Consider the following 60,948-nt stretch of genomic DNA (forward strand, 5'->3'; position numbering starts at 1 on the left):
ATCCTGATCGTTTAGATTTTTGTTAGACCATAATATGCATATATTTTGTTTAAAAGGCATGAAGTGTTTAGAATAGAATAGTTCAATTGGAACACACCTACAATGGTCATCTAGTCTAACTGCCTGACCACATGTTAAAGCATGTTATTAAGAGCATTCTCCAAATGCCTCTTAAACACCGACAGGCTTGAGCATTGGCTGCTTCACTAAGAAGGCTGACACAGTGTTTGACCACCCTCTTGGCAAGGAAATGCTTCCTCATGTCAAGTCTAAACCATCCCATTTTAACATAGGATTTCATAACTGCATTAATTTCTTCCCTGGCTCCTGTTTGGGGTTGTTCTATTTGCTTTGTAAGCATAAGCGATAATTGCTAGAGACAAAGCTCCCGTTCAACCTTAGTTTTAACTTTAGGAAGGAACTCTGCATTGGGAGAATGGTTTTGGAAGGTTCAGCTTGATTCAGAGAAAACTCCAGGAACAGACTGGACAAGCAGGTATTCTTTATTGCTGCACCAGGAGACACGGGGGATAGCTCCTCCTAACATGTATCACCGGACACAAGCCGTCCTCTAGTCACTGGGCATACATACGTAGGCATGAGGCTACATATGAATTACATCATTTTCCAGGCAGTTTCCCACATGGGCACACAAATGTGGTGGTCTCTGAGGGTCGTTTACTTCTTCCAACAATCTTCATCACTTCTGGCAGCCTTGGAAGCACCGGCTTAATTAACATTAACAAACAGCAATCATCCTGTCCTGCTTGTCAGTTTAACTGCTCCCATCCTGGACATGTGCTAGTCCCAGATACTCCCCATCCTCAGGTCCTGTTTTTCTATCCTGGTTTTCTTACACTTTTTGTGCTAAGGTCCTAAGGACCTAAAACTATGTCAACTACAACGGTTTATCTTCAGGCACCGCAGTTATTTTCCATTACAAAGCCGTCAAACTTAAGATTACTTAGAACCGATTATATTTTGTGCCTCCTTGTTTCAAGCTAAATGGTTCAATGTTTTAGAAATATTTAGGGGAGAATGCATTGTGGATGTGCTAAAAAAGAACCTACAAAACCCAAACTCAAATCACTCAGCCTTATGTGATGAGGATGCTAAGACTAAATAGTGGAAGCAATCACCTCCTATAGTGCAGATTACTGTAAATTAACCTAATGCAAATTAAGACCCTTCAGGCCACCTTATGAATAGTGAATTTGTTCAGCTTCCCAATTTGTTGATGTTGAATGACAGTAATACACAAGGACTGAACAGGTTCAAAATACTGTTGCTCATCCCTTCTCTCTGCTACACTGCTGCTTTTAAAACCAAAATCTCAATAGCAACCTAAAACGGAAGCCCTAAACAAACAAGCAAGACCCAAACCCTGCAGCCAGAGAAGTGGGAAAGGTGTTTTACCTCGAATGGAAGAGGAGTTCTGAGGTGACATCAAGTGATCAAGCAGTTCATAGTTCAACCACACAAAAAGACAGCAGTGTAACCCATCATATTTCTGGGGCATGCATTGCTTCCCTGCCCCTTTTCTTCACTGTCCTGGCAGAAGAACCAGAAAAGGGAATCAGCTCAGCCATACACCCCAGGTAAACCTAACAGGATGCAAGAGTCCATCTGAACTGCACTTTTTAAACCCACAAGGACTCTACCATGCTCAGAGAATGAATGCTCCTCCAGTCATGTTAATAAACAGGATATTACTGTACATCCTTCTAGTAATGCTGGCTCAGAGGAACTATCAAGTTTATGGTAAGATGTGGTTTTATAATTTAACTTGTCTGCAGCTATTAACCATCGCAGGGGGAGGACAGAAACCAAAGCAGTGTTTAGTGTATCTTGGAGATAATCTGTCTTATTTAATTACTATATCAGAGACTCTTAATTTGATTGAGGAGGATAATAATGATAGTTATTGAGAAACATTAAGTAACCATCTGGACCAGAACTCTAGCACTTGGAGACCAAACACATCTCGCTTTGTGGCCAAAGGCTTTGCCTTCAAAGGGTTTGGAAGCATTCAAGCCCCTGGTTGAGATCTGAGAATCCTACTGGCTCTGAACTAAATGCAGCTTGCAGTCACATTACCCTTATCACATAAGTGTACCTTCAATTACTTAGCTTAACTCCGTGTGGTTTTGATCTTACTTTCAACTTTCAAGCACCACGGTTTTAAATAGAGAGGTTCTCCTCATTCGAACTGTCATGAGGAGTACACTGCATCCAGTATACTCCTAGTATTATTTTTACCTCACTTTGCTTAATGAGATTGTTTTGTTTCAGATTCTTCCCTACTAGGATCATACAGGAGACACAAGTGTTAGCATTGAAATGAGGACAGTCATACGGAAAGCATAGCTGCTGTTGATACGTTTCAGGTACATCAAGTGATAAATTGATCAAAATAGCATTTTTTTCATAAGAAACTGCTAAAAAATACACAAATGAATTGATTGTGTGAAGTTTAGTTGACATACCTGACTAACTGCAAATCTATAGCATCTTTCAATGCTCATTGGTTTTATGCACATTATTAACAAGCAAGGTTAAACCAGCATTCAGAGCATCTACCCCGGAACGGAAACCTTTAGCTTAGGAGACAAGGATTACCACATCAGTTAGATGCAGCTGTTTCTTAATGAGGGTGTGATCTGAGCCTGAGAAAGCTACTGAACTGCTTTACACCTGAATTGCAAATGAATAAACTAACACTCTTCTTGAAGAGGCATTTCTAGAGCTGATAACCTCCCTCATGCCCTAAACAGATGTATGTTCTTCAGAGAGTAAGGTACCATTTCTGTTCATCAAGTTTGCCTGTGTTATTAGTCCCTTTCACAATCACCTCTTTGCATCATCCAATATAGTTCATTAATACAGGAACAAACCCTGCATACCCATCTGACAGGCTCCTAGATACTGGCTTTAGAAGAGAATTTAATCTCTGTTATGCTGCTTATCGCATAAATCTTGTTCACACAGAATTTATTGTGCTAGATTTTATTCTTTGACCTACATCAAAACTACTTGGGGTCCTCTGAGAACCCTACAATTTCCTCCTACACACCTATAGAACTGCAGATATCAGAATCATCTTTAGATGAGCTTTACAGAGTTTTGCAAGCCAGTCCCTACAGAACCATCATGTAAATACCATTTTAAAACCATTTACGTTTTAGGCGTAAGTTTTCCAGGCTTGTTTGGGTTTTATTTTGGTTAGAAATAAGCTGAAAATTGAAACCGGCTTTCAGCTTTGTACGTTGCAAATCTACCCAAGGTTTTCCTTACTCCTAACAGGTACAAACCTGACCACTCAGATTTCTTACACAAGGTCAATAACCAGCAAATCTTGGCTAAATTATGGAAGGAGAAGTAAGCTTGTTGCCGAAACTTAGAAGCAAAAGGGCCTTCTGCCCCATAAGCCCAGTAATTTTAGTCCAGTTAGACCCTGCCTCCTTTGTAACACCAAAGGACAAGTTGTTTCCATCCAGTGTCACTGGACAGCATACACAAATAAAGGAAGCATTTCATCCCAACACAAATCAACCCCAGCAAACCTCCCTTCGCTCCAAGCACCCGCAGCTAGCAACTTAGTACATGCACCCATGCCCGCTAACAGAGGACGGGGGCACAGTTCTTGGCTCAAGTAACACTGGGAGGTTAGACCTTCTGGTGGGATAGTATGTCTTGCACATGCTAACATTCAGCTAAACAGAAATGTTCCATCTTCAAGTCTGAGTTGTCAAAATAAAGGCCAGTTTTCTGCCCCTACACAGCTTTCATCAAGGAATGCTTAAAAACTGATGCAAGTCCTCATCAGGGACCTCAGCAAGCAGGTCAGCTTTACAAATACTACCATTGCCAGCAAAAGAACCAAACAAAACCAAAGAGAAAGGACAAGAAACACACAATTCTTCATTGTACACCAAATAAAGGGACAAAGTACATTACTGTATCTTTAGGATCACATGGGAAAAATGAGGTGAATAGGACCAAAATTCCAATAACAAAATGACTTTCCATGAAAAACCCAAATTGTGGTATAAATATGTAAAATAACTAAAACAAGATTTTACTTCATTCCTTGGAAAGCCTTCCTTGAAGCTGGGAGAAGTCTGCAAAAGACCTAACCAGGTATTGCCTTAGCATGCCTTCTGAAGCACTTCCCTTTGTAAATGCACCTTACCTAAAGCCAAGAGAGGAGCCTATTTTTCCATGAGTTCTCCTCACAGCCCCTTTCCCTTTTGGGTGCTAAATGTAGCAAAGTCATGAAGATCTCAGTGCTAAATGTGACCACTCACGCCCAAAATCAGTGTGCTTCCTGGTGTAGTTTTTGTGCTATGGCCCTAACCACAAACTTCCCAGAACATAGGGCCTGGATTAAATCGTTATTAGTGGTTTGATGTGCTCACTGACAGACCCAAATGTAGGATTCTAAACTAACAGACATTCATTTTTCATGAATAAGTGGAGTTTTACACCTCAGCCATAAACTGTCTGAGGGAATGATGCATACGACTTGTATTCTATCCTATCTCTCTTGCCTTTGCTTTTTAGAATCATAGAATAGTCAGGGTTGGAAAGGACCTTAAGATCATCCAGTTCCAACCTCCCTGGCATGGGTAGGGACACCTCACACTAAACCATCTCACCCAAGGCCTCGTCCAACCTGGCCTTGGACACTGCCAGGGATGGAGCATTCACAACCTCCCTGGGCAACCCATTGCAGTGCCTCACCACCCTCACAGGAAAGAATTTCCTCCTTATATCCAATCTAAACTTCCCCTGTTTAAGTTTTAACCCATCACCCCTTGTCCTATCACTACAGTCCCTAATGAAGAGTCCCTCCCCAGCATCCCTACAGGCCCCCTTCAGATACTGGAAGCTGCTATGAGGTCTCCACGCAGCCTTCTCTTCTCCAGCCTGAACAGCCCCAACTTTCTCAGCCTGTCTTCATACAGGAAAGGGGACAAGTGCAAAACAAAGTAGAGAGAAACAAACATCTCAGACATTCCACTGAATAGTCCGAGTTCACTGGAGCTGTTCCCAGTTTTTAGATGATCAGGTGTGTGACAGCATTTACAATTCAAAGATAAGAAGGCTTAATTTTTAGCTATGATTTTTTCTATTAATGGGTTAAGTTAGATAAATGGGAAGCCATATCCATTAAACTTAAAACTTTGCTTGCTTCATGAGTCATATCACGACTGTTTTCTAGAACATAAGAGCAAGAAAAAGATTAAAATTGGTTTTATTTAAGTACTATTAGGGGTATTTCCCTGTTGCACAAGTTATGGAATACATGCTTTGAGTTGAAAATCTTATCCTGGCAGTATGCTGTACAAAAGACATTGCTTACCTGTGCAGATTAATTCTTGGTGCAGTAGAGGCTGGCTCACCACAGCGTGTTCAGGAACACACTTAACTGATCTAGAAGAAAATGTGCTTTTAGTCAATCCGAATTTCACCCAGGAATCTAAGTTTGAAGCTGGTACACGAAGCTTACTCACATTACAGATGCTTTCACCCTCTTGAAAAACTACACACTTGGATACCAAACATGACCATGTATGTGCTAATATCTATGAGGAAAAAAAACCCAAACCAAACCTAGAGGAAATGGAAAGAAACCCAGGGGCCTCAACCCTCACTTATTCTAAGGGAAAAGAGGAAGAGGATTTGTATGCTAGATTAATTGACAGCAGGTTGCCAAACACTTTCACCTGCATTAGCTGCCAGGAATGAAGGCTAAGAGCCAACAGCTGTGTGTAGACCGCTGTCATACAAACTTCAACCTGAAAGTGCCTCTGAGGGTCAGTGGGACAAGAAGGCAGTTGTGGGTACTGGGCTGGGTACCAACTGCAGTACAGGTTTTCCAACACGCTCTTCCCAAAGCTCAGCGGCGTGTTCCATAGGGAATCTTTTGGAGAACGTAAAGGATGTTGGAGTCAGGCCCACTCGACAGCAGGAGATTTTGCTCTGGAAAATAACTGAACCAGACCTGATTATGTCGGAATTGCACCGGTAAATGAATGATCACCACCAGAAGATGAAGGAGCAGCACTGTGGCACACTTTGGCATAGGCATTTGGTGAAAAAAGGAGAAGCACTATTCAAGCTCACCTTCCTAAGAGATGTAGTAGCACATTTTATTTGAACTCTTAAAAATACAGAAGCAAAAGTAATGCAAGAAACAGCAATGCTAGTGGAACTTCTTAAAAAACCTCCAAACTGTAATCAAGTAAATCCTTTGTTAGCAGTGGAATAGCTCCTCATGACTTCATTGGCAAGAGTGCAGGGAGTTGTATGAAGGGAAGTTTCTTGCTGTCATATCAGTGCATGCATTTAACACTTGAGCTGCTTATACCTTTCACCTGCGGAGCAAGGGCTGCACAAAGACTACTCTAGAAGTATATCCAGACCTTTGCAAGGCTTCTGCTAGGGAAATCTCTATATTCCCACTCCAGATGTGGCTGGAGGGTAAATCTGTGCACCCAGGATCACCCCTGTTCCCTGTTCCCTCTCTCTGGGAGGTTCTGAGTGGTACATTCCGCTACATGACCAGTGCAAGGCCGTGATTGCTTTAAAGCAGTATTTGTCAGTGGTTGCTTTAAAGCAATATTTAAGAGTGAGAAGACATTTTCCTTTCCACCTACACAACTAATGCTCATCTGAATTCATAAGGATAGTAACCCTGTGCCAAGTGAATGATGTTGGAGGTACAAAACTTGCTCAGTGCTGATCAAGTGATTGTTCCAAAAGTGACAGTGTGCAGTGATGCAAACTTTGTTGTAGAAGCATCTCTGGATTTCTTCTGGAAATACCTCTTACATAGGATTATATCAGAACGAAGGTTGCTATCAGGGAACAATCCAAACTCTGTAGGTACTCCCTGAAGCATTATTTCCCATGGCAATCACTACAAACATAACTGAAACCTCTGCTTTCTAATTTGAGCTTTTAGTTTCCATTTTCAGACTACTGATAACCATGTGCTGCTACTGGGGCATCACCAAAGTAGATCTGACCTACTTGCCTGAAACCAAATCACAGGAAGGCTTTCAAACTATGTAATCAACATTTCTTACTTCACTTTTAGCTGGTTATTTCTCCCCACACCTAACAGAAACATGAAAACCTAGATTATTTCATTCTTCTTTTATGTCTTCACATGATTTTACTGTGTCCTTTCCTCTCATTGATTTCTTTAAGTGAAACAACCCCAAGATTTTCAAGCTTTCCTTTATGGCCTTCTTGTGAGAAGCAGAACACAGGAAAACTTGCTATGTATATTTCATGTATTTTCTTTCTAATATATTATCTCTCTAACTTGATTGAGACGTAGAAAAAGGGGGAAAGGGCATTTTAACAGTCATCATACAAAGGAAAGAACCAGTAGTCCTGGTGTTATCTGCTGTCACTGTCCCATATGGAGATGAGACGCACTGCAAGTAGACATGGGAAGTCTTGAGTAATGAGAGAGAAAAGAAGCTGTGATTATCATTACCAGGGGTATATAGCAGATCCCCACCATCACAATTTTATTACATTTTTCTTCTATTCCAGGATTTGATGGCTCAGATTCTTCAGCTGAAATTCAAGGTAAAAGTGATCTCACATTTGCCTATTATAATCCTATGGGTTTTCTCGGTTGGTGTTTGGGGGGGTTTGTGTGTGTGGTGTGGGTTTTTTTTTTTAATTTTGATTTTTATTTTTTATTTTCTTATTTTTTATTTTTGGAAAATGAAATTATTTAATCTTAAAAAAAAAGGGGGGGGGAAAGTAACATGTTTGCTCATAGAATTGCTTTAGGATTTTCTGTGCTTTTTTTCTCCCTACCAAGTTTAGTGAACACAGAGAAAACTGGCCACAGGCACACTGGGAATTTCTCTGCTCCCACTCTGAGAAGCTCTGTGGAACTAATTCTGTAAATGTATCAATCTCTGTTGGTTAGCTTTTGTCAGAATAGTTATCCCCAAATCCAGTTTGGAAATAGATTTGTATTTCATGAAGCCCAGCCAAGAAGGCAAAGACTTCTATAGCAATTAATGCTCCCTCCATAAGCAGAAAGGCACCTTTTCACAATGATTTACTGAAACTTCTTCATTTCCTCTTTTTCCCAGCAAAACAAAAGAGAACTCCATTAACCCAATAGAAACAGGAGAGCCTGGTGTGTTTAAATCTTTTCTTTCATCAAAACCTGACAGGGTCACGCATAACCATGTACTGAGAACAAATCATTGTGTAGCACAAAACATGACAGAAGATCAGAGACAGATTTAGAGACCTTCTTGGTACCTGGACATCATGGCTTGCCTGATGTGAAATATCACCATCGTTGAGCTTAGGGAAGGAACTAAGGGTCTTAATCACAAGGTACTTTAGGCATCTGAAGTCCTATTAAAACATATTAATTTGTAGGTACTGTTCCAGTAGGAGTTTAGGTCCCTAAAGCACCTCTGTTGATTTGGCTCAGGCTGTCTGCCTAAGACAAAGAATGACCTACAGAGTGAGGAAGATGATTGAAAAGAAAGACTTTCACATGTGGCTAGCATGAGTTCATACAGGTCTTGCAATCAGTGCCAGAGAAACTACATGGACAGAAGGTAGAATACAAAAGATGGAGCTGGCAGCTATTAATCACAGGGGTAGGGTGGCCAGGATCACAGGGCACCAGATAAGCTGCAGAGCTCCCAAAGGGCAAGCTGGAGGAAAGAAAAGTACAAGCAGCATGTTCTAAGTGTCTAGAAAAATGTTGTCAAAAGAGGGCTTCATTAGAGAGACATAAACGTATAGAGGAAGTTACAGGTTCTGGAGGAGAAAGGCTTATTCCTAAAACTATGAGATAAACAGGATAAGAAGAGATTGGCAAATGGGAGAACAAGGGCAAAGGTGGGAAAATGTAGTCCGAAACAATTTAATAAAAAGACAAGATTTAATAAGAAACATTTAATCAGCTGAGAAGGGAAAGCCTTGAATGAGTAACATAAAAGAGCTCTTACAAAAGGATAAATCAGTTTTTCCTCAAGTTGGCATCTTGCATGATAAGACATGAGAGTTTGGGAAGGGAAATGGAGAAAGGCAGGGGTTACAAGGCTGATTTCTAACTTTATCTCAAAGATCAATATAAAATCCAGAAGTACTGCACCATTAAGAGATGAGAAGAACAGTGACATCTGAATGTGACTTGCTTCACCCATACGCAAGGCTGAACTTTGACTTGATGAGGTCCCCAGAGAGCAGAGTTTGATTTGGGAGATAATATTTGTAGATAAACAGGATGTGGATACCTCCTTACCATCAAACATGCTAGCACTGAAAAATGAAACACAGGAGCCTGCAAAAGGTTCATTTTTGTAAGCAAAAAAGCTGCAAGACTCTGCCTTTTGAAGGAGGGAAACAAAAGGCACTGAAACCATCTGCTTCTAAAGGTGTATGTAATCCATTCAGATAAAGTACAGCATCATGTGCTACGTATCTATCTCAATCATCTATTGCACCTCTCAATAACATGGTGTCACGTTTTAGACGTCACCCCAAGTGATGGTTGTGTTAAGGTTCAGTGGATGGCCTCCAGATTTCACAGTTGCATCCTCCTCCAAGGCAGGACACCAGTGGGAGCAGAGCAGTCTCAAGATTCACCCCCCGTGCTCAGCACCTGACTGGAAGGAGGCAGCACTGGGTTAAACTGTGCAGGGAAACCACACAACCACAACGGTGCTCTAAAGGAAACAGGCTTGGGACCCATTCTGTGGGAGATGTACGGCTCCTGGGCAGCTTCCCTAAGACATGGTCCAAGGGATGTAATTCTCTGCTTCCTGTGTTTGCTATTTTTGCACCGAATATGCTGCACAGGTATAGTCACACAGGAAGTGCACAAAACAGGAACGAAGCTGTACTGCTCTCAATTACACCCACAAACCCACATGGAAGCAAAACAGCAGAGTCTGTGGAGCTGGAGGTCTGTTAGTGTCAGCAAAGCAGGTTATTGCTCTTCCCTGCAACTCTTCTTGCAAGGGAAGAACATGCAGCTGGCTCCTCCCTCCCAAGCAACCCGCACTGCACACAAGCCTCTTACGAGATTAGATGGGATGAGTGGACTCTAAAACACACCAGCCATCCTAGTTTCACTTTATTCAGCCATTCCCCCCTCAAACTGTGCTTCTTTATAAAGTCATTAAAGATTCAGAACAGTGGTGAGGTCTATTCATTTCCTAGCCCTCGGGTCGCAAATGTCAGATCAGACAGGGGACTGCTTTTGGCAAACCATGAACTTTTTCCTATTGCTACTTCACCTCCCACCTGATGGTACGTAGGCATTCGGTATGCAGGGCTCCAGGTAATCCATAAAGTCACTATTCACAGGCTGCAATCTCAGAGGCTATGTTTATTTTCTCCTGTGTAACCTGTGCTAAAACAATGCCCGGCTCGGTAAAGGAGGGTGGGATTGTTGTCTTCCAGGGTGCACTAAGAAACTTGCCTGCTTTCTAGCGCTTCTGGGTTATGGGGAAGGTGGTGAAGCAGGGGTGGCTTCCGCTGGGTTTCCCTCATCCTTTTTTAACCTGTTAATACCCAGAGGTTTGCTGCCTAAGCTTTACAGCAGGGATTTAGCCTCCGAGCCCCACAGCCTCTGGGAAAGGCCATTTCAATTGCGTTTAATTAAAAAAAAATAAATAATTGATAATATTAAAATATAAATAATAGATATGAATAAACAATAATAAAAATAATAATAAGGCAGCTTGCAGCTCCCTTTGTCCGTGCCTTAAGTCATTAGCAGCCGTGGTTTGCTGGAAGAAGTGGTAGCTTCAGTCGAACCTCCGTTTTCTCTAGAAATTCATATGTAAAAGGTTAACTACAGCTAACTTTGAACCTTAACTACAGGCAACCTGTGCCATGGGAGGAAAGCAGGACCCAAACCCTCACCTTACCTAATTTGTGGTTATACTGTCACTACCAGCTCCCCCAGCTGGGGCCCTCACAGACACACATGATGGCCCACTACCTTCCCCAGAGGCTAAAACCTCCTGTGATCTACCAGCTTGCTCTTCTCTGCAGCCTGGGAGTAGACGGTGCTAAAGCAGTGGTCTCACATGATAAGCAAATGATGGGAAGTGATAAGCGTGCTTTGAGTTTGGACACCAACATGTGATAACGAAACAAAGGCTGAGTGGAAGTGGCCTTCAATATGCATGCAAGGCACTTGTCTTCCGCTGTGGTTTCTTTTCTTTCTTGAAGGGGCTTCAGAGTTCTAAGCCTGCAAAAGAGAAACAAAAGACAAACCAGAAGTGTTCAAGTACTTTGGCTGACCTCAAGTTACTGGAGTGGGTACCAGGAAGCAAGCTCAGAGTATAACTGAACAACTTCTGGCTATCAGGTCCAATAATGAAATGAAACTGCCTTCCTGAAAACCATATGCATGCATTTTTAGCTCAGTCTGATACATCTGCTCTTGCTAAAGCCATCTAGGTCTATGCTGCTGTTCTCTCTGCTCTCTCAAATTGGTTGTCGTCTTTACTGAAGCACAATGTCTAAAAAGAAATCAGACTTGCCATCTTCTAAGACCCTATTGCTCTGAATCAGCAAATTCAGTTCTCAAATAGTTCCTTAGTTGCTTCACAAGAAGAAAATCAAGCTCTGTCCTGTACTAGATAAAAGATTGTGAAGGTCTGGAAGCACCATTCTCATTCCAGAAAACAGAGCGGTACTGTGTAATAAGCTTTCTCCCTAATATAATAAGAACAGTCTTAAGGCCGTGATTCCAAGGGAAGCATGGACAGTGAAAACTCTTTATACAACTAAAAATCAATTCTCAAATTATATGCATTTATTTTGCCAGAAGTTGTGACAATCCTGAGCCTGAACACATCTGCCAACACCTACTGCAAGGACTGTGGAAAGAGGAGCTAGCAACATAACTTAGCTCCTGCAGAGATGACAATAATATTCTTTTGCCTTAGAAAATAGAGATCTGCACAGTGATGTGGCCCAATATATGACCGAGTTTTTCAGTGGTGAGTTTGCATGCAAATTTGTTGCTCTGTGGTTGGGGACCACAAGAATTGCTTGCAAACACAGCCCTGACAAAAGGTGATCGAATCACAGGCTTTGACATCTCATTTATGGGGAATGTGACATGGAATTTATATAGAGTCTGTCTGAAAACAGATCAGAAAGAGAAGTTAGCTCAGATCTTCTGAAAATTTAGTTAATATAGAATCATAGAATAGTTAGGGTTGGAAAGGACCTTAAGATCATCCAGTTCCAACCCCCTGCCATGGGCAGGGACACCTCACACTAAACCATCTCACCCAAGGCCTCGTCCAACCTGGCCTTGAACACCGCCAGGGATGAAGCATTCACAACCTCTCTGGGCAACCCATTCCAGTGCCTCACCACCCTCACAGTAAAGAACTTCTTCCTTATATCCAATCTAAACTTCCCCTGTTTAAGTTTGAACTCGTTACCCCTTGTTCTGTCACTACAGTCCCGGATGAAGAGTCCCTCCCCAGCATCCCTATAGCCCCCCTTCAGATACTGGAAGCTGCTATGAGGTCTCCACGCAGCTTCTCTTCTCCAGGCTGAACAGCCCCAACTTTATCAGCCTGTCTTTATACAGGAGGTGCTCCAGTGCCCTGATCATCCTTGTGGCTGAAGAAGCATAGTTTGGAGAGAGTCATGCATGCTTGGAGGGCTGCACTGCCACTGGGTAGGTGAGAGGGAAATGGATCTTGTCCCCTTGGTCCAAAACAATCACTGTCAGCAGAAAGAGCGCCTACTCTGCAAAAAGAGGGTAAGGAAGATAACATCTAACCCACTGAGACTACCTGCTGCTGCGACCACAGCCAAGGGAGCCCTCATTCTGACCACAGTGATGCACTGTGTCCTGGAGGGTGCATCAACCACCTGCGGCTTGAACAGCCAGGTAGCAGAACCCTCTTGAGGGCTGATATCCTAACCCTGTCCCCATGCAGGTGCCCAATGCCCAGGGCTGGGGCTGCCCTGATCCTAAATGGGGGTGCGACAGGTATTGGCTGCTGCACCCCGACACATGCAGGGAAATTGCCTGTCACCCTGCTGCACTGCTGTCAGATACACTCAGATTTCTCTCGGGTGGGTGATGGGGAAGGATATAAGTACAAAAAGACAAAGCAATCTCCTGTTTTCACTTGGTCTCATTACTGTGAAGGGTGAGGTGGAAAGTACCAAACTTTCATAAAGCACACTTATTGTCTTTCACTTTCTATATGAGTGGAAATTTGGATGCATGTGTCAAAGCACCCTATTTTTACCAAAGCTCTTGAGAATCTGAATCTGTTTGCAAAAAAAAAAAGTATCCTGAAAATTAGATCGAGTTGAGATTACTTTCTGTATTGGAAAAGTGTCTCCTGAGTCACAAACGTAGGGCCACTGCCTGCATAAAAAAGCTGAATGCAACTCAAATTTCTCCCAGGGAAAAAATAATACTCTCAAAATCTATTCAACAGACCAAGAATGTACACAGAGAACTACTTCTGTAGCTCCTGTGAGTACGGAGATTGGAGTGATCGAACTGTCAGACCAACCCACTCACCTGCATTTTCAAGTCATAGCTCCTCTTCTAGTAGACACCAGCTTCTGAGTTCACCATCCTAATCTTATACTTGTTTCCAAATAGTTAAGTAAGGGTAAAGTCTGACAAAGTGAGTGGATGCTGCTGAGGGCATACATGTCAAGTATCAAGGGAGTACACCCGTGGCCAGGCTGACCACATCAGGGTGTCCAAGCCTGGAGGATGCTGTATCATCCAGCTCAGTGACACCGAGGACTGTGCTACCACTATCCTGCACTGCAGCACTGGCAAAACCCCAGCCTGGTTCTTCACCAAGCACCGAAGGTAAAACTTTGAAGCCTTTTCCAGCCTAGACAAGGTTACGAGTGACCCAAACGGCTGCCACCCGACCATCCGAAGAGAAGAACGCAGAAAAAGCAGAGGAGAGTGGGTGATGGAGGATGCGGGAGCGCTACGGTCGCTTGCCTGTGCTGACCTCCTCTCGCTGTTCCCTCCCCTGAGCACACAGCATCCTCCCTCTCCTTCTATGGTGTTTTTAGGTTGAATACTACTGATTTGCTAGACCACTAGATGGCAGGAAACGGCAGGGATTGAGCTCCCGTGCGCCTTGCTCCTCAGAAAGCATCACCCCTTATTGCCTCGCCAGCACCCCAGCTTGCGAGCCAAGGCTGCAGGGCAGCCCCTTAGGTGCAATGGATGCATTAGAGCACAGGCACAGCTCTTCTACACCCAACAAACTTCAAATTCCTTGGTTTTGCTTGGTCTTTTCACAGGGCTGGAAGAAGACGTGGCACCCGTCTTGAGATGCCACTGAACCGTGGCTCAGTGGTGGTGTGTGAGCAAAGCCTGTTTGGTTGAGGAAAGAGCAGGTGTTTTTCTGCAGTTCTTAGGAAGACAGACTGACATGCCACCAGCTGAAAGTGGTTTTCATTGATTAAGAACAAATCCAGCCCCTTACACTTTAAATTAGATCCCTAATTGCGCACCTCTTTGCTCCTTCTCCGGAATTGTCAGGTGTCCAGATTGAAAACCCCACAAAACTGATGAAAACAAGTTTACTCTGAGTTGTTTTCACCGCTACCAGCTGGGGTATCGCTGTTGTTTGTGGTTTTGGCCATGATAACTCTTATTTGCTTAACAAAAGAACACCAAACCTATTTCACAAGGTTTATTCGGTTTCAAGTCTTTTCTCTAAGTCTGTGTTTTTAAGTACTCTGTTATCAGTCAATGATCGTATCATCCACAGTTATACTCCAAATAGAAACAGAGCAAGATTCTTCTTAACAAGATCTCTGCCACCTCCTATCTTTGCTGATCCAAAGGAAACCCCTACAAGGATGAGAGTTGCTTTCTCCTTCAGGAAGTAACTAATCCAAATGTAAAATAAAAGCTGATTTACCACATGGAATATAATCTAGCATCCCAGAACTGATTTTATCATAATCCCCCCCCGGCCCTGACTCTGTTGTGGGATTCATCCCACACACTGCAAACAGCTACAGCGGAATGTTATATCTGAGCTAAGCATCACCAGGATCCCTTAAGAGTCATGGAAGAAAAATGAACCAATCATATCTCATAATTTGTGCATATTATGGTTAATTTGGCATTGGATGAACACCATAAAAAGGCTAATTCACTCCTTGATTGTGAAGAAATCCTTTCCATCCACAGGGTAGGGACCCAGTAACTTGAACAGAACATGATTTCCTTTGCTCTGCTGCCATACACTTCCATCATGAGCAAGCTTCCTTTCCAACTGCAGTAGAGTACATCTACTTGGATCAACTAAGGCAAGTCTAAGAATGAGATCTACTCACCTGATCTGCACACTGGGTCTAACTGACCCATTAGGTCTAGACCTGGGACTGAAGATCCTCGATCCATGTTAATTTGTGAGCATCCTGCTACAACAATGGATAAAAACCGAGCTGTAATCAAAGGTACCACAAACCACGGCAGAAAGCACCTGTCTCGGCCCTTCAGACACAAAGGAGTGGAAGCAATTGAAGCTATATATTGTTTCCAGGAGCTCAGAGCAGTCAGCATAATGGACAATGTGAGGAAGGCCCCAATGCTAGAGCTGGAGTGCAGCCCTTTGCAATGCAGGAGAAGAGAGTTGCCTTCTGCCCCCCTAACATGAAGGTGGCAGCAAAGGGAAGTCAAAGATCTACAGGAGTAAAAACCTTCACACCAGCCCATAGGTTTCCTTTGATCCCTGTAGCATTTTAAGGGAGATTACAGATTTTTAGCTAAACAAGGAAAAGCAGGGTGGGTCTAACATTACAAACTTGGCATTAGATCAAGCGAGCACAAAGGTGGTGAGACATTGCTGTACACGAAACCAATCTGGTTGCAACATGACCAGTCCATATTCTGGGATAAACACTTTCTGAGGGCACTTGGCAGATAAACCAGAAGGCAGAAAATTAATAATGAAAGAAAGGAGTATTCTCATAGTTTCATGTTTGTCTAACCCGAGATCATTGGTGGGAGCAGACATACAAAAGCTGTTGCAGCTACATTTAACCTCTTTCCATCATGGAAGAGAACAACTCCTTTACAATATGCAGGGGCAGGGATGTTAAATTCCCTGGAATGATTTACTATTACAGCAGCTCTATTAAAATAATTGCAACACAACTGTTAGAAACACTCTTCAAGCATACTGTAGAGAGTAAAGGAAAACCAAAGACTAAATCCTGAACTACTGCTTCTCCCCTTTGTCCTTAGCCAAAGATGGGACTCCTGGAAGAACCACTAGAGAGTGATATCCACAAAGTCAGGAGAATTCCAGCTCATTCACTTGGCATAACCCCTCTTGCATGAATTCCAGACATGGAGAAGGGGTTGGGAGAAATAAAGGGGATTTACCCAAGGTCTACCCAGCACATCAGTGCAAGCACAAGGGAAGAGCAGCCAAGTCTGTGGTCGACGGTGCGCACTTGGGACCAGTATCGGAGCTGAGGACTGCAGTGTGAAAACTTCCTCCCTGCATTTATTATTCTGATCCTTGTAAAATGCCTTACCCAAAGCACTGCCCCAGCGAGGCACACTAAGTATGTCTTTCCTTAGCCAGGAAACACAACTATTGCACTTAACTATCACTTATCTCCCAAAGAACAGAAAACAAACATGGCCTTTTACATGGCCCCCTGAGAGCTGCAATTTCCCCAAATATGGGTAAGGGAGTCTTCAAAGTTTTAACAAGATGTCTAAAATTAAATCTCCCTAGCATTTGCAGGGTTTTTTTTCCATAAATAAATATCCTTTGCTAGCTTACTATTTTTCCAGTATAGGTCTATATTACCAGTACCTTTGATTACTAGTTGTACAGATTCAGATTATCTTTAGGTTTTAATCATTCTTGCTTTGCTTTGACATTCTCAAGTGCTACACGCACCCTCTAGTAGGCGAATCTGTTGCTTAAATGAAGATAGACTTGGTTTAAATATTGTGTCTTATCACAGGCAATATCACACTGGAAATAGCTCCTACTTTGAAGGAGAATCATAGAATAGTTCTAGAAGCACACAGCATGTAAATTGCTACCGGTAAGCCCACCATCACTTCAACACCACTGCCACAGGAACGCTTCTATTATAGGAGCCATTTGATGTCATGGAGCAAATTGCATACACTGAGAGGATACTGTGAGCTTTGAATGTTTTTCTTTCTTATAGAGCTTTAGTCATTGGTGACTGCAATGGAGACATCTGGATCCCCGAAGAAAAGGGTGGCAGGCAGAAAATAGCACAGATGACTTTTGCAATAAGCCAAGCTAAACATATCCATCCTCTGTCCATACACGCAAGACATGGGCTCCACGAGCTGTGGCTTGCTGGCTGTCAGAAAGCAAAGGCTGTAGTGTTTTATGCTGCTGCCTCATGCAGTGCTTCTGGGTCTAATGACAGGTAAAGCTCACAGGAAGACTCAAGACTCTCATTAGGTTATCTGATCCAGCACACAGCTCTGTTGCATCCTCCAAACTCACCCAGGGGTCATGAAACCCATAGGAGCAAGTGGAGCTGCCTACATTGACAATACACAGAGGGCAATGTCAGAGCAGACCAGAGACGATGGGAGCAATGGGGCCCTGGCAGTTCTTCAAGGCAAACAGATCTGAATGACGAAGTTCTGCTTTTCCTCTTACAAATGATGACTGCACTGTGGCCCTCCCCAGAGCAGAAAGGCTATGATAAAGAGAAATAAACATCATTAGCTTCTTCTGAGAAAGTCCAGAGCTTCTAAAGGTCTTTGGAATAAGCACAGCACAGCTTTTCAGGTGCCAAATAGAGGTTTTAATGCACTTCCTTCCAAAACAGTATTTTTCTCCTTCCACCTCACCTTTGTTTTCCCTGAATTTATTGCAAATGCAGTTTTGTTCCCAGAGGAACGTTATATGTGTAGCAAATAAAGGACCATATTCAGGGTGCAGTGTACACAGAGCGATACCCTATCTTTTTCATAGACATATGTCATGTCTTTGTCACCTTGTAATTGCTCCCCTCTGTCCAAACCACAGGCTTGATCTCTATCAGCAGCCACAGAAAGAGGAAGGGGATGGCAGCTCTGCCCAGAAAATCACGTCCTCTGGGATAGCCTGGAGGAGGGCAATGCGTGCAGTGGTACGTACCTGTAACATTTAATGCAGTCGTCATCAAAGGTCCCTTGACTTTTTTCCACAGGAAAGCTGTACAGGGTTTGTCTCCTCATAAATTCTCCTAAAAAGCTGAGAGAAATGCTCAGGAAAAAATATTTTCTAATGAAAAATACTAATTTTTTTCAGATAGGTTGTTTTTATTTAAAAAAGAATAATAAAAAAAACCCAACATTTCTGCAAGACTCCAAGGTTTCCTTTCCTTAGGAATAGAAACAGGTTATTTACTATTTCATTTGAAAATGTTGCTTGATCACATGTGTGGCTTACGTCCATAACTACTAGAAATCAGCTAGCCTGTTACAGTATTAGCTGCTATTTTAGAAGCGGTTGTCTTGGTAAAGAACTGAATGAGACCTCAAAAGGACAGAGCAAATAGTGATTTTATGGTAGGCAAATGAATCTTCTGCCGTCTTTATGTGCGTGTCACACTAAAATGATTCTTACTCCATGACTATGCGTGTTACTTAAAGAAAGAGAAGACAAAGATAGGAAGCCCTTACAACCTGATTGGGTGTTACTCATTTCCTCAGCCCTCATCACCAAACCAAGGCGCAACACCCATTGCCAAAGGCACCCCTGTAGTTCCCAAGGGCTGTGCACGCCCATGCCCTCCTCTCACTCAGGAGCGAGGAGGAAGAGGGAACAGGAAGCTGTGGGCCTCTGAAGCACTGACACAGGGTGCTCAGAGCAACGATTATCACTGAAAACCACATCTTGAACAATAAAAATAGATGAGTGCTCTCTGTCCTAGTCACTGAATGAGAGAGAGCCCTGTGTGTGTTGACACTATGCTCATTCACACATCCCAGGAGGCCAAGTTAAGATTATGTACATAAGCTTTTCATTCCATCATTTCATAACTTCCATTTACATAAGGGTATAATGCTGTTTTTCCTAGTATTCATCTGGGCAAGATACTTAAGATCTCTTTTTGGCATTTTAATTGCAAGGGCGGATGGTGCTGTCTCAGGCCATGCCTTGGCCTTTTCTGTCCTTCGTGCGATTAGCTTTAAACACTCAAAGCAGAAGATGAATTCACACTCTTTTCCTGCTCATTACTTACTGCCCATTCATAGGTGGGATCCTTGTTGCCCAATCCTATGAGTCTTCGCCAATAAAGTAACCACAATCATGGTTTGTTCATTTAGGATAAACGCTGTCGTTCTTGTTGCCCAATGCATGCTGCTCTGTAACAACACCCTGAGGGCAGTGGGCTTCGCCTCTGCTCCCAGAACCGTATTTTGGGCCTCAATGAATATTCTGGTCCAAGTCCAGGAATGTAAGTAAGTTGCAGTGAAAAGTAAATGCGGTTACGTGCTACCTAGCACTTGGGCTTGGACAATCTGAGCACACTTTAGAAAGCCCCTCCTTCTCACATAATCTATCTACTTACACGTATTTAAGAACACAGAGGAAGGCTGCCTTTAAAACACAACTCCTTTAAATAGGGTATGGAAAAGGGATCTCCTTGCTGATTTCACTCATTTTCAGATTAGGTTGGCCAGGAAATGCTACCCATATAATGGCATGGGTTTTGGCCTTAAAAGCTTGCAGGGCAGTTCAGAAAGTGTCGATACGTGTTCCATTTAGTTCTGGTGAGGCTTTTCTGTCTTCATTAATAGCATTGCAGGTCAGTTCTCACACACTCATCGGTCATCTTTACTAGGGACGTATAGGATTGGAAGACCTCTTCGCATGTGTCGGGGTAGCGGGTTTGTGCTTTAAGACAGAACATATCACCAATCTCATCTGAGCATCACACAAACAATATCTTAATACCATAAATGTTTCTGACTAACAGGCATGACAATTCTTCACCTGGGTAGCTGACTTGAAACAAAGATGAAGAAATAGCCCTTTCTGTAAATTGGAATGACACTGGCTTTCAGTCACCAGGGACCTCCTCAGACTGCCAAGACCTTTGGCAGATGATTGAGAGGGATCCTGCCATAACATCTGCTAGCTCCTTCAGTACTCGGGAATGAATCCCATCAGGTCCCATGGACTTATGTGCATTCAGCTGATGCAATTGGTTCCTCACAATTTCAGTGTCCACATATGGAAAGCCACTGTTCCCACACCCGTGGTCCTCTGACTTAGAGACTTGGGCAACCCAAGATCTGATAGTATTATTAAGGACTGAGGAAAACACCCAACACTGAATACCTCCACTTTTTCTTCATCCCTATGTGCCACATGACTATCTTCAACAAGTAGAGATCCAGCGTTTTGCTCTGAAAAGTCCTAGAAAGAGCCCTCCTCTTTCTATTAACATACTCAAAAAGTCTTTCTTGTTGTCTGATGCAAAACTGGACAGTTTCAACTCTAGTCCAGTTTTGGTCTAAGAGTACCTCATCTCGCCTCTGTGCAGGAGCTTTGCATGAGGATCGGGAAGGGACTGATGCTGATCAGATTCATAATCCCAGGAAAGAGGGATTTGCCATTGGTTTCTATTATACAGTCACTGTTCAGAGGCATACCAGGACATACATAAAATCACATGCAGAGTACGCAGTGCATCACTGCTGCTCCAGGACTTCAGCATAGCCGCATTTACACAAGCAAAAGCAGAATTATGACACTATACTAGAGCTCTGAAAATACTTCCATTATCCTTCTGAAAATTGTTTTTCTATAATTATTTCCCAGAACAAACCTCAGTGAGCACTGGCACAAAATGTTTCCTTTTTCTCTCCACAGCTCTTCAACTATTCTCACTTAAAAGAGAAAATGACAAAACACATGTAACCAAAAAAAAAATATAATTAAAAAAAAATAAAACCACTGGAAAAAATAACAAGGAAAGTTATGACATTTAATCAGAGCTTCTCAGATCTGGAAGTGGAATACTTGAAGATACTAACAGTGGAAAGAATAAGCGGTGCCATGGTTGTTTCTCTGATGGGGACTGAGTCACTGAGATAAAAGTCACCTGTGAAATACCAGGATGTAAAGTCTACACTGATTTCCTTTATAATTATCTTCCCGTCGTTTTTACGGTAACAGATTCCAGGAACAAGGTGACGCTCTCACACCGTGGGGCCTTTTACTGGAAAAACAAATTGTACTATTTCATATTGCAAAAATATTTTTCAACTCTTTTTTTTAAAAACAAATCTCTATCTGAAGATAAGGAATGAAGCTTCCCTTAGACCCACGCCTCTACATTCTCTTCATCCTGAAGCAAACCTTTCCATTCACAACCACACGAGTGGTTGTGCTCATGAAACATAGGGGCATCCCAGCAGTACTCCCAAAATGCAGGCAAGCAACTGGGAGCCAAAAGATGCATCATTCAGTTGTTCCCACTGCACTATACATAACCTTTGGGTATGAGAGGATACAAAGGCAATCATACAAACTAGGCATAGTTCAGTTGCTCCCACTGCACTATATATAACCTTTGGGCATGACAGGTTACAAAGGAGATGGCAAGGAAACAACAAAACAGGCAGATAAAATAAGATTTGAAACAGAAAAAAAAAAAAATCACAAAAGAAGAGCTGTGGGTAGTGATTAAAGTTAAGACACAAGGACAGAGGAGATACAAATGAGAAAGACAGAGAAAACCTGCCTGTGCGCCATTAAGGTCACTGTACGTATTGCTTTGTACCTATACTAAAAATGTACTGTGTCGCTCACCCCCCTTCCCCTCCCAGCACTTCTTGTGAGCTAAAAACTCACTGCTGCACATTCTGTTCCTCCCTGGCAATTTTCAGCCACATTCCCTGGATTCAAGTGGTGAAATAAGACTATAACTCAGCAACCAACCCACCTCCACACATTCATCCCTCATCCTCCCTTCCGCAGTGCCCTACTTGTAGGAAATCAGTGGTCTCCACCAGAAAACCTTATAAAAAACAAAGGATGGGAGGTAACCATTTAGACAGTTCTGCTACAAGGGGGTCAGCCTTCACCCTCCCCACTGGGTCATTGTATCAACAGCATTGCTCACAGGCAGCAAGGCTGGGTCTCACCTCTTCCTGCGCAACTGCTTGGGAAGGGAAAAAGGCATGCTGTGAAGAAAGTAGTCTGAACTTTCTCAGGATGTGGGAAAACCAAGCGGTTGCTGGAGGCCCAGTCCCTGGAGGCTGTGGAGCAGAAAGAAAACACACTCAAGATCAGGATTCAGTGAAAATCCTGGGCAACCTGGACTCATCACACACACCCAGGGATGCTGTGGGCACAGGGATAGCTGTACTCCAGTAGTTACTTACTAGGGGTCCTTTAACACTGTCCCAGGCCGTGCTGATGTGTCTTCCACTGGGTTTAAACACTTGGCTTCTTAAAGAAGTGAAGTTTCTGATGTGCCTTTGGGGGTTTGGGCCCTTTCTTTTTTCCAATTGGGGCAGCATGTGTCTTTAGAAAGAGAGTGATTGGTTCAAGTCAGTGCAGATTCAGAACCTCTGCTCTGCCTGGGACACTCTCTTCAGGGCTCTGGAGACAAGGATGCAGAGTAGTGCGGGGTTGTTCTCAGCTCTTCAAGACAACTCCTCATTACGTAAGGTAAGAGAAACTGCAGTAACTCCATTTCCAAATACTTACAGGTTTGGAAATGAAAGGACATTCCTAAAAACACCCAACCGCTACCTAAAGTCTCAGCAGAGCTTATTCAGTTTGTTGTATATCCTAGTCATTGCTCTTTCCCCCCCCTCTACTGTAGTCTCTTACCTTCAAATAGAGCACTAAATCAGAGTCAGTAGCTGTAGAATTTTACATCACTTACTGTTGTTTGCAAGTGACCTATTCCTTAACATAAAACATTTTCATAGTAGTTTATAAAGGTAAAGCATTGTGGAACACCTTAACTTAATGACTTGAAATACTTCTCTCACAAAATAGTCACTTATTCACTGAAAGTACCTTCCCCTATTTCAGTGGGAAAGGCAAAAAAAGCGATGGTTTGTATTTACCCTATTTTTGGAAGCAAAATGTCTGGCAGTGGAGTAATATTTTCTTTTTGGCCTTCCCATTATTTACACTGTCACAAGCCAAATACAAATTCTTTATCTTTAAAATAGAAGACAGCATACATGTGTATGCCAGCAGAAAAGAATGATTTGGAAGCATTTCAACTGTACAATATCTGAACTAAGGCAGTGTCTTGGGACAAGGCTGTATCAACAGCCCTGCTTCTCCTAAATACCCATACAGGGGCATTTCCCCTTTGAGAATCAGCCCTAAGCTGATTGTATTCCCCCAAAGATATAAATGCCTGTAAATTCTAAACATAGCTCAAACCTCTTTCTAAAGTATTTCATTGGGAAAGGTTAACAGATGCATACCAATGCAATCACACATATGAAACACGTAACTCTGGAAGCTGCACATGCCCATGTACTGGAATGGGTTATACAGACACCATCAAAACAGCCATTCTGTACACAGCAAACAAGGCTATTAAGTCTGCTTGTGCTATCTCAGGAGTGTTGTAAAACCACTGAGCAGAGGATTTACAACTTGTCCTGAATGATGTGTTGTACTTTCCACATAATATGAATTAGACTGATGGCAAATAAATTACCCCCTCAGATTTTCAGCCATCAGATTAGTTTCGTACCCAAATCTGGCCTGCACAACACTAAATGTGCCTGAAGACTCCGAGCCCAGATCTCATGTGAACCTGAACAGCTAAGGCCAGAGAAGCACTGAAAGAATGAACCCTTCAGAGTCCCAAAAAGCACTTAATAGGAAACACAAGCGGGAGACCACAGCAAAAACCTCGACCTCGAAGGTTAAGCAAGGCCATGCTGAGTAACTCCTGCAATCTGATGCTGTAGGTCAGTTACAGTACTTCGCACTGCCTTTATTTCCTTACTGGTTTGGAGGGGACAACACCAGACCAGACTGGAGGGGCTTCCCTTCAGCATTTCTCACTCTTGGTAGACATCAAACATCTCCTACGTGTACCCGATGAACTCGTGTTGTCACTCCTCTCCAACACTGGGATTTCTCTTCAGTGAAAACACAACTTTTGCTTAGGAGCAGCCAGCCTGCTAAAGATGCCAGATTTCTCCAAATCCCATTTTCCAGTTTCTCAAGCGGCTGGTCTGCCCTTTCCCAACCATTGCAGCTCTGCCATGCAGCCAAGCCAAAAGCTCAGCATGGCCACTGGAACAATTTCTCTTTCCAGTGAAACAGATGGGAAAAGCAACTCAGTTCGTGGTTACTAATGAAAGATTCAGCCCCTCTGGTGCTCAGATCAGTTCAAAAGGAAGGATGCAAATCAGGAAGAGCTTCACTGAGGTGGGAGTGATGGCACAGAGGGAGAGAGGAGCTGGTCACTACTGAAGAACCCTGGCCAACAGCACTCCTACCTAACAATGACAATGCTGCAACAAACCCCCTAAAAATCCTAGAACTAAAACATTGATCTCAGATCCAACACTACACAGCTCAGTGCAAAGACAACCCTGAAGAGTTCATCTGAGATCCTATCATCACCCCAGATCAAGCAGGATGAATTTATCTTAGTTCAACTCTGAATTCCAGCCCCGTTCTTCCACGTAGACTGGAAAACATTTCATACCTCTTCTCACATCTCCTTCTCTATAGGGAAACACAGTGGATTAAAGAAGAGTTAGGGACACAAAGAGAGGGCACAGGGCTTGCCTGGAGGTTGCTGCAGCAGCACAGTGGCCAACAGGCAGTCCTATGGGCTGGTGCCCAGCACAAGCAGGTTTGCACCCAGAGGAAAGCACAGGCAGCTGCTTGTGCTTGCTCTGCAGACTCCAGGCACAGGATTTGGAAGCAGAGCAGGACCCCTCTCACTCATCTCTCCCAGTGCAACCACTCTCATGCAGGCTCTCGCCAGGACCTCAGGACTGGCAGGGAAAGAAGCCAGGTTTCCTTCACCCCAAGACTTCCCATCCTTCATTCCCATCACTATGTTTTCCATGCTGTCCAAGAAAACATTCTCCAGAGTTTCCACTAAAGCCTCATGTGTTTTCCTAGTGCTGCTCTCATTGCCACAAGTGCTTACACCCAGACCTGTCGGTCCTTCAAGAAAAGAAGCCTCACACCAAATGCATTTCATAGCTACCTTTTGATTTCTTATCCTAGATTGTGCTGTGATAGAAGAGGCAGAGCAAAGCCAACATTTATCACCCTCACATAAACACCGGTTAGCTGAAATCCCCTGCTGCTTACTATAAATTCAACTTAACACTAGTCAGCAGTGGTGGGGGTACACTTCCCTTTTTCTCCATGGCAAAACACCAATGGTGTTGCTCAGGCAGACCCACAAGTTGCACATTCTCTTTTTCTGGGCATCTTCACAGGACAATCATGCAGCCCAGCAACGGAGAAGACATGTCAGTGGGCTCCACACCAGCACCAGGCAGTGCATACCCAGGATCTAGGCTCTGTGGGGCTCCTGTGAACAGACAGTCACCTCCATTTCCCCACGTCTGCCTACCAGCATCCAGGTTATTTTCCTTTCCTAGAGAGACTGCCTTCTGGTTTGGAAACTGGGATGAGCTTTCACCGGAGCTACTTTCACAGTGTGGTTATTGTGACCCAGGAGGATGCTAACACCTTCACGCTGTGTATTCTCAGGTATTGGAGAAGGGAGCAGTCAGATGGAGAGCATCCAGATAAGCAAGAAAACATCACTCTTCAGCCAAAATCCTTTGCAAAGAAGGAAGGGACTTGTCCAGGATTTAGAGGAACCAGAGGTCAGGGAAACCTGAATAGGGAAGGACATGATCAGGAAGAAAGAAGTTGAAATCAGAAGCACTTTCAGAGTGGGTGAAATCAGATATAAATCATTCTCTTGCAACGTTTCCTTACCAAAATACATTAACTAATAGCTTGTTAACTGTTGCCAGACGGGCAATCTGATCTATGCTTCATCTGCCGAGCAGTGACCTGTTTAAACCCAGGTTCAAGTCAGCAGTGGGAAACACCCCACTTCCTTTTGTCAGCCTACTACACTTGGCTACATTGTTTTCCAGAAGTGTTTTTACTAAGCTGCAATTAGTAAGGAATCCATTTCCTCTGTGTCCTTAAGGAAACCCAGATTAGCAAGGCTTGGGCTGCAGTCTTACACTTTGCAGCCCAGGTCTCTGTCCAGAGAGCCACATTTCCCTCACAAGGCAGGCTTACTTCTGTTTCCATTTCCTTTGAGCCATCCCTATGTATCCTGTGGCAGAAAGACCCTCGGTCTCCAGGGGAGATACCGATCCTTTTGGCACATGGAAGCTGCGCGTTGGCTTTCTTCTTCAACATGAGGCTTCAGGCGTTGAGAGGCTAAGAAGCTCGCTATCCATAGGCTTTCCTACCAAGGCAGGGCACACAGCCTGCCTCAGACTCCATCCAGGCAGGCGTTTGGAAGACAACCCATGAAAGCTGCTGAATGTCAGACGCTTGCCATCCCAGCACTAGCGCTGATGAGCTTTTGGATGCGCTGGAAACGCCATGAAGTGAGCTTCTTCTAGGACACAAAATGATCAGCACACCATTAGGCAGCTGACTGTACGGAAACAAGCTGGCCAAGGCTTTGGGCGTTTCCAGATGGATGTCGTGAGGGCAGGGCCACAGAAATAGAAACAAGAAACACCCTATTCATGAATGAAAACTCACATGAGGTCCCAGAGAGAAAGCAGCAGGTGATATCTGTATAAAGTGAATGTTGTTCATTGCATGTGGTCTCAGAAAAACGCATTTAAGTGCTCTCAGCTTGAAGCTGAAAGCTCTTTAAAGCCTTTCCAGGTGATAAATACCGACCATCAACATGCAAATTCTCGTTAGTGTTGATTCTGCCAATGATTCTGCCTGTCTTAAGGAAAAAGAAAATCCAGACACCCCCCACACCCCATACATCCTCTTAGCTTCTAAAATTGTCCTGCACTTCCTTCCTTGACATCTCGCTATGCAGCAGACTTTGACAACAGATGCTGCCATGCTTTGAAAGCAAACAGCGTTTTAGTCAGCAGGGCAGCAGCCAGGTGATGCTGGAGCAGAGCAGGCAGGCACATGGGATGCCACGACAGAGACAAAGTCATCCAGAAGCATCCAAATCTCAGACTTCAAACTGGAAATACACTGCGCAGAAGCAAAATTCATGGATGGTTAAAGGATGAGGATACAAGAGGAAACCCAAGCATGCATTCACCACTTATTCGGAGGCAGCTGGAGCAGCTGTCCCAGCCTCAGGCTGGGTGATCAGTATAGCAAGACAATGACAAAACCCCCGAGGCAAAAAGCAAAGATCACCCTCACCCTGCCATCAGAAGCGATGATGTTCTTGCCAACTGCCTCTTTCCTAGAAGCCCATTCCTGCATTCTGGGGTTTTGACGACCCTCTTTTCCATCACCATTGCCATGCATGGAAGCTCAGATCTCTAGCAGCTCAGATCTCTAGCAGACGTTTTGCTTTCCTGTGTTGCATGTCAGCACAATTTGAGACTAACGACAATGGCATCCTTGAGCGTGCTGGAGACAAAAGCACACAAAGAGAGGACGCAGCTGCAGGAACTAAACAATTCATCGTGACCAGGGAACAAAAGCAAGTATCTTGACAGGTTCTAAGAAGCAGGCTGTCAGCCAGAAAAAGCAACCTTTTACAGCAACCTTGAGTTTTCCCTGAGGAAACCTGCTATTCTGCGTTTACCTTTTGTGAGGTTAAGGGGGGGTGGTGTGTGTGTGTCAATCTGCTTTCTCTGAGGTCATCTGGCCCTGCTACCATACCTCAGCCCCAGCCCTCACTGCTTGGCTCTTGCCCTACTCAGCCAGCACAACTCACCGTGCGAGCGGTGCCAAGCAAGGCAGCAAGCAGCCTTTCTGCTCTTCTGCCTGGGGACACCACAGCTGCCCCACACCGCGCTCAGGGCAGCGGTGCTGCTGGCTCACTGCCTTCCCTTTGTGCGTGGAGACGTGACCTGGCTGATCCCAGAGGGCCAGATTCCCCGAAGAAACCACCAATGTGCACTCCTGACCAGCATCCCGTAGGAAGCTCTTCAGAAACCATCAGTAGTGGCCATCTCTTTCCCTGAAAAGTCAAGAGTTGGGAGTTCATGTTGCAATCTGAAGGCCTCTGGAAATCACTGCCTATTCTACCAAGCAGCAGAGATCAGACAAGCAATAAACTGCTGCCTTTCACTGGTGTTGGAAGGCAGGGCATAATCCCACAATGCCCAGCTCCTTGAGGGAGATGGCAGCATTGCCATGTCCTTTTAACTAGATCCAAGTTTCTCACTATCACACCTTTCAAGAAGAAAACCACCACTTGATGCCATGACAAACAAAAATGATTGTGGTTTTACAATTCAGCTCAAAATGCCTTGAAGAATACACCAGGTCACTGCTGCCTTTCCCAAAGGAATTCTTTAAGCACTTAAGAGCTCCTTTGTGATGCCTCTCTCCCCGGTTTAAAAAAGCTCACAAGCAGTGTGCTATGGAATGAAAGGAATCAAGCAGCCTTATGTTCAAAGCTGGTTTATTTGATTTCTGTCTCAGCAAAGGCAAATACAGAAAACAGCTCAGCCCGTTCATCACTAAGCATGTAACTGGAGTTAAAGAACAACGAAGGCGCTAACACGGTATACAGAGAATGCCTCTAAAAATACAAAATGCAATTTCTTGATTGTCTGAAGTCATCTTCAAATCTGAAGGGATCAAAAATACTTCTGTAAATGTAGCTCAAAAGTTAGTTTGATTCATTTTTTCTTAAGCCCGACTTGCAGTGAAGCATTATTAGCATTCTAAATAAGCATAAAAATACCCCCCCCCCCAAAAAAAAAAAAATGATCACTTGGTGTTAGTCTGGATCAGATTTGTTAGTTTAGGTTTTTTTTTTTAATTAGAAAACGTAGAATATACAAACAAATAAATCATATTGCACCTGCAATAGCAATAGCAAACGTCACCTCTCACATCCTCAGTAACGCACGCAGGCATACACACACACACAGAGCTTTTTGCCAGGCTCTAGCGATGCTGCTCCTCGGGAGCCAACAGAACATTGGTTCTGAGAGCTCACTCGTAAGTCTTGCACCCTGTGGATTGTTTAGATTAACAGTTTGTACCCTCAAGTAAACACAGGACATAAAAAGCACAACCCAAACCACCGTGCACTTAGTAAGAGGGAATAGTTCAGATGCACAAACAGACGTTAATCAAACCCAAACGACAAGGGAATACTGTAGTGTTCCCAACACGATGACAAACATTCAGACAGAAGGAAGGCTGAGAAACACCTTAAACATTAGCACTCAGCACCAGAGAACCCCTGCAGGCCTCTCATCTGTCTATGGTGGCAGTAAAATGGGCCACAGTTGTACGGCCAGAGGTAGGCATGGTTTTAGCAACGTTTGCTGGTGAAGGGGGCACAGAGCCCTGCCAAGGCACTGGGAGGCTGTCGTGGTTTAACACCAGCCAGCAGCTAAGCACCACACAGCAGCTGCTCACTCCCCTGTGGGACGGGGAAGAGTTCAAGGAGTAGCCTCATACTAGAGCCTATAAAGAAAATTAACTCCATCGCAGCCAAAACCAGCACAGTGGAAGAGTTGAGGCTCTGCCCCTCACAAATACGATATGCAGTGCCCAGGAGCAGGCTGCTCTCACAAGCACAGCAAGCAAGAGTTAGGTCCCAGTTCATAAGAGTGGTGCAGTGTCTTTATCTGCTGCCAAAACCAGGGCAAAGCAGTAAATTCAGCTTCTGCAAGACTCTCACTGATACCATTACATTCACAGAAGTGACATGCAATAGTTCAGGGTGTAACATGCCCCACAGAAAAGGTCCAAGTCTGGAATAATGGCTTTTGGCCAGCAGAATAATCTGTCTGTGTTTAAAAAGACACCACAGAAAAGGATGAAGACTGAAGACTATTTGGAACAGAGCATAAAGCGACCATGAGAACTATTGGCAAACCTAATCCATGCATTATGACACCCAAGCAAGGAACAGACTGGGTATTAATGGTTGTTCCAGAGAAAAAATGAGAGAAATAGAAAGGAAAGGGAAAGAGGCAAAGGGACAAAACCAAAGGAAAAATGGGGATAATTCCACTAAGCTTTGCTTCCATCTCCTCCTCAATTAAATGTTAAAAAATACATATACATAAAATAACCAAACAACCAAAAACCCCCCAGCCCAAACAACAAAACCCCAGGGTTAGAAAGAAAAACTAGATAAATAAATTACTTATAACCCCTTTTTTTCCCCCAAACTATGGCTGCTACTGCCTTGAATCTGTCACCTGCTTGGAGCCCTATTGCTCTTCCCCAGTAACTTCAGCAGATTTGGTGTGGCTGGAGTCCCGTGGTTTTGAGTCCAGCAGGTCTCTCTAGAAAGAGTTAAGCAATAGTTGCCACATTCATGCACTCACTGAGGAAAAGGAGTTGGAGCAGCTGGATAGGAGAAGGAAAACAGGCTGTCAGGAAGAGGGCAATGAACGCAGAGCTGCTGCAAGTGAACTTGCAGCGATGCTGGTAAAAAACTAAACCCCTCTGCTGCAAGAGCAATTAGAGTTTGCAGAGCCTCCATCCATGGATGCTGTCAAAACTCCATTGGAAGAAGGCAAATACATTTAGCATGGCAGCACATCTTGCAAGCATGGCACAAGCGAAGTAGATTTTGCCTGGCAGCCAAGGAGCAGGTTAAGTGGTCCCTCTGGCCCTACCTTTTATAATTAAGCATCTAGGCCGGATAATGAACATTGTGCTGTTCTTTTCAACTGAGTGATCCAACTCAGTATCTAGATAGGGCAGCGTACGTGGTACATTTCTGTTTTATTGTTGTTTATTTCTAGCTAGTCAAGTCACTGCTTGTAATGCTTGGCTTCAGGCTTGTGGGTTGTAATGATGGGGCAGGTGAATGGAAATCTTCTAGGATCCTAAAAAACAAAGGGAAAACAGGAAAAAAGGATGAATCGTGGTCACTGTGTTGCTTATTCAGGTCTTGCTGGGTGGTGGGGGGAGAAATGCACAGTGGGAAAACTGGGGAGGAACAGTCATAAAAATGCCCTTTGGCAAACAATCATAGGACCTTCCTTGCTGCACAATGAGTAGTGAATCTTCCTAAAGTACAACAAAACAGGCTTCAGCCTGTTGCAGAACAGGCTGCAATCATCTCGCCCTCTAAAGGGGCAAGATGCTTATATATAAGCAACTTATTGCCAGCATAGACAACAGCCCCTCCCTGACTTCTCAAAAGGGATACTCTGAGGGATGTTCAGCCCCCTGATATTTTGCTATGCTCCAAGGACAAAACAGTCTTAAAATTGGTGGGGAAAAAAAAAACAATACTTTCTCTCTCTCCCATTTTCTCCTTAAGCAATAGAAATTCCTCTGGGAGCATTCATGAGAAAGCCTGAAATGAGGTTATGAAAATGTCACGCTAAGCACTACGAAGCAGTGTTTTATCTTGGGTGGGGATAAACTACCCAGCCCACCAACATCCCATTCAAAGGGCATTTACCACGAGCACCAAGCTGCCTTCAAACTATTTCACCTTGGGAGGAAGCCATGCGATCCTGCTTGGCAGTAGCTCCAAAAGACATTACCAGCGTAGAGTAATACACTGCCGAAAAAGCCCAAGTAGTCTGTATTACACAAGATACCCATTTACCTGTGAATTTCAGTTTATGATCCCTGAATGAGGTTTTGCAGTTACCACAGTACAGCCACAACAAACATTTATTCTAAAGTAAATAAGTAAAATTTTAAGTGGAGTTTACTTAAGGAAACTAATGGCAATAGAGAAAGAGAAAACAGAACTACATTGAGAGATAGGAATCAAATCCTTTCGCCTGATGATTTCAATCACCAAGGATAAAAATCAGCCCAGCTTACAGCACCCTATAAAAGTGCCGTATCTTTTTTGTCTCCCTCTCCTTTAAGATGGTCTTCCCCCCCTAAAGCTATTCTAAATCACTCTACAGCTCTGATTACAGTGCCTTGAGACATGGCTAAAAAAGGACTGCTAGCCTTTGCCCCTGGGCTTGCAGTGTCAAGGCTTCAGCCAGCTCACTGGTTATGCTGCCCTTTGCTTTCCTGCCACTTGGAAACAGCAGCCAGCCCTCTTCAGAAACCTGGAGGAGATCACGTATCAGGATGCAGATTGCACGTTCCACCATAACAGTTATGGTGGAAGTTTGGAAAGAACAGCTTAAAAGCCGTTTCTGCCTTCAGGTAAGCGCTGGAGCAGCATGCAAGTGGTGGCACTGCTTGTGTTGCACAGCACCATCAGCCAGTCCTTAAGCTGACTGCAGCCATCTGAACTACTGCTATGCCCCATAACCCTTCCCTCCACCTCAACGTAAGCATGGCTTAGATTCACTTGCTTTCACCTCCTGGAAACCTGATAGGGTACCTTGGAAGCAAGTGGACGATCGCAACACTGGAATGTAGAGGTTGGCAGCTGAGTACAAAGCCTTACTGCATATTTGCATAGTAGAACACAAATAAAGACATTTCCAAACAAGGGACAAACAACATGGCATGACACATTTTGAGAATTAATATTAATCTCTTTATGTATAATAATAATAAGGAGGAAGTTCTTTACTATAAGGGTGGTGAGGCACTGGAATGGGTTGCCCAAGGAAGTTGTGAATGCTTCATCCCTGGCAGTGCTCAAGGCCAGTTTGGACAGAGCTTTAGGCAACATGGTTTAGTGTGAGGTGGCCCTGCCCATGGCAGGGGGGTTGGAACTGGATGATCTTAAGGTCCTTTCCAACCCTAACTATTCTATAATTCTATGATCATGGTATGGTTCGGGTTGGAAAGGACCTTAGGATCATCTGGTTCCAACCTAGAATCATCTACTGGAGAAAGAAAAGAAATAGATAAAAGCAAAAGAAAGAAAGCATTCTCCATTTCCTACTGATACAACACCAAGTGAAGCAGTGAAGTTATTACTGTTCTTTGTCGTCATTAAACTAAGACCACCAACACCTGTTCAAACAATATTTCAGATTTACAAAAAAAGAAAATTTGTGGGTTTTTTGGGGGGGTTCTTTTTAAAAAAACCCTAACCTGCTACTAAACCAACCAACTTGTAAAAATTCTGGAGATCACTCCCACTGCAGCATTCAGACCATGACAGTAAGGTAAGGAACATACAAAACCCTAAAGGGATTTATCAAGTGTGAAAAGCAAATCAATGCTCCTGGCTGGTAACATACTCTACTACTGAATGTGTGTGTGCGTATATATATAACTATCTATATTCAATATATATATATATATACACACACAAGATATATATAAGAGATACATAACTATTGAATATATAATATATAATATAGAGATCTATATCTATAGTCAATATATATATCTATTGAATATATAGTCTGATATTTCAGAATATCACTCTGATGTTTGAGATCTAATTTACAACATATATATTTACAATATATATACATATTTACAACATATATCTTGTATGTCTATATTGAATACAGATATATCTTTTTATATTATATATTATATATTCAATAGTTATGTATATCTTATATATATCTGCATATATAGCTATTGAATATATAGTCTGATATTTCAGAATATCGCTCTGATGTTTGAGACCCAATTTCCAACACTACCTTTATGTGGCCTTGAAAAAATACCCACCCCAAAACTATGTGACATCCTTACTTCCCATGTAATAGAGTAAGAAAAAAGTTTCCACCTCCTTATCTAATAACCCTACATAGAGCAAAATACACTTTGTAGAGGAAAAACATTTCAGAACTGAGCATGCAAACAATTCTTACTAAGGATTTAAATGAGAAACTGGAACAGCAAGGCAACTATACAAATATGCTATTCTTCTCTTCCTCTCAGCTACCAGCCATTTTATTTCGATACAACAAAGTTCTACTGTTGGAATGAAAAGGAGAATGAAGGCCTGGAAAATTATTTCATAATGAAACACAAGCACAAATATGATGCACAGAGTAGAAATAGTGTTAATCACACATAGTAAAGGCCTCCCTGTTTGCAATGAAATAGCTTCATTATTAGTAGCCTATTCTTCGACACCTCTGCTTTTTGATGGGCAGGACATGCTCTGACATATTTCCCACACCACTGCCTTCATCCTGTTGGTGGCACACAGGATTTATTTCATCCTTCCAGACAGAAAGCTCAGCCAAGCCCCAGGCGTCCTGAACTCAGCTATGTGCCTCCCACTCCTTCCTCTGTCACTCCTTCACCCGGCTCTGCTCCCAGATGGGAAGCTGGATTGAGAAGCATGCAAAGCACCATCTGCCCCTATCCTTCACCATGAAAACCAGCAGCACTGAATTGTGGAAAGCATGTAATCATAGAATCATTAGGGTTGGAAAGAACCTTAAGATCATCTAGTTCCAACCTGATCACACTATTTCTTGCTAGGTTGTAGACTCTGGGGTATTACCAAGCACGTTTTTGCGAGCAGAAAATGAAGCGACTCCATAGGGAACAGAAATAGCCTGGAAAGAGCATGTGGCAAACTGCCTGCAGGAAGCCTGATGGGCAAAGTCACCCCTCCAATGATGTTTTAGTATGAGGTTGGGTTTTCTGTTTGGTTGGTGTTTAATTTCTCCCCTCATGAGCTCTGTTTGCCTGCAGAGCGTTTATGGTGTGGGTTTCTTGTTTGGTTGGGGTTTTGGGTGTAGCGTTAAGAAGGGCAAAGAAATGAAGGTGCTGTGAGCAAAACAACTATCACTTATACCACTGCATTTTTTGCCTATTTTCGGGAATTCAAAATAGGACAAATATAATCTACGCACAAAAAAAGCCACGCTTGAGAGGAAACCAAGGCTCTCCTAAAATGAACCTTCCCAGCTGGGAAACAGCGGCCAGAGACCCATTCCTCTGTGAGCAGGGTGTCTTATATCCATCTGCTTCATGAAAGAGGGAGTTATGTACTGTGTTTATCATCTGAAAGGCTGGTATTCAGCTGCCACTTCAGGACAAAGTACCCTGAAAAGTCTCCCAAAACTGAGCTTCTATGTTGTTCTCGACTACCTTGTCTCTCACTGTTAAGAAAACCAGCTGTATGTCAAAGCAGTCCACTGTACTAAGCAAAGCCAGACAGATAAAGTAAGAACTGTCTTAACTTTTAAGCCAAATCCTATATACAGTGTTCCCCAAACTGAATAAACACTAGAGGACACTGCTATAATGGCTCTTCCAGAAATAGTTCCCATCTTTCCTATAAACAAAGCAATGGAAGGTGTGCGCAAGTACTTGTTGTTGCAAAGTTTCCCAAATGACCGCAATCTCCTGCATGAGACTTCCATATTTACCAACCTTTCAGGAGACTTTTGGCCACCAAAACTTAGGTTTCTGATGCTTAGACTTTGTAGCTCATCAGTCGAGTTGCTATGTGCAGCTTAAGAGACTCACAATACAGAATCTGCATTATTGGTAGCAACTTCCAAACGTCAAAAACTAACAATCAGGGCATCTTCAATTCCCAATCAGGGTATTAAGTGATCTGTAGCTGGGATCTATGAGGTATTTTGAATCTGTTTTATAGCACTTGCGTAACATTCAAGGTACACTGAAGTTCAGCATCTCTTTGAATTACAGTTAGTTGGCCGTATTTAGACACAAACATCTTGAAACAAAGACTTTTAGCACTCTTTAAGTTCCATAAAATTCCTGCTTGAAAGAAAACCTGAATGTTTCAATTGCCAACCAGGAAAACCCCACTGCTCTGCTGGTGCTTTCTGCAGAATGGATTCTTTTTTCATTGGATCTAGTATCTTTTTAGGTGTCTCTTCAAATTGACTTGGTCCAGGTTCATTTAATCCGCTCAGCGTTTCTTAGGTCACAGCATGTATCCAATGACAAGCTTAAAGAATATTCTGTCCTGTTGTTATAGCTTTTTAAACACAAGTATACTATTTGACCATTTAGAAAGCTTTCTGCATGGCAAAACATGGGAAAGATATTCCAAGAGAGAGCAACAAATCAACGCTTAAAGAAACCCAACCAACCAAACAAAAAGATCACGCTGGCCTTTATATCCCTTTGTGAAATAGCCTCACAGACCGCCACAAGCCTCCCTAAAACTGTTTACATGGAATTTTATCCCCCCCTGCAGACTGCTAGGTCATGAGAACTGACTATAGATCTTCTTAACCGGCCAGGCTGAAATGCAAGTACCTTGCAAACCTTGGAATACAACAGCGATGCTGTGGATAGCACTCAGGTTGAGACATCTATGCGATAGGTAAATCAAAGGAATTCATTCAGAATAACAGCCTTGATTTTGCTTCAATCCAGGCATTCAGCCTGTTAAACACTGCTTTACACTGGTGCAGTCTACAGTAAAGCTCTGTTAGTTGAGCCAGGTAGGAAATGGTGTAACTGTACCAGAAGGGCAGCACTGAGAAATGGTTGAAGGCTGCTCATAACATGCCTATCACTGGGTTGAAGTGCAAAGTTCACCTCTCTGCTTGGCAGAGGATGAAGATGGGAGTTTTACAAAGCTTGTGCACCAGCTCTTGACAAAAGGCTGCTCAGTTTGTCTCCAAAGAAGTGACTTTTTCTCAAATCTTGTAAGACACTTGGAATGTTTTCAGGGAGAATCGAGATGGATGCATGCTCTGCAACTGGTATGCAAGGCAAATGACTGAGGGATGGGACATCAACAGAGCCCCAGCTCTTCATCTGATTTTCGAGCATCTATCATGGACAGGAGGAAACAACAGAAATAGAAGCTAAGCAAAACCCAACCGTCCTTTCAACGTCCTTTCTGCAGAAGCAGAAGAGAAGAAACTTGGACAGAGAAGGGTCCCCAAGCCACCCAGACAAAAAAAAAGCTGTTGTTTTCCTTTAAAAACCAGGCATCTTGACAGGTCTGGAAAAGCTCTGCTTGTTTTCTAGCGCAGAATGAAAAGAAGTATTGAAGCCCCAGATAATGGTCTCAGATACACAGTGGTATCTTCCGGCCAGCATCATTAGCTCTCTATCATGCTGTCACAAAATGCATGCCGAGAAATATGTACTTAAGCATTGCTCCTTGTTCCAACACAAACAGGAGGAAAATAGAGGATAAAAACAGAAAAAAGGCTTTCTCCAAGGTATTATTCTCTGTTGGGTGAAGCAACTGCAACCAATGCTTTAAAGATTATAACCAGATTTCACAGGTCACAAGTCACCGCAAAAAGCAGACTGAGGCCCGTAGCGAGCTGCTCAGATGGGAGCTAACAAGTTGGAGGTGATTTCCCCATTACAATGTGGCATTTGTGGAGGGGTAATACACCCTACATATAGCGTTCAAAACGACTGTAGCTCCACAGGTATTGTTGGCATTCTAAGGATTCGGCCAGGAACGCGACAGTGGAATTATATACAAAATAAATAGCAAGTAACTTTTAGCAGCAGGCAGAAAAGAACATCTAGAAACTAATAAAATCAGATGGCGAAAGAGTGATCAAGCAACACCAGTACTGAAGTTTTACAGCAACCTAATTAATGAGGCCTTCAGGGAAACAGATGTGCATTAGGAAGATGGACTACACATTTCCCTAAGCTGGTCACTGTATAAAGGAATAGCATCAGCTGGTCACTATTACTGTGGATAAAGTAATGTTCCTTCATGCAAAAAGGATCCAGGTCAGCACGTCACATTTTCACAACTCAAGACTGGAATAATCTGAAAAGATACAGACTAAGGCTGATAGAAACTAGGCCATATTAAACGAACAGAAACTGAATAACTTAAAAGCCCACTGCACAAGTCACATCCTGGTATCACAGCTTATCAAATCCCATGATAAATGGGAAGGAACACAAGCAATTGAAGTCCCTCAAATCCTGTTTCTATTGGATAAACTCTAATACAACAAACTTACACCCACTGCTCATCTAATTTACCCCCTCTGCCACACTGAACAGGTATTTACATGAAGTCCTGACCCTGTAATACACTGGCACACATGTGGGGCCAGGAACCCAGATGTCTTCTCAGGCAGCAGGGTGTGAGACCCCATTTCTCTTGCTGACAGAGAAGGGCTTCAAGCTCTGAGACATGGGCTGAGGAAGAAGGGGCACAGTGCTTTCAGTTTAAACATAGAACCATCGAATAGTCAGGGTTGGAAAGGACCTTAAGATCATCCAGTTCCAACCCCCCCTGCCATGGACAGGGACACCTCACACTAAACCATGGCACCCAAGGCTCTGTCCAACCTGGACTTGAACACCGCCAAGGATGGAGCATTCACAGCTTCCCTGGGCAACCCATTCCAGTGCCTCACCACCCTCATAGTAAAGAATTTCATCCTTATATCCAATCTAAACTTCCCCTGTTTCAGTTTTAACCTGTTACCCCTTGTCCTGTCACTACAGTCCCTAATGAACAGCTTTTCTGCATTTTAGGCAGCTTTGCTCAGTTTCCAAACTAAAGTGTAGGCTCTGTAGGTGCACATAGTTAATCCATGATCAGGTCATCACATGGACAAGGACATTACAGTGATCCCAATTTCTCCTTAGGTCATCAACAGGAAGCAGACTTGTTTGAGTGCAGCTCTCCATCACATTACGCTGTTTGTCTTAAAAACACAAAGAGGGTGCTGTGAGCAGAAGAAAGCCTTTCCCTTAAGGGCACATCATTCTGCATAAGCGGGTTTCTCTCCAATATACCTCTTCTGCCATTCCCTGACCATGCTTAGTGGCCCTCCATGAAAGATGAGTGAATCACTTCTGCTAAGACTCCTGCCTGAAAGCAAACCACAAGCCGCATGTCCTGCTCTGCTTAGACCTTCCCCTCATGATTGGTGGTCCTGTACTGGTCCTCAGCAGTAGCAGTGAAAAACAGCTTTTAAAATTGCATGCAACTGAAGCAACCTCTAATAACTGCAAATATATTATTATAAAGTTTACTTGTCTGGTATCAGTCACAGTCTCAACAAAGTCTCATTCTTCTCTGCAGATGACGTTATTATAAGCTTTATGCATTAGTGACTCACCACTTCAACCCCTCCTGCATATCCTCCTCCTCCAACAGAGCGTGATCAGAATCAGAACTATGAAGACAATTAAAATCCCCCCCGTAATCGGCAGCCAAAGCCACGAGGAACCTGCCTCTGAAAGAAAAATAACACACAAAAACCCCAAACCAAACTAAGCTATTTTATATAGGAAAAAGAACAAAAAGGAGGCAAAACACACACAAAAAAAAACAACCCAAAACCAAACTAAGCTATTTCATATAGGAAAAAAGAACAAAAAAGAGGCAAAACACACATAAAAAAAAAACAAAACCAAACTAAGCTATTTTATATAGGAAAAAGAACAAAAAGGCAAAACACACACACAAAAAAACAACAAAACCAAAAAAGGAAAAAAGAACAAAAAAGAGGCAAAACACACATAAAAAAAAAACAAAACCAAACTAAGCTATTTTATATAGGAAAAAGAACAAAAAGGAGGCAAAACACACACACAAAAAAACAACCCAAAACCAAACTAAGCTATTTCATATAGGAAAAAAGAACAAAAAAGAGGCAAAACACACATAAAAAAAAACCAAAACCAAACTAAGCTATTTTATATAGGAAAAAGAACAAAAAAGAGGCAAAACACACACACAAAAAAAAACCAAAACCAAACTAAGCTATTTTATATAGGAAAAAGAACAAAAAAAGAGGCAAAACACATAAAAAACCCTCAAAACCAAACTAAGCTATTTTATATGGGAAAAAGAACAAAAAAAGAGGCAAGAGGATGTTTGATTAATGACAACTGTTCCTCACTGATACTGTGAAAGCTGATTTTTCATTCTGCTAGCAAGGAACAACAGTCTTGGTTTCCTGCTTTCTGAGATACACATTTCCTTTTTAAAAGGCCACACCAAAAGAATATTGCACTGGAGACAGGACAACACTATTATGCTTTTTCAATTACTGTCACTCAGAATGAAGACCAAATTTGCTTTTGAACTCTTAGGAAGAATACATTAAAAGTCAGGTTTTACTCCGTACTACTATACCTATAACAATCCCTTCCTGAGCACATAATTTGGGAGTTAATCCCAAGATGCTTTTCCTGTCTTAATTTCCAAGTGGACTTCCTCTCAAGTCTCTGGATTTGGAAACACACGAATTCTAAAGCAGCTAAATCAATGTTCTTGTGTGAACCAAGAATGGTTCTTCAGCTTTTAAGGTTTCTATTTCTCATCTATAGAACTGGCACAAAAGTCTTTCCAGCAGAACAGAACATAGGAAGAACGCGGTATTCAGGCATTATGTTGATGCATTTAAGATGTCCCCATTTATTTTTGGGCTGCCAAAGAAAACATGTAGTCTTAAGTGAAAATTGAAGTCTGACTTGCTGCAAAAAATCATGGCACCTCTGAAACCCATAGCCCTCAAGGTGACTAGTTTGGCTTTATTGCCTCTTGGAGGGGACCCCAGTATGTTATTATCTCAATGACAATGAACGCAAAGCAGGATTTCCTTTCCTCTTCCTTGGCATATAAATATCTCACTCCCCCCTCTTCCCATCAGATTCCTATCTAAACATGCTATTGCAAGACACAGAAGCCAAGAGAACACTATCAAGCAGCTTGCATTGCTCACCTACCTTCTTTCATTTTCACACGCAATTCCCTCTTTTCATTCATGTTGCTTACTCTGCAGGTCAAGTCCTCCTCTCCAATGCTCTTAATGTTGTAGATCTCCAGTTTACTGCTGACAGACACCATCCCATTGGGGTGGCTGACCTTCTCCTGGGTAGGAGTAGAATTGAACAACTTGTTCCAGGTGATGGTGGGCTCTGGGAAGCCAACAGCATGACAGACGGCTATCAAGTGATCTTCAGTAATGTTGTAACGGACAGATGCGTCGAGACCTTCCAACACACAAAATGAGACAATCCATCACCACAACGAGCACCTAGTCATAAGCAGAGCCAATCTTACTGGATTCACACTGAGCCCAATGCTACAGGAATGCAAAAAGAGTTCACTGGGCCAGGCTCCCCCCATTATTCCATACCCCTTCCCTTATACTGAAGTTATACAGCCCCAAAGTGTCACTCAACCAAAAATGCCAGGTTTTAAAAATAATCTAAGTAAAACCATTTCTTGGTCCATGCTGTTGTCCTATCTGCTAATTCCCTATCAGTGGTAGAGTTTGGCACAGCAGCTCACAGCACCAGGCCTGTACCTGGTACCAAGAGTAAACTGCAACAGGCAATATTGGTTTGCCAAAGCTCCAGCTGGGACTACTCGGGGGCTGATAAACAAAGATCCCCCTCCTTGCTTTTTAACTGTTACTCAAACAAGGACAGCCCAGAGCCAAACCCACCACAATAGGCTTGAATATGACCCCACAGAATCTTGCTCACAGCACTAATGCTCTGTGTCTATACCATGTTCCACCAAGGGATGCTCCTACCACTGCGGTTCCTGAATCTGCTCAAGGAAATTTTGTGGGTGAGAAAACACCCCTTTTCCTACTACAGACATATCCTTGCAGAGAGTCTTACCAAAGACACTCAGGCAGGTCCGTCCTGAGAGGGAGCCGTAAGGGAAAGTATTGAAGAGACATGTGTAACACCCCGAATCGTTCATTCTAGTGTCCCAAAAAGTGATGCTTGTCTCATTGAGTACCAGACTGGTGAAATTCAGTCGGTCTTGATAGGGCCCATGAATCTTCAATCCTTTTACTGTACTGTATGTAGCTACATTATTGTGTGATTCGTCAGAGTCCTTTTGCCACGTCACTTGCAGAACATCCTTGGGTTCGGTCAGGGTACAGCGGAGAGTCACGCTGTCGCCCACCTTCACGTTTCTGTGCTCAGCCTCTGGAACCACTGCGATGATATGAAATGGTGAAACAGGCAGATACCACACATATTAAGAAGCCTAATTCTGATTCTAAGAACTACCTGGATTACCCAGAAGATGCAACAATTCCAACAATTACACATTTGCTTCTGCAGTTTTCCCCCCACCAGAAAGCCCTTCCCCTGCAGCCTCCTAGAAATCAATGAAGTTACGTTGATTTACATCAACATAATGATTAGAAGAAAAGGCTCTGCCTTTCTTCTAAGCTGTTTAAAAGAAAAAGACATATTTGCTTCTGAGGGGAGGATCTGCTATGTGAAAAGCAGTGTCCAGTGTCATTGTAGATATGGGATGCTGCTCCAGGAGGTCTTGTCTCACATCCGCCACCTCCGTATCGATGCCTCAGCCATCTAATGTACATCAAATGGCACCACCAATCTGCATTTCACCTATTTTTGCCTCTGAGTGTTGAAGCCTCAGGAACCAGCTCCCCAGCCATTTTTCAGGCAGATTTCATAAAATGGCTTGGATTGGAAAGGACCTTAAAATCATCTAGTTCCAACCCCCCACCTCCCATCCACATGCAGGGACACCTCACATGCCCAAGGCTCTGTCCAACCTGGTCTTGAACACTGCCAGGGATGGAGCATTCACAACCTCCCTGGGCAACCCATTCCAGTGCCTCACCACCCTCACAGGAAAGAACTTCTTCCTTATATCCAATCTAAATTTCCCCTGTTTAAGTTTGAACCCATTACCCCTTGTCCTATCACTACAGTCCCTAACAAAGAGTCCCTCTCCAGCATCCCTGTAGGCCCCCTTCTGATACTGGAAGGCTGCTCTGAGGTCTCCACGCAGCTTTCTCTTCTCCAGGCTGAACAGCCTCAACTTTCTCAGCCTATCTTCATGCAGCAGGTGTTTCAGCCCCCTTATCTTCCTCACGGCCCTCCTCTGGACTTGCTCCATGGATGGATAAGGAAATGCTAAGAAAACTTAGAAGGAAAAAAGGAGAATATAGAAGGTGGAAGCAAGGACAGGTGGCCTGGGAAGAATACAGGGGCATTGTCTGGGTAGCTAGGGATCAGGTCAGGAAATCTAAAGCCCAGTTAGAATTGTGTCTGGCCAGGCATGTCAAGGATTAACAGGAAAGGCTTCTATAGGTACGTTTCTAACAAAAGACAGACTAGGGATAACGTGGGCCCTCTCTGGAAGCTAATGGGAGAACTGGCTACCCCAGATCTGTAGAAGGCTGAGGTTCTCAATGACTTCTTTGCCTATAATACTCCATGCCAACACTTCAGTCACAGGAGCCATCCCACCACGTTTCTGTGACTCCAGTGATACCATATCCCCATAGACATGTACACATCTCTAATTCCTCTTGTTTACTCCCCACATCTTGTTTGTTTTGGGGCATCTGGGCCGAGCTCCAAATAAAGCCGTCGCATTGGCTGGAGTGGCTCTGCATCGCTCTGAGCATTCATTACAGGTGCTGGTATCCACTGGCAGTGTTGGGATGGATCAGCGCCCCTCTCCCCCAGCAAATATAATTCAAAGCTGCCTTGTCCAGCCTGGCAAGTCTCCTACCAAAGCAGCTCTTCCCTTAGACTAACTCCACCATCCACCAGTAGACCTGGCCACCCAAATCTAGTCCAATGTTCCAAATAACCAAAGCCCTGACTATGGCACTACTGTACTAACCATTTGTTAACCTGCCAGATCCACATGGCCTTTTCAAGCTCCTCCCCTTTGACCTTGAGGATCATTCTAAAAACTCTCTGAGCTCCAGAGCCCCTAACCACCTCTCCCAGGGCTCTGTAGTCCTTAATGCTTTCCAGGCTACTGCTGTCCACATCACTAACACCAGCATGGACACTAGCATGAGGTCATATGAGTCAATATGACTCACTAGACAGGCAGCCTGTAACAACAACCCTGAGCCAAGCCCCCAGTAGGCAACACACCTCTGTCCAGACTGGGTCAGGCTGACAGATGGGTGCCTCTGTGCCTTTCAAAGTAGAGTCACCTACTACTATGACCCACTCCTTTTTCCTAGAGGCAACAGTAGTGATCCTCTTTATTGGTGTCAGCTTGTTGGTCATTTGGTGTGGTGGGTGTTGCCCATTAGCTCCCTGCAGAGCTGTGAAGCAGTTCTGGGTGGGGATGTTGGGTTTTGGAGGAAGCCCCTTCCTCCTTTCATTGTTGGATTTCTCTTATTTGTTACAAATTCTCTGCCTCCTGGAGCAATGAATGCCCTCCTTTCTGTCTGTACAAGAGTGGAGGCCTGTGGCCTCAGCACATTTTGGGCTTGGAACCAGCAGTCCAGCTCCCTCCCAGCTTCCCAGACATCTCTTAGTCTATTGACAGGCTCCCGCAGCTCAGCCCCCCTGCTGCAGGAGATGGGAGCTACTCACCTCAGCAACATGACTTCAGAAAATGCAACTCACCATTTGCCTTCCCAAGCCCAGCACAAGCCAGACACAAAATCAGAGCTTGGAAAGTCATTCTGGAAGGTAAAATCTGCTTCACCTGAAATAAAACAAGGAGAGATGGTTGACTCAATGACAAATCATCTTCTGGGGATACCATGTCTCTGGAGTACACACATTCACAATACTTTGCTGTATAAGAACAACAGTTCTGGGGGCAGACAGTGAATTATAGCAGCTCTTAATACACAAAACAGAAAGTGCTCTGGTCAAGGTGGGGAAAAAACTGCATGTAACTTAGAAGGGCATTAAACCATCAAAGCATGAGATATTGGTTGTCCAGCACTAGCTATGGCACTGGGAGAGGTAGAGTGAGCTTGTGAGATCAAGGGGTAAACTGAAAGCAACTTCTCTGAGGACTTCAGGACTCCCCATCTGTCCAAAATTACATGAATTGGGGAAGTTTGGGGCCATAGTGCACCTGCCACACACAAACAGATTTCCAAAGTGGGAAATAGGCAAAAATCAGGTTATGTTGCTGCTTTCCCTAGTGAACAGCTTTTGACCTGCTTCCCATTCCCTCAATCAGTTAATACTGCCACAATTCCCCTGAATTGTGGAATTGGGAGCTGGTGTCATATTTAAGTGGTATTGTGGTATAAACCCAGCTGGCAACTGAGTACCATGCAGCCCGGCAGTTATCCCTCTTCCCACCCTTCCCAGGTGGGATAGAGAAGAGAATCGAAAGAATGTAAAACATATGGGTTGAGATAAGAACATTTTAATAACTAAAGTAAAATACACTACTACTACTAATAATAATGGAAATAATGAGAGAGAGGAAAAGAGAGAAAGCAAAAATAAACCAGTAGGCGGTGATGCACAATACAATTGCTCACTGCCCATGGACCACTACCCAGCCCATGCAGTGATCAGTCCCTCCCAGCTAACTCCCCCCAGTTTCTATACTGGGCATGATGTGCTGTGGTATGGAATACCCCTTTGTCTAGTTTGGGTCAAGCGTCCTGTGTCTCTGCTCCCTCTTGGCTTCTCAGCCCCCCCAGCACTGGCAGAGCATGAGAGATTGAAAAGTCTTTGACTGGGATAAGCGCTACGAGTAACAACTACACCAGTGTATCAGCATTGTTCCCAGACTGAACCCAAAGCACAGCGCTGCATCAGCTACTAGAAAGAAAATTAACTCTATCCCAGGCCAAACCAGGACAAGTGGAAACATGATTTTGCATTAAATACCTCTGTAACACGAGTGAACTGTAAAGCATTTTCGGTTATCACACAGCTTAAAAAAGGAAGGTGGATGAAAAAAAACCGATGAGTTAGGGAAAAAATAAACTGTTTAAGAAAGAAATTCCCAGCAAACTTGTGCACACCCTAACCAGCAGCCTGCCTTTAAGTTTTAAGCTCACTGTACTAAAGCAGCTCCTGATACAACGCCACAGTTGCCAAGGATGTAAAGACCAAGCCCAAGTATGTAAAAACATAGATACGTAAAATCAGGAAGCAAAAATCCATCACCAACAAGCCCAATAAATAACATATTCACCAGATAACACAGTGTAGCCAGATACATGAGCCCAGGTCTAACAAATGCATATATTCCAAAAACCATGCAGAAATCGAGGGCCAGCATAGCAACCGAGAGAGGCATTTCCAGTTACAGAAGTGCTTATAAATCAGTGAAGGTTTATAAAGAAGTAACAGAAGTTTACAAACCAGTAACAGCCCCTCTATCTCGCTGCTTTAAGACCCGCTAAAGCTTTTAACATGCCGTTGCTCGCAGCCTCTGTGGCTACAAGATTTCACGTAAAGAACCAGATTATGCAGCTAAACCGTTCGCAGAACCAAGCCTCAGGCAGCAAACCGTGTAAGGCGAGGGCAAGTAACGAGCAAATCATGCTTCGCCAAGCCACGTAGCTCACAGGTCCCCTGGATCACGGGCTGCATCCCTCTGCTGGATCCTCCGCTCCTTCGGGACTTGGCCGGGAAAACTCTTCCATGCCGCTCGCTCCAGCGGGGAACTGCTGCGTGCGTCCCGGCTCAATGACCCCGTTCTGGGTTCAGCTCTAACACACAGCTACCGTCTGGGCTAAAATCACGACACAATCACTGCACCGCTTCCTCCCAGTTCATCCTTGCTGGCGGCGGACAGAACTCCCCGGGGCAATGCATCGTGAGCGGGTAAGGGCCGCAGGGCACAGGCCTCTCCCCCGAGCCCCGCCGTGGGGTTTCGGCAGCTTCCCCTCCCTCACTCCCCACGACCACCCGCGGCTTACACGCCCTACCTCTCCTCTCCCTAAAACCCACCTCAAACCATGGAAATGCTTCCGGAAAGCCGGGAAACCCGACCTTCCATTCATTCCTATGGGAAAGGGAGTGGGGCGGGCCCGCTCCGCCCTGGGGGAGTGGAAAAAAACGGGAGGGGGAAGATGCTATCTCGAGTAGATGGGAACTTGCGGTAACGCCGTAGGCGCCTGAAACGGACTAATGCGATAGACATCACAACAACCCTCCGTTGCCCCTGGACCTGGCTGCAAAGGGGTTCCCCGCCCCGTTTTCTTTTTCCCTCCGGGATTCTTGATAGCGAGCAAATTAGCAAACTGACCTTGAAAGAACAAAAAACAGCCTGAAGAATCGTGTTCTGACTTCAAACCTGAAGCGCGGCGAGGTTTCAGCAGCACGGGGCTGACAGCACGGAGTTACTTCCAGCAGCTCTCCAGGATGGATTATCGCGCTGCTTTTGAGCAGCAGCTGCAAAAACCTGAGCATCCCTCTGAGAAACGTCGGGTTGCATTCTAGCGTGCAGCAGAGTAAGTTGCTTTTATGTTCAAAGCACGTCCTTCCCTAGTTTAAGTCCAAGGGTAGCGACAGTCACACCAACTCCTATCATCGAGCACTAAATTGAGAATCCAACAGCAAGAACATAACGTGATAATAATGATCATTATAAATAGTAATACTAATAATAGCAATGGCAAAGAGCTGTGGCATTCACCATCCAGATACTGGACTGCAAATACTGAGTGTTCCAGAAAGTATCTGTAGGTTTCTTGAGTTTATATGCTGTGAGGCTTCACTGGAAGTTGCGCAACAAAAGCACTGAGGTCTTGGTAAACCTGGGATTGTATTCTTCTTAATTACCACAAACTGTCATGATGAGCTGCAGGTCACTCACCAGGCTTGACAGACACAACCCATTTCTTGATTAGATTAATCAGAAACAACATCCTTTTCAATCAGTGTAGGACATTCAATGTCTGCTGTTTGCTGTTTCTTCGCTGCTTTCACACACACACCTACACGTGTCCATACATCGTTCATACCAACTGTAATACTCCCTTGCAAGGCTCTAGAAGGTCTCCTGTTCTGAAACATACTTGCTTATGGGGAAAAATACCAGGCTTGACACAATTTCAATCCCCAACCAAAATTAATTGACAAAGATGCCCACACACTGGCCAAGAGGCCACATAAAACCAGAAACTTGATCTTACTGAAGACACAGATGTTGGGAATATTTGGAACACTGCTGTTAAGCGGTCCTAAGGAATGGGGTGGTGTTTGAGCTTTTCCTGTGTAATCTTAGGCTCACCCATGCGTTAGCCATGCCTGTTTCTCTCCTCTCACTATCTCAGTGCCCAAAGCAGTGCCCTCTGTGGCAAAGTGGCAAAGGAGGCAAGCCCCCATCACCCCACCAGATGAGGTCTAAGCTGTTGCTGAAGGCTGGGGTCAGGGCAGTGCCTCTTCCAGCTGTTCTTGGAGGCATCTTCTCCATCACCGTGCTCAATTTAGTGGAGGTGCTCCTCTGCCAGCGAGCAAGCCACAGCCCAACCTTTGCCACTACCTTGGTTTCAACGTTTTCTCCTGCCTCCTAGGACTGATAAATAGGTCCCGAAGTCACTCAGATTTCCCCCTATGAGCCCTCCGCTCTTTGTTCCAAGTGGAGAATGGGTTCCCTCTAAAGCAGGTCAGATCTCCTGATGGGGCTGACATACCTACACCCTTCACACAGGAAAAAAGTGTTGGCAAGTTTACTGTGTTCACCTGCCTTCACGACAACTGAGGGGATTTCAGAAGGAACTCTAGAGAACTACAAACTACACAGCTTAAAATGAACTTATCCAGAAGTGCCCTGTGCCATCAAAGCAACAAAAGCAGGAAAGTCCCAGGGACATCTTCCTGCTTTTATTTCATGAAAATAAAGGGGACGTTTGAGGGACTTAAATGCTATTTTATATTAGCTCACCCTGTAACTCATATCTATGGAGGTGGAACAATTCTAGATACATCGAAATGTTCATGCCCCTTCAGTGGGCTGGGGGAACTTGAAGAGAAATCAAAATGAGGAAAGGGTCTGGAAAGTAAGAGGCTTGCTCTCTGCTTGCATAAATTAGTATATCTCCCTTCATCATCAGGCTCAAGCAACTCTTCCTTGAGTCATGAATGCTGCCTGTGTGGACCCACTCAGAAGTGTGCTGCTTATTACACAGGCTAGTAGATATACTTGCACCTCAGACAGTGCAAATCCTAGGGAGGAAGCGAGTTGATAGCCAGGAAAGGGTATTATATAAAAGAAAGGTGAGACAGTCATTACAATATTTTATACTGATTTTTGCCATCCCAGAGAGCCTCCTTCAGCTCTTGGGACAGGCACGCTAAATAAAGCAAGCACGCTTGGGCTTGTCACCTGGGGCTTGTGAGTGAAGCTGGCTTTGGGACAGCTTTGGTTTCAGCATTTTGTTTGGTTTTGCTTCCAAAAACTGATCAGTTTCTTCCTTATGAAAGGAAATAACTGAAAGAAACATTTAATTCGAGTCCATCAGGAAGAAGCACAGAGCACTTCTAAACTCCTGCCTGAAGAGTAGTGAAAACCAGGTCATCTGCCCTGTAGAAATCCAGTGCTGGACTGCTTTAACAGAAGCAAACAAGTGGGATGCTCTGGGGAAGCCAACCCTTCTTCTGCCTATTTGTTTTCTGGTGTGCATTTCACTGTGTTTCCGGTTTTCCTTCTCAATCACCAGATCTAGCTTTTTACTCCTAAAACCCCTGTACTTTGCACTGAAGATAAACCATTTATTTCTTGCCAGAAATACGGAAGTGGGGCTATTCCTCTCCTCCTCCTTCAGCCGGCTCTGAACAACTCAGCTGGCATAACATCAGTAGCTATCTCCCAGCACTGAGCCTGCACTAATTCCATTTCCTGGGAACTAAAGTGACTTTTGAACAGCAATAATTAAACTCACCCACCTTTTAGTTTGTCTTCATACACATATATTGACATCTTCCAGCCACAGCCACAGCTGGAGATCGCATGTGTGCCCATGGTTATGATGGAAAAACACACAGATATTTCCCTGAAAAAAATACAAATAATAGAATTTCTGAGTGTTTAAGCATTTAATCTCAGGAAACTCTCATTATAAGTCTCATTACATTTCAACACCACGTTGAAGCCCCCCATTTTAACCTATGTGCATGCGGCATGACAAACGCCAAGGCAAGCTGAATCAGCGTGTGGTTTTCAGACCCTAGGGAACAGTTGTCCTTTAAATGGTGATTTGAGACTGACTGCTAAAGGTCCCTTGGCCAAGAGGCCAGAGTCTCTTTTCTAAAGGTCTGTTGACCAAGAGGCCCAGCTGCAGAAAATCCAGCTCTCCCAGGAGGTAACCCTGGGAAGAGCTCGTCAGTAGGACTTGGGCAGCCTAGATGCCTTCCCAGGTACTACCCAATGCCTGCCATTCCCATTTCATCTCTAGCACACCTTTGATCCATCGCAGGCCAGCCTGGCAGCTTGGAGAACAGACTTGGGAACATTCCCACATTTCCTTCTCAGCTCCTTGCAGGAGAGCAAGGCAGGACCAAAACCAAATGCCCAAATCCTTCTGTCAGTCCCTTTCAATGTCTTCTTTTCCAACGACCACATAAAGCCGTAAGGTCGTTTCCTCATGTTGTTCCTGAATGCATTTAGATACGGTAGTTGTAATTTCTTGATACCTAGGGTAAGGTTGAATGGGAGACTCCCTGGAGGGGTTTTCACTCTCATTCATGGTCTCTCCCGCTAGAGGGTACTCTGCTATTATAAAACAAAGTGCTCTGTTGAGGCTGCACAGTGACAGAAGCCCATGGTTTGGGTGGTAGGTGGCTATGCTCTGGAGCACCCGTTTCTGTTCTGCCAGTTGACTTGCAAATCATTCATTGAGAGCGAGAAGATGCAGTAGAAATTTGCCTGTGCACCAAGGCCTGCCACAATCACCTTAAAAAGCCCAACATCAGAGCAAGGGGAAAAGCAATTCACTTGGAGAAGGTTATAGTGCCAGCCACAATGTTCTCCTCTTGCAGGGCACTGAAGCAAGGAACTCCATCACAAGGCTGTGTGGCACACTGGGAGACCGTGCACACCTTGTTCTCTTGGTTGGCTATCACGTTATTAGCCTATGCTGAACATTTCCTATGATGACAAGAAAAGCGGCACAGGACCAGAGGGCAGGCAGGCAGCCTCTGTAGTAAGCACAGGAAACTCAAGCCCGAGGCTTGTCAGCCTGCTTCTTCCCAATGCAATCCTCCCAGCTTGCCTTTGTCACCGGGAGCTCAGAGACCAGGCACAGCAGCCAGCCAGTAAAAGAGCTCTTGCTCCTGAGAGCATCCCTGCTCCCCTCTCACAGGGATGCAGGGGAGGCAGAGCAGCCCAGGATGCCCCACAGCTAGAAGGCAGCACAAATGGCACCAGCCTCTCCCAATGGAAGCGTGTGCCACCCAGATGTGTGCATTGGAAATACAAACCCACTGCAACCCTTGTGCTGAGGAGCTTAGCAACACTTACAAAGGAAGGGAATATGCAGGCTGAGCATACAGCCTGAGTGCAAACAGACTGCCCTATGCCCTCTCTGCCCTTCGTTTCCTGATTTTGCTGCTGACCAAGCCCCACATTGCTAGCTACCATTCCAGTTACCAATTCATCCTTTGAAGTCAGGATGGCATTTGGGTCTCCCTGGTAGCCAGGAAAGGCTGGTGCTGCTCTGGAGTTAAGCTTGTGCGGGGAAAGGATGCTTCCCTCACCATCGCCAGCTCCTCCAGCTGGCAGCATGGGCAAAGCAGCAACAGGCAGATTTCAGCCTAGCAAAGCAGGGGGAAAGACACCATGGGACAGAGCAATTACCTGGGAAAGCTGGGTCCTTTTCCTCGCATCCCTCAGAAGGCAGCTGGCATGCCCGGGGGATGGCTGAAGGTTTTGTGCTTGTCTTCATAGCGCTCCTCAGAGGCAATGGATGGGTTGGGGTTAGGGAGCCGCTGGCCAGGCAGGAACTTTACCCTCATTTCTTCCTGGAATGTGGTCAGTCATTGATCATGGCAAACCGGCTGCAGGTTAGCGGCACCACCTTTGGCCAGCTTCACTGGCTGCCAGAGCTGGAGAAAAGCAGCCCCCCCCCCCCTGTTTTCTTACCCCAGCAGCAAAGCTTGGTGCTGCCCCTTGTTAGCTGCATTTGCTGAGCCCCCCTACGAGTGCCATCAGAAGGACCTACACTTTGCAAGGTGTAAATGTGGGATCTTCCTGGTAAGCAAAGGCATGGCTGGTGGAGAGGGAAGAAAGGAGGGGCCACCGGCCCCGGCAGCCCCCATTCCTTTTCTCTCTCATGCTCTGATGCCTCTGTGGCTTGTGGAGCGCCATGGTAGGCACCAATACTGGGCTCCTCTGGGATGTCTCTTCCTCTGGACCTGGCGCAGAGGACTCGCAAGCAAGAGCAGGAGATGCTTCTCCACCAAGAAGGCAACGGGGAAACACCTGCGGATGCCACTGCTTCACCCCAGCTCACCAGAAAACCAAAGGTACAAACTGGATTATGAAAGGAGTCTCTGCAGAGGGCAGGTTTGGCTGAAGTCTCCTTTCGATGCTATCTTAGAGGAAAATATGAGAATCAAGCATCTTACACATTCTCTCTGTGTCCATTTATGAATTTGACTCTTCCCTGCATCAGGAGGAGCAGCATAAAGTTTTAGGTGTCTTGCAGGTTTCCATGGGTTTATTCCTAGCCCAAGCTTTGTGGATTGATCCATAAAAGGGCAAGATGGAGTTCAGAACATCCTTCTTGGCACCTCTGTTATGGGAAGGGGCTCCGTCCAGCTTCTCACTGGGCCTCACAGCACCAGTCTGCACTGCAGGCAAAGAGCAGGGAAGTGCAATCAATGCACACCACCGTGTCAGAGCCTTTCCACAGAGCCCCTTGGGAATTTTCAGCTTCTTTCCCTTTCACTGACTCGATCAACTTCCTCTTCTGATGCCAGCTTCCATCTCAGTCTCTTCTTTCCCAGACTCCTGACCTAGGCAGAAGGCATTGCCTCACCCCAAGGAGCAGTCAGGGGGTAGCATTTTGGGACCCACCTCTCTGTGATTTGGAGTGAACACTGAGGGGATTGCCAAATGATGTTCTAGAGCAAACTCAGCGGCATGCAGTAGAGAAAGGCACAGCAACTCACTTATGTAGCCTTTCCCAAGGTCAGGACTGCCAACAACATTCAGACGCTTCACTGGCAAACCAAAAACCCACAGCAAAAACAAACATCAGAGATTCCTGCAGAAGCAACTCAAGACAAGAAAAGGAGGGCAAGGGCAAGAGAGGATGCAGCTAGGGCTGTGGAGGTCACACAGGGACTTTCCTGGGTGAGAAGGGCCAAAGAGCAAGTGCAGAGGAATACACTCAGTGCACTTAGGCAGTTGCAGGGAGATGCACGCTTGCTGCCCCAAGCAAAAACCCATCCCTAGTTAACGCTAAGGAAACAACATAAATATCACTGCAACATGGATCTTGCACCCAAGAGCAGATGGAGCAGAGCAGGTCTGCTCCTTTCATCAGTCCCCGGAGCGCAGCTGGATATGGGAAAGCAGATCGAGGTGCAGGCACCAGTAGAGGGCCACATGCACTGAGAGCTTCGTGGAGGTTTATCTTCAGTTTCCTTCCTATTTGAGAGGGGAGGTGGGTGCAATCATCTTAAATGGTGCCCACTTCTCCCCTACTAGAAACCTTATTATCCAGGCCGCAAAATGCACCCGGGTACTTTTATTACAGCAACAACCTTTCTCCTCTGGATCATGCTGCCTTTTGACACAGGCCAGGATTCTACCAGCCAGCTGTGTGCCGTGGGGCAAAGCATTGCCTCTACATGCTTGCATACAAAATGACAACATACAAGAAAGGCTGACCTCTACCAGGTCCTGGTAATGAGTTAGATTGTGGAAGCAGAGAATGTTCCGCTCCCTATGTTGTTTCTCACATCCTTATTCCCTGCCTTTTCCTTTATTTTATGTGGTTCCTGAATTTTGCACACAAAAAGAAACCGGCTGGTTTTCTCTTTTCAGCCACTTACCCAAGGCCCTGGGAGATGGGGTTGGCTGTTTACAAAGAACTAGTCCAGAGGACTGCTTGTTCAAGCCAGACCTCGATGCTTTCCACTTCTCAGATAAAGCAGCGTGTTTGGACTGTGAGTACTGGAGAGTCTGACCTTAATTAATGAGTTCTTATTTTATGAAGGAACAAAAATAGAACTAAAGTCTGGAGCCGCTCTCTTTCTCAGGCTTTACTTGTGCTATTCCCACCGATGCCAAAGCGGAGAACTACAAGTGAAGAGAAGGACACTTCATCATCCGTATTACAGAACTGTGTTTTCTCTGCCTTTCTGTTGGTCCATGCTTCTTGTTCTCAGTTCTGCCTGAGTCCAAGGGAACCCTGCTCCTGGTCACAGCCTGTAGGTGAAAAAGTGCAGAGGAAAAGCAACGTTGGCTCGCACATAGCTGCAAGCCCAGGCACACTGGGTTGCTGAATAAGAGGGGCAGACATCGTGCAGCTGACGCAGTGCAGACACACTGAGCGCAGGTTATCGCTGGCTTGAAAGGTTCACCCCCCTCATTTCCTGTTTGCTTCAGTTAGGAAGCGATGGGGGTTTTATCCTTTTGATCAGAAAGTGACTGGGGAACGTGAAACCTCCCTCCCACAGCATCAGCTCCCAGCTGTGTCCAGGCCTCTCTTTCCCTGGCTGCATTACCCATGGCCAGCCTCATGTCATACACCAGCTGGCACCAAACAAGGGTCAGAAAGAGACCGTCCCTCACGTGGATTAACTTGGCAGACCACTTGCTCATGCCCTTTAGGGGTACGCTTTCCAAGCACTCCTCAAATGCCTCTTCCCAAGCTCTGGGTGCATCTTCTCTGTCAAACTGGCCAAACTTCTCACTCCAATTAGCCTGCTAATGCCCTGCAGAAGTGAGAGGGAGGCCACAGAGAGGTATAGATCCCAGATAGCGTTCTCATTGCAAAGCTAATCTTGTAGGAATTGTTTCTCCTGGAAGCAGCCAGGTCCTAAGGACTTGTTTTCTAATAAACAGACAACCTGAAAGAGCATTCCCACTGGAACTGGGAATTTGGCTCCACTTAGAGTCCTTCCCCTGCCCTCAGGTTCTGCGTGTGCCCTTCTGCCCTGGTCCCTTCTCCTTCCCACCTTCTTCCCTAACTTCCACTTCCCAGCTGAGCCCTGTGGCAGCCCTGGATGGAGAAGGGCAAAGGGTGCCCAGAAGGGGAGGTGTGATCCAGGCAAGAGGACAGCATCTTCAAAGGTGTAATGAGATGGAATAACATCAGGGACAGGAAACAACCTCAAACAGGCCAGGAGAGGCAAACTATGTGTGGCCAGGTCAAGCAACAGCAAAGGTCGAACTTTGTTGCTCACAGCAGTTTTGCACTGGCTGATAGCACAGTATCATGTCTGAACCCCATGGACCAGAAAAAAGACAGAGGGAGAAGAAATGTGCTAAGGGAATGAAGGAAGCTGTATAGAATCAAGTAGAGGATTCCCAGACCTTCTTGCTCACCTTACAGGAAAAGAAAGCATCACCCTAGTGATGACTGGTGCTGTTTCCTGGCAGCTTCTGGCTTCAGGTTTTCCAAGTTGGCCTCCAAATCTGCATCTGCCAGTTCCACATCAGGTTGACACAGAGTCACAAACCTGAGACTCGAGAACTTAAAACTACACTGTGACCACAGGCTCTTTCTGCTGGGCCAGAACCCACTGGAGAGCCTGGTGCCTCACATCCCTGTCAGGCTGGGATGTTATTACCCATGACCCACGATTTGCCACCTTCTTCTTCTGCATCCTAGTTGGAAGGTTTCCACCCTTTCCTGGAGCCTGCAGGGAGCTCAGCACTTTCTGTTGGTGATGCAGTCTGAGCTAGACTCTGAGGGATGCTGTCTGATTGTCTTGACGTGGTCAGAAATCTTTACAATGAAGGTCTTCAGAAATAAATGCTGGCGTTATATACATAGGGTAAATACTGAAGTATTGACTAGAGAACTGACACCTTGCTTCTACCAACAAATCCTCTCTAGAAAAGAGACAGCCTACTTTTAATGCCCTTAAATTAAACTGCTTTGAAGTAGGTATGCAAATGTCGTCAGAAAACTACACTAGGACATTCCCCCTTTCTCCTCTTTGTGTGTAGGTTCTGGAATTTAGAGAAAAACCTGTAGCAAAGAAAGGTATTTCCTTTTACTCAGCCAATAGGCAGCTAAAACCCCCAAAATGAGCAGACTACAGCAGCGTCCACCTACAAAGAGCTTGGACAGGTGTTCAGTGCTCCTTTCACACACAGCTTTATGTGAGCAAAGAGGAAAGCAGTGGACATATGAGAAGGCCCATTGTATGGCTTTCAAAATAGAGCCATTTCTGGTACACCAAGAGTGAAAACAAGAATATGCTTGATTTTTATCTGGCTGGTTCAATATTCCCATTTATGAAAGAAAGAAAAATGCACTCAGTTAGTGCATTCTCTTATTTCAGGTGATTTGCAGGGGCTTAGTGCTGAAAACTGAATGAAAAAGAGCAGGTTATATTTCCTTCCATGCCTAAATTCATAAGAAAATCTACTGGAGTGTTATTTAGTAGATGAATTATTTCCCAAGGGTTATGAAACAAGAAATAATGAACAATGCTTTCAATCTTCTCTCAGCAGAACAAAGTTCCTTTTCTCTGTGTGGATTTAGACCCATGCCTCTGCCAACACTGGGTTCAGCCAGTGCCTTGTAAAACATCTAAGGGCAGCATTTCAGCTCTATTTCAAAGACACATCTTCAGCAAGAGCTCCTGGGGTGATTCCTTTGCACTTTACTGCCCTCTTAGAGCTGGGAACCTGGTACCCAGCAGACGAAACCATCAACATGGTACTTGGTACATCTCTGAAACAGCCTGGCATGCAAAACCAGGAACCTGGACATATTATACAGCCTGAGGACCTTTTGTTACATACCTATACATATATATATACATAATATACAGCTTAAGAGGACACGCTGTTAAGGTCCTCCATGAGTTAAAACAAGCTGACTAATGTCAGGTTCAAAGGATCCCAGAGCTGAGAGGCGCAGGCTAAATAATCCCATTTGGTTTGCAGAGAGAAGCAGATTTCCCAGAGCCAGTCTTACCCACGTAAGAGGCAAGCAGAAGGGTGGCATTCCCACTTGCCCTTTCTACCTGTTAGAGGAAAATTATGCCCTGCATCAACACCACTCTTGCCCTGGGCTGGAAAAGCTGCAGTGACAGGAGGTGGCTTAAGACAGGGTTGGCTCAGTCCAATAACAGCCCAGACATGAGACAGGGAATAACCCAAGATTCCTTTGTTTGGTTGTTGCTGGGTTTTTTCCCTCCGGTTGGGGCAATATTAGCTCAGAACATTCCTGTAGAGTAAACTTGGCAAATAAATATGCTCTGTTTCCATTTACTTACCTGCTTCATACCACTGCTATTGGAGCAGCACAATAATACAGTCTATTCCACTGCGATTCCTTACCAGTTTCATTTTTACTTTTGAACACCTATTCAAAATCCACAACATTTCATAGCCTAGGTACTGTCTATTAAAACAAGTACCAAGCATATGCATAAACCCATCTGAAATATCACCTCCAAAGGGTTACTGCCAGATTGTTAACGGTAGTCACGTTGATTGTTAACGGAGGCAGAGAAGCACAAGGAAATCACAAGGAAACCTCAGAACAGTAGTTAGGATGTTACTCACCCACAGTAAAAACTTGTGATGCCCTCAGGCACATGCTTGTTTCTTCCCTGGGTTTGTACCTATTTCATACTCTATTACTTTCCCCAGCTAACAGCCAGTTAATATTACATAGCCTGTATGCTTATATCCCTTTCATTGCTACATGAAGCCAAAGCTCCACAGCACTACCACATAGCAATTTATGGCGTTGCGTTTTAGTAGCTGGCTTTATACAGCATGAAGGTAAATAAATGTATTGGTTTTTAGAGTTCTGCCTTTTTATGCCGTTTCCTGTTCTCATTCCGATTACTGGGACAGACAAAGTGATAATGTTTAAGTTCTCTCATTAGGCCTCTGGTCCTGTCGTGCTCATAAGCAGAAACCTAAAAAAGCTTTCACAGTTCAACATTCAGCTGAATAGCAAAAGAAACCACAATCCCACACATACATGGACCCTGAACCCTGCTTTCCCTCCCTCCACATGCTCAGACTGTACAAATTAATGGGTAACCTCTGCAGTCTTCCAGGGTTTATAAAGGTTTCTCACCAGCTTTGTGCCTTTCCTTATTCCCCCGAAGATCCTTTTTATTAACCGCATCCAGAGACCCCTGTTTCTGTAAGATTCTTCTTTTAAAAAAAGATATATTAGTTTGAACATTAATGGAAACCTTCTTTTAAAACTCAAAACAGTCCTCTCCAAATGCCCCCTGAAGTGCAAGCACGGATGCTGATGCATGGTAAGGGCTGACGCTGCACAGCCTGTTCAGGAGCATTGCCAAGGGATGAGCCTTACCCTCTTACCTGCATCTGCCCCCCACAAACCACCAACCAAGGGGATAAAACTTGCTTCCCCCTGGTCCCTTCCCTCCCACAGGAGGAGGAAATTAAGCTGCAATGGTGGGAAAGCTTGGACAAAGTGGAGCTTCCTCCTTTGGCAATTATGGGGCTCAGGAGAGAAATTCCTGATTGCGATGGTTGCAGCCACTTCCCTTTTCCACACGCTCACCAGCTGTGCTATTACTAAGCATTACGGAGCCCAGAAAGGCATTTAATGACAAGGACTTATTCATTCTCAACTTACACAGTCACTTTCGTTTAGGCTACTTGGTTTTCTGACTACAACTCAACCTGATTCATCCGGGATGCGCACTTGAAATAGATGGGTGAGGAAAATGCAGATGACACGCGCTTGTTCCGGGAAGCCAGGAGGAGAGGAAGCAGCCTGCACCTGATGTCTTGATGCTCCCCACAAAACCTCACCCTGTGGGCAACCTCATTTCTCCTTCCTGGGTCTATAAGGAAAGATTTCATGGGCATAGGGTTTCGGGGAATTAGCTATGGGTTATAAGCAATGAATCCGAGCAGTAAACAATACTTGTTGCCCCTATACTACTACATAGCTTCCCATGTGTAGCCCCCCAGCCCCTTACTTCCCACTGCACTCACATTCCATCACACCATGACACGCAATACCCACTAAGCAGCCTACTGCCCCTCCAACTGCCCTTTTATTTCCCTACTGCCTCATGCAGGCAGGTGGGATGCTTGGAAACACAGCTGTGATGGATTAGGGGGATTAAAAAGGGGGCTGTGGAAATCAGAGGGAAAAGGGGGGGACGACGTCTATGTCATTGCTTTTGCATTATTTACATTACTTTCTAGGAAAGGCTGCTGGAAGCTGGAGTTGGCAATTTCCTCGTGCCTAATGAGTCCTGGCTTGGACTGCCTCTCCGGGTGCCTGGGTTGCGTGCTCAGGCTAGTTGCAGTCTTGGCCTGATCTTTCATGCCCTTTGGGGAACGGATTCATCACCCTAAAGCTCACACAGCACAGCCATGGGTTTTCTGCGCCCTGGCTCCTCATGGGGCTCTACTTTGGCACCTCCAAGGCCAGCATCCCTACAAGATGCTGCTCTATTTCGGGCAACCTGCCACCCACTTTTGAGCTTGCAACGTTAAGGAAAGGAACAAACAAAACATTCAAACCCTTGGACAACACAACACGTGAGTTTCATTGCACAGATCCAGGCAGCCACCTTGAGTCTCAAATAAATACTTTACAGCTACCCCCCCCCCCCTCCAAAACAGAATAGTCCAGTGTCACTAAATAAATATCCATTATAAATAGTCTTTTGTATTCCTCTTGGAGCGAGTCACGGCAGGTTTGCTTGGAAGCCTGAGGTTCTGTTGGATGAAGCTCCTCTCTTGCACGTGTAGGGCGAGCAGCTGCTCAGGCGTTCAGTGATGTGCCAGGGCTGGGGGGACACTGCTGGGGCTTGCCTGCCCACAGCTCTGTGCTGCCCACACTTCTTGGCCTTGCTACAGGCAGGAAAGACCTAACAGAAGAGAGGTTGTTGGGATTTTTCCTTCTTCTAAATGTATGGATATTTAAAGTGGAGGGGGTAAAGATCCTGGCTATTTGTGTTACCAAATAGGTCCTTGCGTCTCTCTGTGCAAGAGACTGAAGTTTTCCCCTCATAACCCTCCCCAGTAGTCTCCAGCTTGGACCTAGAGGCATGATGCCCATTGAAGACATGTATTGCATCTCCTCCCACTGCTTTCTCTCCTCCAAACCCTCCATCAGATGCCAGTGTGCACCCTCTGGGCATAGCCCACAAGGAGGATGAGGTGCCTTCAGCATAAAACTGGGCTGAGTTTTCTGAAACGATGCCACCTCTCTTGTCTTACCCCCACCTCCAGCCTGCATCCTTCATCCCCTGCGTCGGGGCAACTAGCAGCAGCTCAGCCCCTGCTGCACTGCAGCACCCTGGGCTTTCCTCAGAGAGACATCCTCTTCCTCTAGCACCCCATTTTGTCTGAGATGTGTCCTTGAAGCTGCTTCCTTCGCAAGCTGCTCTAGCCAGGCAAGGGGGAGGTTATTTTAGGAGATGCAAAAGAAGGGTGCGAGGGTACGGCCACTGCTTGCACAACTGTTTTGGGCATAAATGTAGTAACAGCATGCCTTGTCGTTGAGAAAGTGGACAATCTGTAGTTGTCATCACCGTTGGGTACCTATGGGCCTGGCTCAACACCTTCAGGTTTCCCCTTCCCAAAATGCTGCCATCCAGCTGACTGGCTGGGGGCTATTCCCTTTGTCCCTCTCCAACGCAGGTGCAGCCTGGGCTGCGCAGCATGCAGCCTGTGCTGGGGTGGCTGAGCAGAGCTGGGTCCTGGCGTCGAGCCCTGTCACTGGTGGAGGTGAGCCCAGCAGCACCCTGGGGAAAGGCAAACCTACCCAGCATGGCCACGCTGGGTTTCTCTCTGGGTCACGTAGGCAGCGGTGGAGGAGGCAGACAAGAAGGAGGAGGGAAGTCAGGGGGACCAAGACCCCCATTGCGATGACGATGGCAGGTGCCACACTGCTATCCCGGCTATCCAGACCTGTGGGGAAAGCAGCGGATACTCAGTTTGTGCATGAAGATAATAAAAAACCCCAGACCCATTTCAGACATCCCTTGCCCAGTCCCTGGAGTGGGACAGAGTGGATAGGGGCACTTGGAGCCAATGCCAGCATGCACA

The 60,948-nt window shown here is 44.7% G+C and overlaps 1 protein-coding gene and 1 long non-coding RNA gene across 2 annotated transcripts; both read right to left on the reverse strand.

The window, feature by feature from the left end:
- Positions 1-30,803: 30,803 nt before the first annotated feature.
- On the reverse strand, positions 30,804-46,735 carry CD200 (CD200 molecule). The gene is made up of 6 exons (XM_057407392.1): positions 46,704-46,735; positions 44,397-44,478; positions 41,649-41,975; positions 40,743-41,009; positions 39,128-39,244; positions 30,804-31,057 (listed from the first exon to the last, which is right to left on the reverse strand). The coding sequence occupies exons 2-5, from the start codon at positions 44,452-44,454 to the stop codon at positions 39,132-39,134; spliced, it is 765 nt and encodes a 254-aa protein (XP_057263375.1). The 5' UTR covers positions 44,455-44,478; positions 46,704-46,735; the 3' UTR covers positions 30,804-31,057; positions 39,128-39,131.
- Positions 46,736-59,531: 12,796 nt separating this feature from the next.
- On the reverse strand, positions 59,532-60,704 carry LOC130598203 (uncharacterized). Its single transcript, XR_008971957.1, has 2 exons — positions 60,665-60,704; positions 59,532-59,765 (listed from the first exon to the last, which is right to left on the reverse strand). It is a non-coding gene; the product is annotated as an uncharacterized LOC130598203 (long non-coding RNA).
- Positions 60,705-60,948: the final 244 nt, after the last annotated feature.

Source organism: Pezoporus wallicus, unplaced genomic scaffold (assembly GCF_028554395.1).
Source record: "Pezoporus wallicus isolate ANWC-B61680 ecotype Strahan unplaced genomic scaffold, APGP_CSIRO_Pwel_v1 contig_13817, whole genome shotgun sequence".
NCBI classification, from domain to species: Eukaryota; Metazoa; Chordata; class Aves; order Psittaciformes; family Psittacidae; genus Pezoporus; species Pezoporus wallicus.

Excerpts from the sequence above, each read along its gene's own strand:
- CD200 (XM_057407392.1), bottom strand. The coding sequence starts at position 44,454 with ATGACTTTCCAAGCTCTGATTTTGTGTCTGGCTTGTGCTGGGCTTGGG. Across the intron at positions 41,976-44,396 it reads TGGGCTTGGGAAGGCAAATG|TGGTTCCAGAGGCTGAGCAC; the intron begins GTGAGTTGCATT and ends ATATCATCGCAG. Across the intron at positions 41,010-41,648 it reads GACCTGCCTGAGTGTCTTTG|GTCTCGACGCATCTGTCCGT; the intron begins GTAAGACTCTCT and ends GTGTGTTGGAAG.